This window comes from Mytilus californianus, unplaced genomic scaffold (genome assembly GCF_021869535.1).
Source record: "Mytilus californianus isolate M0D057914Y unplaced genomic scaffold, xbMytCali1.0.p SCAF_10, whole genome shotgun sequence".
Taxonomy (NCBI): Eukaryota; Metazoa; Mollusca; class Bivalvia; order Mytilida; family Mytilidae; genus Mytilus; species Mytilus californianus.
The window spans coordinates 42,182,448-42,236,178 of record NW_026262582.1 but is presented as its reverse complement, the minus strand read 5'-3'; the positions used below and the strand labels follow the sequence as shown (position 1 = coordinate 42,236,178).

Sequence of the window (53,731 nt, the reverse complement as noted above, 5' to 3'; positions counted from 1 at the left end):
GGAATCATGGACTTTGCAAGTGGCCGAAGTATCATTTTGTGAGCTTTACTCGCAGTATATCTAGTCTGTCCTTGTGTTCAAGATAAAAAATAATGAGAGAAGAAAAACTAAAAGGGCATTTAAAAATAATAAGTAGCTCCCTGGTAGAAGTAACCCTCCATCGTGGACATCATGATAGGAAATGCTAGTCCCGGAAAATTGTATGAGCTGGCAAAAACACTCTGTACTCAATATCTATTGAAATTAAGAACTATTGTTTATGAAAATCACACCTTTTTTTATGAAACGGAACACAGTACACAGTTTCGCTATTTAGGGAATTTATTAGTTGTGTCCTTTGTTATAATTTTAAATCAATTATACAAGTAAATTATAAAATGTAAAAGTTAAAGAAAATTAACTTTTAACAGACAATATTCTTCTGAACGTATTACAATTAAGTTACAGAAAAAATAAAATAGTTTCACAATGCTTGTATCTATCGCCGTCAGAGGTTTGATTTTGTATTTAGGTATATCATATATTTCAAAGAGTAAAAGCTATTTTAGAGAAAATTGTTTAAATATAGTTACAATGACGTGGACAACGACGATCGAGGTGAATTGATGCATATTATATAATATTTACATTTACCTTTCTTCAATTGTTAAATACTCTATTCTTTTATCACATTTCTCTCTATTTTTCTCTTTAACATTTTCTGGTAGTAAAACATGTAATATGGATTACTCTTTTCTTGAAACGATGTTTTAAAATTCATAACATTTCAACCTTTGAGTCTATAAATTTCTAATTTCTAATATATCTATCTGCGATTAAAATTTTGCAGTCAATTTGTTTTTAAATCTTTACACTTTTGTATGAACTATTAGTTTGGTAAGAAGTACCAACAAAATAGCATACAATGGAAACGGGGAATGTGTCAAAGAGACAACAATCCGACGTAAGAGCAAAAAAAAGCCTCAGGCCACCAACGAGTCTTCAACGCATCGTAAAAGTGCTGTACCCGGAAGCACCAATTGCTGGCCACTAAATTATACTGAATACAAGTTAAGCAAAAACGTCACCGCACTGAACTCCAAAACAAACAAATAAACAAAATTAAAAAAAGAAAAAACAAAGATTAAGATGTTCCTGACCTGGGACAGGCGCAATAATGCAGCATGGTTGTGAGATCCCAACCCTTGCCGTATACCTCTAGCCAATATAGAATATAAAAGAAACACCCAGTTATATGTGGAGTAACACTCAGTTTAAAAGAAGTCCGAGTCCGATCTTAGAATAAGTAACAGAAGAAACTAAGCAAAATAATAATGAGCAACATAAATTAACATAGTTTATATTCATTAAATTTGTTCTGATATGTTCATTGCATGGCAGTTAACTATTAAAACCTAGAGGGGCAAACACATTGCAATTCAAGATGCTATCAAATAATTCAGAGTAAAAACGAAAGTAAAGACGCGGTGCAACCTCCAGTAATCTGTGAAATACTAAATTAAGATTAAGAATCATAAAAAATCGGTTTTTCTGTAGAAGAAAGTTTTCTATTTGATATATCAGTATTCACCAGAACACAACCTTTTGGAATAACTAAATGCAACACTCCAATAACAGTGTTGCAATCATCAAATTGCTCTGCACGCATTCAGGTATGTATTTTACATAAGCTGTCAAAGGTTTTGGTTTGAGCGTTGTTAGTGAATGGTTATCGAGGAAAACCCCCGAACGCACAAACGACTGTAAGTTCTCCATGGTATCATTAACTCAGTAGTCAGTACTTAGGGATGATATGATTTATAACACACTTTTTCTGAAATTTCCGATTATAACATGTATAAATTAGGAGAATATCAAAACACTTAATCTTTAACTCCTTCAGACTAGGCCTTTCAATTGCATTTTGCTTTTCCTTTTAGTTATACAGGTCCACACTTATTTAGAAATGTTTATATCATTGGATATCAAATCTGAATAGGTAATACACAACTTGCACTTCGGAAGCACGAAATTTGTGAAGTTTTGAATTTTATGATTTTTTTCTAATTATAGTGTTTTTTGTTTTTTTGAATAGAGGAATATAAATTTCAAAAATACGTAGTTACATTCTTAGAATCTAAACACTTCAATGCTGGAGTATTTACCTCTTCGGTTATTAATATCTAAATAGATACATTTTCAGGCATCTTTTTTTCTTTATTGTGATTAACATTTCAGCTAAATAGCGTTATTTCTTATTGGTTTGTCATCTATATTTTTCTTCTTGAGCCAAACAGTAACTATCATTTGACTACAGACACCCATTTTGCATATTATCAACACTTTAGAAGTCAATGACGATTACCGAATATTTATATGAAATTATGAAACATAACTGTATCAGCAAATATGAATAATCTCCAACTATCATAAATTTATAAATGTTTTTTATGTGCAGAAAGAGATTACATGAAAAAAATTGTTATCACATCTAAAAATGACGAGCAGACTAGCAATAGTAAAAAGAAAATACTACACATAAACGAAAGATTGGACATAACGGACTCCACTAAACTCGGAAGATGAACACGAATACTCTAGAAGTAAAGTAGTCCTTGTGCAACTTGCAGAACTGCTATTGATCGATGTCGGTGTATTAAAACACTAACCACACGTTTTCGCAGTCTTATATTTTAAGATACCAGTAAAGTCATCTGATCTGATATTTTGTTGATTGTGTCCTATTCAGATCATATATGAAGATTCTGCAAGTGTGATTACTAAGTCATGAGCAATTTAATTCCGTCAAATTTGAACCATATAATTGAACTTTGGTATTTGTTGTTTAAAAGTAAGAACTAGGCATTAAAATTAACAAAAAACTTTGCGGTTTGGTATCCGAATAGTACGTCCAGGTAATGTGACATGTCTTTCTGCAGATTGTCAACTTCCTTTATGCAGGGTTCATATATATTTTTAATACATTGATTCTTCTGTGTAGTCAAGTCACAGTTATGAATATGTGCTTCTCCTGGTGCGCAAAATATACATATATATGGCGGTGGAAGATAAACCAAAATCAACTCATCCAATTTTTTTGCGAATTTTTCAGGAATAATCTCACAAACATAAATGTAGTAAATGTATAATTCAATCACCACGAAAACAAATAGATAAAGAACTTTGTGATTTAGAACCTAAGTTTACGGACAATTACCGGTATAAACTATTCGGTTGGTTTATCATTATTTTTCTAATCTGTTTAGATGATATAGCAGTCGAAAATCAAATTCATCAGTCACGAGATGATATTGCTGACGATGGAGCTAATCAACAAAGTCACTCAGGAGTTGGCGAACTAGGTTTGCAGCGTGTAAAAGATTGTATTGAGACAAGTTATTAAACCCGAAATTATAAACATTTTGGAAGTCGAAAGATAGAGAAAAGATACCATGGGGGGACCATTAAATAATAAGTTTCCATCTGCAGAATAAAACTTGTCAGACGTTTTTAATTAAATTTGTTTGACTGTAGTAAAGTCATTGAATTTCAAATTTTAAGTATGACATTTAAACGCCCTCGTTTTACTGTATTCCTCGACATGAACAATGAGATTAAAAGAAATGTCATTAATCATATTATGTAGCGATATACAATTTAGGCACTGGAAAACTTTCTCATTGTTGGTATTATCAAACAGTGTACTTTCTTAAGAGTAATTTTATAGCTAAATATAGACTACCAAGATTGTATCTAGTAAATAAATACATTTGTATAAAACCCCCTTATAAATACCTAAATATCCTCTTACCTATCGTATGGTACATCTCATTCATTTCACAATTCTCCTTCATGCTCACTGGATTACAGGGGTGATCTCCAAACACGACGGCAGCTCAAACATACTAGTTGTTAAAAGGAAAAGCGACCGCAATCGACAACTCATCAGTTTTACAGTCACCATCTAGACTTGGTTGACCGATACGAAATGTCTGTGTCTTAACTCACTAACAACATTTTTACGGTCTTTGATCCTTATAATAGCATGGTAATCAGCTCAATATTCGTCTGAGCTGTTTTACCGATTGTGCTCATCTCCCAATAGTGACTTTTTGACTGAATATGGATTCTCAAGCGAGTGTTGCATGCATTGCGTCCAGCGCACGAAAATCCAACATTTATGAACATCATTTAATCACAAACACATGAACTGACTGAGAGGATCAATGCTCAAACGTTAATTTATCTGTGTAAAAATAAAGAAAAAGGGAAAAGGAGACAAAAGACAACATAAAACTATACATTTTCTACCTAAGATATCAAATTTCGAGATGCTTGATTTCAGTTCCTTTGAAAAAGAAATTTTTACCCATCCTGGTTTCCATTGCAGAAATCTACGGAAATAAGACACATTCTTTAGCTTAGAAATAAGATAATCCTTTGTCATTTTTACATTTGAAATAATGCCATACTTTTAGTACTAATTTTAGGGGTGTTGTTGTTGTTGTCACTTGTAAAACAACATGTTATAGAATGCTAATTGTATACACATGATACACTATTAAGTCCACAGAGGATAAGGAAAAAAGCATATTATTATTTCGACCAGATGGTAATATAACCTGTATGGTATCAATGTTCGTTTTAACAACACGTTTTATGTCAGTACCTTTATAAGGTATGCTCTGTTCTTCTAAAAATATGAAACGTTTGAAACTACAAGCAATCGAATATACAAAAAGTCAAATTGCATGAAAAGTTCCAAACTTAGCATTAGCCTAATTATTAAATGAAATTAAAATACATTCATAATATATCGTTTAAATCATGCAATTGCAAAAACAATAACTATAGGGCAAATGGAATAAACACGGACCGATAAGCAAGCAGCAACGATACCGTAGGACTGGTAGGAAATGCATATGATATCCCGAACATCATGTGTTTATTGAATACCTTTAAACAGGTATGTTTTGATAGCCAAAAAACATAAAACGTGTGAGAGCACAAACATATACCGTTATAGTGGCACCAATATATTTTATCCCTGCATTTGAAAATAAAGTGTTTGCTGATATTGATAATTTATATATCTATTTATATATTTTGTTAAAAAAACATCTTTCTGTTCAACAGATAATCGCATAGAAACGTCTGGCGGACGTGTGTATCAAGGCCGTGTAGACACGCAGGTAATGTTTAATATGCTATATAAAGCACTGAATGTTTCTATCAGAGAGATATATCTGAAATATGTGAAATACTATATTGCACTTGGAAAAGTATTAAGAAGAAACCGAGTGATTTATTTGCATATGCCCTGTTACTTTTTACAGCCCTTTTTCTGAAACTTCAGATATTTCAATTATTTATACCTTACTTGATTATCATTAAAGATTGGTTGTTTATTTTGGTAATACAAAAGTTTTCAAATATTAAGTTCTATCAATAAGCCGAATTATTTGTCTTAGTTTGAACAATTGTGATTTAAGAAATTGGTTGTTTTCAATAATACTTCAATTGTATTGATATTTTCTTATTGTTATTGTATAAATGACTGTTTCGATATTTAATCGTAAAAATTGTAGTAGAGAGAATTGATCAATAAAAGATACTCTACAAATTATGTCTTATAACAAATTATTATAACAAAACTACCGAACTCCATGGTAAATTCCAAAAAGGACGTCCACAAAACATGACAAAACCAAAGTTCCACTTTATCAACCAACAGAACGACTGGAATAGAATCGTCATGGAAATATTCTAGTTCAAAATCGTTAATATATAGATGTTTTTGTTCTTTCATATAAATTAGGAGGAATCGAGGGTGAGTGGTTGATGTAGTCTGTATGGTATTAATGGCGATCCTTGTTTCCATCATAAGAACAGGGTATACAGTGTATCCACCATTTTCTACCTAAGGAAATACCTGTACAAAGTCAGGAATATGACAGTTGTTATCCATTCGTTTGATGTGTTTGAGCTTTTGATTTTGCCATTTGCTTAGGGACTATTCGTTTAGAATTTTCCTCAGAGTTCGGTATTTTTGTTATTTTACGTTTTCCTGACTAAACTGTATATTGTTACTTAGATGTTTTAATTGTTTACCTGGATTTTGGCCCCCCCGATAGTTAGACTTTTCGTCCAATCTTTTGTGGAATGTGATACTAGGAACATAAATATTGTATGTTTTTGTCCTTGCTACAATCCTGAAATATGTGCAACTTTTCTCTATATTTTGTTTTTGATTTCGAACATTGGAGTTTTGATACTATCCCAAATAAAAGTGCCTGTAATTTTAGTCAACAAATTCAACATTATCTATAAAAGCTTTCACGATCCTCCTTAATTAACAATATATCAGTTAATAGTCATACTGCTGGTAGCTGCAATGTACAGGGTTTTTATTGATTCATATCACTGTACACAGCTATTATTGCAGTCCATGTTCACACCATCTTGACACGATTAAAACAATAGTAAGTTTAAGCTGGTTGCTTGTTGGTTTGTTTAAGATTTTTTGGCTTGAATGAGTTATAAAATTTGTAACACATCAGGAGGAGGAGAAAACATAATATAAAGATGTTTTGACAATATGGGTATTCTATAACCGATCGATGACTATGTTGCTTATTCCCTATTCATTTTGTATCTTATTACTAATAATCATGAAACTGAAGACCAAATAACATGAATAATAGTGTACGAAAAATAAAAAAAAAACTTAATGCATTCTATAGAAAAATTATAAAAGCTGTTGATTTCTATTACACTCACAACATGCAACAAAACAGAAAGACACAAAAGCTGTCATTTATTTATTATTCTGTTAAAAGTTAGTTAGTATTTTAGTTCTAGGGCACATGATCTAGACAGGCAAGGGAGATGTTTGTGCGCAGACTTAAACTGGTATTTGTTTCAGTATTCATTGCATTCAGATGAAATTACAAGAACGTTTTGTATATAAAAAAGGCTTGCCTTGAAAATGCATAGATAAGAGAAAATAAAAAAAATCAACAAAATGAATGATTAGTTTATTCTTAAATTTTTCACATAAATATAATCGCTTTTTACGACTTCTTTGTAGGGCAGCAACGCACTGAATTATGCTGAAATTTGTTTTCCTCCTGGATCATCCCAGTCTAAATGTGTCGTGCACGGAAAAGAAAATATGACCATATATTCAGATGTTATCCTTCCAATGGCAGGTACAACTGTACATTCAGACCAATAGTAGAGACAACGATATAAAAAAAAAGATATATTTCATATATATTAAAGTCAACAGTTGAGTGGACACTGTCAGTTGAAGGCTGTTTTTTGTTTTAGTTCAGACGGAATCAAAAAGTTGGATTGCATATTGTTAACTGGAATCGTGATGCTTTTAGCAAGTTATTTCATACGATAGTTATATGTATCTACATTTTTGTAAATCATTTGATATCTATTTTCTCAATATTGTTTGGGAAGAACTGCTATTAGTTTTTAAATATTTTTGTATTTTTATTTTGTAAATATTAAAATCATTTTATTTTAATTTTATGTATATATATATATATTATCATTATTATCTAAGTTAAATGATCAAAGAAACTGAAGAAGATGACATGATTAATGAGGTGTTTATATGAATACTTGATCAGTGGAGAAACTGAAAATAATTATATCCTTTGTATTTGTATCTATATTTTCAACTTGATTTTCAGTTTGAATTATTTGTTTTTTGTTGCTTAAGACATTTTTGCTCGACTTTCTTCAAATGTTTTTGTTGTGTTTTTTTTTTTTTTTTTTTTTGGTTATTTTTCTTTGACATTTTTTATTATGTTTACTTCATTAATGTGATTTCATTATCGGCATTAACTCTAAGCAAGGCTAGGCTATTTTGTTGTTGCTATTTATCTCGACCTCTCGGTCAGACTTGTGGTCAACACAGCAAGTTAACATTTGCAATCTTACTAAAGCAGCAACTGAGGAAGTCAGCTGTAATATGTCACTTGCTACTTAAAAAAAACTCTAAAGCAATGTAATCTTTAAACTCTGAACTTTTATTGTTACTTTTACTTTCACAAAATTTATAAAAGATACAAGGCTTTTGATTTTGTACTTTAGACGAATGTTTCGTCGACACAAGAGTCAAGGGTCATCAATCAGGGAAAGCAGATGGAATAAAATGCCAAAAGTCATTTAGACTTTTGGAAATATGACTGTCTGTATCGCCTGCAACAAAAATCGCAGAATACGGGACATAGGGATAACTGTCCAGCAGCGGCATAAACTATTTGTATAAATCGTTATATTTCAACGGTTTACGCCTAAGATGCATTTCACCTTGTATGTAGATGCATTATGTAACGAATTCAATGTTTATCATACGTCAATTGTCCTTCACCACCTTATTATGGTCATAGACTGCTAAAAAAAATTTCAGATTTGTTTTTTCATGTGTAATACTCACTTATTATGAGTATAAAAATAACCAGATGTGGTATATGAAATCTTCCAAAGGTCGGCATGTCCACCAGACAGGGTTCATCTGACCTCAACATCTCCAATATTTTAAGCAATAGGTCAACTGCATTAGTGTATGGGATGATTGTTTGGTGTATATGTCCTATAGGCAGAGTTCATCTGACCTTGATCTCATTCTCATGGTTTATTGGTCAAAGTTAAACTTTTAATGATGATGTCTGTTTCTCAGATACTATAATAAACCGGTAAACTATATTTAATCTTATTTACATTTAATAGATTTAAACATTAGCCCTCTGCTGCTATAGAAGTTGCAAAATTATTCATTTTATCATACAAGTTAACTTGGAAATATTATATACACATGATACATATATGTATTTACGTGAATACATTAAACTCTTTGTTCAAAAATGTAATATTCCTTTGTACAATGTTGTAAATGATATCGCTTCCTTATAAATATAATAGGTATCTAATGTAACATAATTGTTTAATATACTTTTCATTTTCAAGTGTACATTTTGTAATTATTACAGTAGTTTGTTTCTTGATGTATTTTATTTTTGGTAATTGTCTCATTGACGTTAACCCAGAAATGACTTTTGTCCGGAACAGTTTAACTTTATTCACAGCCGATTTTGAGATATGTTTTGGTAATACAAAAGTTTCTTTGGTTTAGACAAAGTTCATGATAAGTTTTGTTTTGTCCTGAAAGAATATAAATCTTTTTTTTTTTAGGTCAAATTAAATATTGAAAGCTATTTAAGAAGAGAGAAACAAATTCTAATAAAAGTTATAAGGCGATAGATATAAAAACATTCAGGTCTCTTAATAAACTGAATTGAACAACTTAATAGTATACATTTTCGTCCTAGAAACAATTTAAGTAAAGCTTACACATAAATAATAAAGCAGTCGCTGGTACGAACTGGTAACGAGACACAAAAAACATTTCATTGAAAAATATTTCACCTTTGTGTCAGTTTTCTTTTACACATATATTGCTTAGATTGTTAATTAAACTCCAAGGCAGTAAAATATTTGAATTGAATTGTTTATCCTTGAATCAATAATATCGGTGACCATTCTAATCAAGTCTGATAGAAGGAATACTTTAAATAACTCTCACTCCATGCACTCTTCATTATCACTTTCTAGTAATCCTCAAAATTAAGCTGTTAAAGCATTGTTAGTTCAGTCATGTTTTTAAGCTATGACACATTCATTATTCCCATAGGGCGTTTGTCGAAGTTGTCGTCATATGAAATTCACCGACGATTCTGTATGATTGTCGTATTACACTATGTACAAGCAATTTGCCGTCACTATTAAAGTCGTTTCAAGGTGAACAGACAGTATTTTACTCCTTTTTTTTTCTTTTTCATTCTTTTTCACTCTTTCTTTTTGATACTGTGTCTAATCAAAAACGTTATTTTGAATGTCAATAGTGAAAACAAATCAAAAACAACAAAAAAACTATTTACAGATGCAAGAAATGCTTTATTATTTTGTTATACATGTATATTTATTCGTTCAGTGTATGTTTGCTTGTTTTTGTTAATATGTTTTTTGATTGAGTTAAACCATTTCAATTGATATTTTATAGTGTGTCTTTCTATGTTGTGATGTGAGACTGCTGTTTCAGGTTAGGGTAAAGGTTGGCGCCTGTTAAAACGTTTAAACCCGCTGCATTGGTTTGCACCAGTCCTAAGTCAGAAACCTGTTGTTCAGTGGTTGTCGTTTGTTGATGTGGTTTATAAGTGTTTCTCGTTTCGCGTTTTTTTATATAGATTAGACTGTTGGTTTTCCTGTTTGAATGGTTTTACACTAGTCATTTGATAACTTGTTGTTCGGTGTGAGCCAAGGCTCCGTGTTGAAGGCTGTACTTTGACCTATAATAGTTTACTTTTTAAACAAATTGTGACTTGGATGGAGAGTTGTCTCATTTGCACTAATACCACATCTTCTGATATCTATATAAACTTATCATATTAAAATTATGCAATAAACAGCAAAGTAACTGGAGAGTATTTCTCATTTGAATATAACTAATGGATATTGAAATATACATTTTGACGAGTAAAATACATACCTAAATTGGTAAGGGCATATTGCTCCATCGAAAATCTCTCAGTAAATGGATATTCTTGTGTCGAAATTCTTTCATGATAGTTTTGTGGTCCTGCATGGAAGACAAAATACTAATAAAGTACACTTGTTTTGTTTTGTATTTCGTTGATTGTTTTGTTAAAAATTAGTCCATAAGTTTTTTCAATTTACTTGTTTTATATTTTTTATGTCTGGGCCTTTTATAGTCGACTATACAGTATGGGTTTTTCTCATTTTTGAAGGCCGTACGGTTATTTATACTTGCTAACATCCACTTTATTTGAACTTTGGTGGATAGTTGTCTCATTGGCAATCATACCTCATCGCCTTATTTTTATTTTGAACAGTGGTTTGTATCAAATATGTTGTATTCCTACCCTTTAAAATAAAAAGATTTTGGTTTTTGTGTTTGATTACTAGTATGTTCCATTATTATTGTTTTCGATTTCACTCATAGTATATTGTTGGGAAAAAAAAAAGTTAACTGGACTGAATGAACCAACTACTAGTAATATTAAACTCCATTATCGAAAAAGGTTCACTAGTTTTTCATCTCTGTTATGTCTAATATTTAAGTATAACTGAAAATGGCATTTGTGCATGGTTATTTGTTTAACTTGATAAACAACTACAATCATACATCAGGTGAATTGCATAATTTTGCTGAATGAGTTCTGTTGTGCAGTTCATTGCTGTGTCACCGCAATATGAATTTTTGACGCATAGTGGTACTAATCTTTTTTGGATTATAAGCTCTTCATGTTTTAATAAGTTTATTTTTATTTAAAATATATTGTCATCGAGCATCAATCAGGAGACATAAATTGGTAAAATGCGCATCTTGTGCCGAAAAATGGTACCATTAATGTTACTATAAGCTTGTATTGGGAGAAATAATATTTTTAAACCTTTATCTGATATATTTAACTTCTTACTTGTCATTTTAAAGAACACGCATGCAGCTATTATTATAACAACGTTAGTTATTAAAAGAATAATAATAACAGCTTCCATCCCTGTGTTTTCTGAAATACATAAGAATACATTTTAAAGATTGGGGTTTAACATACAAACTTGTTTTTGTTTACAAGCAACATACCTTGATGCATCTAAACTTTTTGGAGGACCCATTGTAATATATATTACAATAAAGAATTTTAGAACGTATGTTGTTTAACGGCGAATACACATGATATATATGCATGACAGTTAAACATTTATGCATATAAAATGTAATCGTTTTACATGACACATATTATTGAGAAGCAAACACGTTTAATATTTATTTTAAAAGACTGTTTATCAAAATTAAATGCAAATTATCATTGGCAACTATGCATGTATGTCGTAAGTCCAATTGTAGTTTCTTTCCAAAACAATAAATGAGATACAATATATTAACTTGAAATGTTATTATATATGCCATAATGACAAGCAATTACATGTGTGTATATTTTCTTAACTATGTTGTATAAAACGACACTCTGGTAGGGTTTTGTAATCTGTATTTATAGGTCTACTGTCCGAAAAGTTAGTTCCTGTTTAATATCAGGTTTCTGTTGATGTCTTATCATATTGACTGTGTTGTTCATTCTCTCCATTATCTTATCGCGTTGCAGTAACGAGTGGTCACTTAAACAGTGACATTCTTTGTAAATGACCACTCCGTTAAAGGGGTAATTAAGCGTCCCATAATTTAGACGAACGGATGAATATAATTGAGAATGAAAACGGCGAATGTGTCAAAGAGACAACGATCCGATCTACGAGCAGAAAACAGCCCAAGACACATTGGGTTACTTTTTAAGGTCCTTTTTAGTCTATAACTCTTCAACTGTTATGATTCTTATGCGACCTTGGCTTTTGAATACCTTTAGTGAGCGTTCCTGGTAAAGTTGAATCCAGAAAAGTGCTTCCGACGCATGAAATATTTAAAAGTTTCCTTTTTTTGTATTAATCTTATGATGATAATACTCATTTCCAATTATTTAGATATAAGAAGATGTCGTTTGATTGCCAATGAGACAACTCTCAATTCAAGTCAAAATTTGTAAAAGTAAAAAGTAAAATCCCAAAATACTGAACTCCGAAGAAAATTCAAAAGGGAAAGTCCCTAATCAAATGGCAAAATCAAAAGCTCAAACACATCAAACGAATGGATAACAACTGTCATATTCCTGACTTGGTACAGGCATTTACTTATGTAGAAAATGGGGGATTGATACTGGTTTTATAGCTAGCTAAACCTCTCACTTGTATGACATTCGCATCAAATTCCATTACATTGACTACGAACCATTACTTATTGCCTTACCTTGGTTTTCGTCGCTAATAATCCTATTACAAGTTATGTTTTTCTCATAGTCTAATAGGTATGTTCCTATTTCACAAGTTATACTGAGTAAACCCGGACAACTTGCTGGTGTCAATAAGAATGTTCCTGTTATAATTGCACAGAAGAAGAGTCCTTTCAGAATTTTAGTTGTCGTCATGTACGATGAAATATCTTCATCCTAAACAACAAAAACAGCAATGAAATACAAAAAAATTAAAAGATTACTTACAAAGAAAATAAGCAAAACAAAAAACATTCAGTTAAATTTGATAAAAAAACACCTTATCTTTTAAAAAAAAACCCACTTAGAGGCCTTTATGAATATATTATTTTCTTACGGTTTTCTCTTTAAAACGAGTTCTTAACCAAGTATTTTAAAGTCGTTAATGTTCAGGAAATGATCGTACCAATTCATACATATATACTAAGCTAAGTCCTCAATGCACCTTTATTTATATTTATTACGAACTCATAATGTATAATCGATAGAAAAATATGAGTGTTGATCGCAAACTTTGCCTTCTAATTCGTGTTCATCTTCGGGTTTGTTGCTGAAGTTTACCGGATCGTGACATTGATAAGAAATCAACACAGAATCAGGAAACGCATGAAAAATAATTCAATAGCAGTACATTTCTCAAGGTTTTGATAAATTAAAAGGATTTTCTTTTACAAAAGGTCCGTCTGCACTTGTTTTATAATTATCTTCACCAATTCAGATATATTAAACATATTATTTTTTTTTATTTGAAGTTTCATATGAAGTTAATCGTTTAATAAACGGTTCTATATATTTAGATAATATGATCATCCTACACTGTATGAAATATCGCCTTGGCTTATTAAAAAATATTGTCATGTAAAATAAATGTTGCATATTAAACTAACGTACGTTAATTGCAGCCGAACATTTTGGTCGTGGATACACTGTTTCAATAGATATATCAACAGATAAAACGTTGGTATCAGTAATATTGATACTCCCAACATATGGTCCAGACTTGTGATCTGCCAAAAAAAAATATCATCAAATAATATACTTATTTTGTATTATGATGTAATGTATTCAAACTACAAAACCCAGTGTCAGAAGAATTTGGAATACCAAAATCAATTGAACATTCCAATATTATTACAATTCGTTTTTTCCTTCAAATAAATATACTAGCAAATACATATTTGTTTTGATAGTGATTGAGATAATTAAAACACAATGTTGAATGCTGTACGCAAACTTTTGACATTTTTACCTTTTATGTCTGTTTGTTTTGCTCAGATATTGTTGTCAATATAAGGGAATTATATGCGACTGCCATACAAGTGTTAGGTTTACTTAGCTATAAAACCAGGTTTAATCCACCATTTTCTACATAAGTAAAATGCTTGTACCACGTCAGAGATATGACAGTTGTTCTCCATTCGTGTGATGTGTTTGAGCTTTTGATTTTGCTGTATGATAAGGGATTTTCCGTTTTGAATTTTCGATGAAATTTAGAAATTTTGTAATCTTTCTTTATACACATATATCCACAGGAACGAATTATAACAAACATATACAAACGCATATACATAACCTAAATGAAGACAATTATGCTTGAAAAACAAACGTAGAAACCGTAAAATTTAATGTAATCATCAAATTAATGTATTAATTTCGTGCGTCCAAATCGCTTTTCTGGATGAAACTTCATCGAGACCCACACATATCAAAAACATATCAAAAACCAGGGATATTAGGTTGCATTAGGGAGTTGAAACCTTAGTATCTCCTTAATTTGATAACGGAAAATGTTTAGAAACAATTTGTTAAAAATTAGTATCATTATCTAAGCACTAACTTTGATGATCCTCTCGGAGACTAACATATGAAAAATGATGTGGTATATTTGCCAATGAAACAACTCTCCATCAGAGACCACATGAAGTAGAAGTTAACAAGTATAGGTCATAGTACGGACTTCCACAGTGAGCAAAACCCATATCGCATAGTATGAAACAGTATAGACTAACCATAACCAATACCAGCTTAAAAGGGGGATGATACAACTGTATACGGTAGGTTAACAGTTTCATGTCAACTAATGCTAAGCATGGTACTCTTTGCAAGTATGATATCGGTGGTAGATATCATTCAGTGATATAACAATCGAAGAACAAATGAAGGTTTTAGGCTACGACTTGTGCAAAATAACACTAGCTTACGTCGATGTTATTCAAAAATTGTTAAAGTTTCATTTTAAAACATTTATTCATTGATTAGACTAGTAATGGTACAGTCGATCGCCTTTTTATGATTTCATTTTTAAGGGTTTTTTTATAAGCATTTTAAAATTTTGAAGAAAAAAAAAATAATATATCATTTGTTTTAAATTTCAGAGTGACAAGACACGGAGCCAAGATAATTAAACTACTCCAAGTGAATATTCCAAACTCAATATTCAGTGCTTTTTGTATGTGTTTGAGCTTTGATTTTGTTATTTGATGAGGGACTTTGAGTTTTGAATTTTCCTTCGAGTTCGGTAGTTTGTTGTTTTACTTTTTTGTACTTACATTCAAATATATCTTCTGTCAAATTCAGAATTTTCACAAAGGTTGAGGATCCATAAATACACTCATATGGGATATTAATGTCCATGATATCAAAATGATGTATAATTAAGATTGAAGTTTTATTCTCTTTATTGAAGTCTTCAGAATATTTGCTAGTATTGATAGAAAACCCGTTCATTGTCAGTAAATGTAGATCATTCCCTCCCAGCCACCTTCGAGACTGCATTATCTTGCAACAGTTCAGCGGGAGTGTGCACTTTAGAATAACATCCTCGTAAAAAACAGCTGGTATAGTTTCAAGTTCCCAGTTAATTGTAGCTGAAAAGAGATCAATATTTCATTATATTTAAATGCATTTTATACCAGTAAATAATGAAACACAGCAATATTCAGATTAATATAGATATTCAAAAATTCAGTGTTCAGATTTGAATTTTTACATCGATACTTATGAAACGTTTATTCATCTTTCAGAAACCATAAACATTTATCGTTTTTCGTAATTTAAAGAGGAATTACGAATAAAAACTTTTCTTATGCAGAGTAAAAACACTAAACGTCACTTTTATTAAAGGAATGTGATTTTCGAAAACCAGAAAACCCTTTTTTGGTTGTAACTTTGATACTGCATATGTCCTCCTATTTTTATATAATCAGGATTTCCCCCTGTTGTTCAAATACATTATTAAGACTAACCTGTTGAAGATGAAATAAACTTTAATAGAAACAGAAAGTGGCTGACGAGCATGTAGCGTATCTTCATTGTGTCTTGCTGATTAAAAAACGTTGCTATCAGAAAGCGTAAGCCTACAAAAAATATCAGTCTTGAATTGCAATTAAGTAGCAATGACATTCTTTTTTCTTTACTTGAAACAAAAGTAGCCAACAATTCGAAATTATTATAATTCCCGTAAGAACAAAAAAAAAACGATAATGTAACTTTAGAGCGCTACTGAATTCGGAGGGTGAACAAAAACGCATTTATTTTGAAGGCAGCATAGTCATGATAGTATTTCCAACAGAAATGAAAAGTTAGTGTAGTGCTTTTCTATGATATTGCAATAGTGCATTCAATGCAAATAAAACTTTTAATTATAGACATTTTCAGTAGCAAACAAAAGTTTTTAATAGTCCATCAAATTTTTCTATGCAAAAAGGGTAACTGCATGAATAATTGTGAATACCTTCCATCGTAGAATAAATATTGCACCCGCAAGCGTATCCAATTATCTAAAGATTTTCTCAGGACAATGGTCGCCAATATTAATGTAATAACCATATATTATAACATTAGCAGATCCGTATTCAGTGATTCGTTACTGACATAATTTAAAACATATATTACACTTTTCATTAATAAATTTTAAAATAAGGTTTTAACAGGTTAGGGAAAGATGACATAAAATGATGTATTTTAGGTCCCTTTTGGTCATCAAATATTCATTCATACATCCTGGGCTAGCAATGTTTTTGGTTTAAGTTCGCTGGATGAAAATAAACAATAAAATTGTCCGCAGGATGCATCTTGATACGACCATAAAGATCGAACCCTGAACAGTTAGGGCAAAAGATAAGACAAACTATTAGCTAAAACGTTGTAAGGGAGGTAACTCTTAATGTAAAAAAATAATCAAATGAAATAGATCAAATTTAAGCAATTCAGCAAACCAAACACCCGTACCATTTAATTTCTGTTGAATTAAAGACCCTTTGTATTTTTGTATTCTTGTCTTTCATTTTTGCTAAATTAAATGTGCTTTGTCTATATGCCTTTTTGTGTTTTTTTTGGTTACATATAACGTGGCTCTGTACTTATACATCCCGTCATTGTGTTATTGTGCAATGGTAAATATTTGTATTCCTGTCTTTCATTTTTGCAAATGTGCTTTGTCTATATGACTTTTTGTGTTTCATTGTTACATATGACGTGGCTCTGTACTTATAAATCCCGACATTGTGTTATCGTGCTTTGGTAAATTTTTGTATTATTGTCTTCCCTTTTTTCTAATGTGCTTTGTATATATGCCTTTTTGTGTTTCTTTGTAACATATTATTTTGTTTTTATAGTGATTAAGATTATAACACAATGTTGACTGCTGTACCCCAATTTTTGACATTTTACCTATTATGTCTGTTTGTTTTGTTCACACATCGTTGTCAATATAATGAAATGTTATGCGACTGTCATACGAGTTAGAGGTTTAGCTAGCTATAAAACTAGGTTTAATCCACCATTTTCTACATAAGAAAATGCCTGTACCAAGTCAGGAATATGACGGTTGTTATCCATTCAGTTGATGTGTTTGAGCTTTTGAATTTGGCATTTGATAACGGATTTCCCGTTTTGAATTTTCCTCGGAGTTCGGTATAATAGCTATTTTACTTTTTGGACGTAACCCTGATGTGGGCCAATTTAAAAATGGACCCAAACCCAAAATCTTTAAACATTATTAGATTCATCATATGGAAATCAATCAAAGTTTATTTTGTACCCTAATTTGGACCCACTTGAAAACACTGTCCAAAATCAAAATTTAAATACACAGTAAGACTAAGCATATCCAAGACCCAAAAAATAAACAATTTTTTAAACCACTTTGGAAAATGGTCAGAAATAAGCAGTTCAAACAACGTTAAAGAAATAGCCTTCTTTTAACCTCTTTTTTCTATGCATATGACCATTACCTCCAAATTCAAGAAAACCTTCCTTTTGTGGTATAGAACATTGTGTTACAATTTCACACAAACTCATAAACTTATACTCAAACCTTTGAATTTTTCGAAATTCTTAGGATTTTCTACCCCAGGAATACATTGCCTGGCATAATTTTAGTAATCTAGGAATTAAGGATCCTCAATACTAGACAACTTCGTACTTTCTTTGGCTTTTTTTTTTTTTTAACTTTTTTAATTCGAGAGTCGCGCGTGTCTGGCGTACACATTCAATTATTGTGTCTATGAAGAGTATTTATCTCTAGATATTTGGTTGTTTTTTTTGTCGATGGGTCGCTGTTTCTATGACGTATACCCAAATTTGATAATGCCATTGTCATAATAACAGAAAAGAAACATAACGCGTCAACAACATTAACTGACACGGTTAATGATTGGTTTCAAATTCAAAAAACAAAAAAACGCTTTGCTAAACGTGATTAGGGAATTAACATAAATTCCTGTCTTGTTGAAGCTGGTTATTAAACAACTGTAATATTGTATAATTTAAACCACAAATTTAAGTTTACTTTATCATATTAGTATGAATTACAAATCTATTGGATCTTTAACGTTCGCAATACAAATGTAGATATTTATACTGAATATACACGTTTATTCTATATTTAGATTAAATAATTTCACCACAGAGTGGCAATACTTATATAAAATTGTACAGAGTTGGTGATTTGTACTAATAGTCGCACTGATATATTTTTCATGTGTTTTTCTTTTAAATAACGTGTTACAAAGAGGTATACACTAAAAGCTGATGTTGACAAATTAGATTTAAATTTTACAGATTAAAATCGACAATGAACATTTAATCACAGTCCTGTTGACAGCTAACCTGTACACGTCTTTGTATAAATAATTTAGTAGCGTCTTGGTGTACATGTACATCGAACACATCAATCATTTTATGATATCATTGATTGTGATTACAGGACGGGAAAGGTGTATATTTACGCGAAACAAAAAAAAAAGGGGGGGGGCAATAAATGGTAAAGCAAGTATTGACTTTTTGATTGAAAAAATAACTAAGTAAGCCAGTTTGAATTTGTGTTACAGTTCATACTGTCGCTCCACTCCACCCGCATCAATGTGAATAGTCCTGTTGTTATTTTACTCTCTCGGCTTTCATCTTAGCGTGTTTTACATATAGTCGACACACCCGGTATCGTTCATTTTTCATTAACATTGCATTAATTGGTTAAACTCTATTATTTGATTTTACATGAATATGCTATAGATATAAGAAGATGTGGTATGAGTGCCAATGAGACAACTCTCCATCCAAGTCAAAATTTATAAAAGTAAACCATTATAGGTCACAGTACGGTCTTCAACACGGAGCCTAGGCTCACACCGAACAGTAAGCTATAAAGGGCCCCAAAATATTACTAGTGTAAAACCATTCAAACGGGAAAACCAACGGTCTAATCTATATAAAAAACGAGAAACGAAAAACACTTATAAACCACATCAACAAACGACAACTACTGAACATCAGATTCCTGACTTAGGACAGGTGCAAACAAATGCAGCGGGTTTAAACGTTTTAATGGTACCAAACCTTCACCCTTTTTCTGAAACAATAGTGTAACATCACAACATAGAAAGACACACTATAAAATATCAACTGAAATAGCTTAACTCAATCAAAGGACATATTAACACCATTGAACATACACTGAACAAATAAATTTCACCTATGACACAATGTAAATACAAAATAAATAAACTAAGGGAAGAATAATAAAAGTAACATGTTATATCGGTAAGAAATGTTAAACAATGAAAGAAAAACAATATGCTCGATTAAAAATAACATCCATTTTCAATAACTTTAAACACAGGTAAATGAAAATAATTTTGTTGTTAGGTATACCTGTACAGTACCAATAGAGAAAGGAAATATGTTTGTTTTGTCTTTATGTCAGTTATTTTTGTGTGGTTCGTCTAGATCGTTTTATTATTTCCAATAGATTTGTTTTACGATTCCTTCTTATGTTGTGCAGTTACACCACTGTCTATTTCTAAGAAATGTCATGTCAGGGCCTTTTATCACTGACTAACTTGTATAGGTTTCGATCATTGTTGAGGGCCGTACGGTTACCTTTATTTGCTTAACGTCGATAAATTTGGACTCTATTTGATAGTTGTGTTATTGGCAATCATACCGCATCTCCTCGTTTAATATTAAGGAAAATACGATTTGCATAAAAAAGCTTTTCTTTTAACGAAAGATACAATCATATTAATTTTAGGCAAACACAAAATAAAAATGAAAGGATGCGATTTCTTTGACTTTTCCCAAATAGGTATCAAACATATTCTTATATTTTAGAACATCTGCAAGGTTCCAGGGGTGCCATATTGTTATAATTTATGCGCCTTGTTTTGGATAAAAAATTACTGACTTTAAAAAAATAAAATAAAATAAGACGTATTTACATTGTATGAATTCTGTTCAAAAGTTCTGTACTTGGGTAAACCCCCTTTAAGTTCAAAGATCCGTATGTATTGATTTTAAAAATGCAAAAAAAAAAATCCAAATATGTTTACTGTAAATCAACTAATTTTCGCGAGCGTTTTATTTTCGCGACTTCCGCGGATAGAAAAGAAAAACGCGAATATAAATTGTCGCGAACTTGTAAAACTTTGATCTTATCTTATTTAAATACATCAAGTTAATTTGAAAATCGCGAAATTAAACAGCCTCGAAGTGGTCTAAAAAGGTTTAAACGCGAAATTAAGTATCCGCGAAAATAAGTTGGTTTACAGTAATTTGAATTTATAAGGGAGGACAGGGGATTTGTTTCTCTCATCCCGTACTCATTTTCCTCGGCTTCCGTTTTCTCCTTTCTTTATGATCTATTTCATTTAGGCAGTACCCTTGCCCCTGTGAGTGTTTCAAAAGGGGCTTTTTTATAATTTATTCTATTTATGTCACACGGAATAATGAGATATTCTTTCCAAAAAGAATATTTCAAATGAAATTGTCAATATTATAATCTTACATTTACTTTGATAACAGTAATATCACTAGCCAATTTAAACAAATGCAACCATTCGTGACATCAAAAAGGCTACCTAAATGTCATTGTAATATAAAACTGTTAATAAGTCAAAATAATTATTTAAATCAAAATATTTGAATTTTGAAACTATTTGATAAATGTTAAATGTATTAGTTCTATCATGATTCATCAAATAGCACGACAATCAAAAAAACTTAGGCTCTTTTACCCCAACACATTTCTATAAGTTATTCAAACATAAATTACAGAATAACATATAGGCATGTGTACATTTATGTTTCAACAACGGTATGATGCATTCTTCATAACATTACTCAAAAATTACATTTTGAGACATTTCGACAAATTTGTATTATTAATACAAAATAAATTTGATAGACTTTCAATTAATCATAAATTAACTGATTACAGAACTCTGATTTTTTGGAAATACTAAGGACTTTCTTCGCCAGGAATAGATTACCTTAGCTGTATTTGGCAAAACCATTCGGAATGTTGGGTTTTCATTGGCTTTTGAATTCGTACTTTATTTGGCCTATTATATCTTTTTAATTCGAGCGTCACTGGTGTGTTTGTTGAAGAAGAAACGCGTATTTGTCGTACAAAATTTACGTCTGATATCTATGAGGAGTTTATCTTAACCAAAACCGAAAATAAAGGTGTAGAAATTTACAAACAGACGTTAAATAACAATGAACAAAGCTGCATAGTATATGCACAGGTATATATAACAAGTAAAATAACAAAAATACCGAACTCCGAGGAAAATTCTAAACTGAATGTCCCTAAGCAAATGGCAAAATCAAAAGCTTAAACACATCAAACAAATGGATAACAACTGTCATATTCCTGTCTTGGTGCAGGCATTTTCTTATGTAGAAACTGGTGGATTAAACCTACATTTACACTTTTTGAGATCAAATTTCAACATGGTTTTTAATTCTGTCACTATTCTTGGATATCTTTAATTTTCTTTGTCATTTATTTATGGCATTTAGTGACACAAATCTAAATTTAACATATTGAGGTCATGGATAAATTTGGTATCAAATGTAAACAAAGAATTGTTTGTTTTGTAGATTAGATGGTTTGTTTGATACAGTATGGTCTATTTGGCTTTGAACAAACGTTGAATAACCATGATAACTGCGAGTAATCGAAGATCGACACTTTCTGTATTTGTCATTTTGATAATAGATTTTAAGATTACTGCAGATCTAAATTGAGTGATAAGATTTTGCAAGACAATTTGATGTTTGCTCTTCCTCAGTGTAGTAAAACGGAATGTACTAAATGATTCTATATACACTTTGTGAACTTTAAAATGCATATGTTACATGTTTTTCTTTGCGGGGGGAGAGGGGGTGCGTCTTGGAATTTGGAATAGGTTTCCTTACTTTCATTAAGTTTGCATACTTGTTCACTTGGAGACTGAACAGGTCGGGTACACTACTTTTATTTTATAATGAATTTCTGTTATTGGCGCATGAACATAATAGTAAGCTATAAATATCTTCTGCATAATATAATATATAAGCAAAAGATGTAAAACATATTCAATGCTAAAATATTTTGATGCATTGCAAATATGATTGCAAGACAAGGCTGATTAGATAGATAATATATATTCTTAACTTATACAACATGTGGTGTCTGTTGTTTATCTTTGTTGCCAGGCAATAACAATAAAGGAGTCCTAGGGTTCCAGCAGTTCTCTGCTCTACAGAGTCTTTTAATTTTTATAAAATATATATTTTTCTGTGAACAAAAGTTCTATTGTTTCGACACCTCCACACCCAAAACTACACTTGTTTGTAGCTTTCACTTTTATTTTAATGAGAAGTTCAGTCTTTCTAAAACATACAAAAAAAACAAAAAAAACTTTTTCTTACTTAAAAGATACCTTACATTTAATTGAAGAGTAGATAATTGTTCGGAATGAGATAAAAATAAATGACATGATTTAATTCAATTTGTCAACAACAATACAATTTTGTACTAAAACCATCCCTACCTTTTTTTTAATATTAAATAAGATCCTACATAACTTTCTGACATTGAACCAGTATTCCAACACTAATTTGCAATTTTTCATAACAAAATCTAATTTCAATCTTTACACAATACCTTTACACAGATGAAAATCACTTTGATCTAAAAATAAAATAACAAAAATACCGAACTCCAAGGGTTAAATTTCGATGGGTACTTTGATTAACTTCACCTGTTTTCATTCACAGTTTAAGTTGTAAACATCTTTAGAATTTATGAGTTGGACCTGAATCACACAAAAAATGAAACTAAAGGTACTCTGAAAAGGTTAAAGTGCTTGTCTTTCTTCAATTAGGATAAAAATAATATTTGTTATCAGCTTGTCGGCCATTGGAGAATTAAACATTTTTGATATGAACTATTATAATGATTTATTCAGAGATGCATGAGACAGATTGGTACTGTGAATACAATAGGTTCACATATGCCAGGTAAATCCTAATCATTAAGGAAAACCATTTTTATTTTCCAGGTAGTAGGGATATTAAAGATAATGAATTATTTTGAACGATGTAAAATCTATTCTTTTCCTAATTAATCATATACTTTATGAAACAGATGAAGTAATTGAACCTGCATGTACTGCAGCCAACACAAATATCGCAAACTTTAAGTTTAGAATTTTCTTTCTACAAAATCATTTATGTTTATCTTTAGTAGGTAGATGAAGTAATTAGAAAACAAATTTCTGACCTTTACTGATGACTCAACATATTTGTTCTAGTTCAGAATTTCCTTCTTTTCACTAAAATTCACTGACCACTCAAGATTGATTGAATGGTAAGTGCCTAAATGAATTGTCTTGATTCACACCTCCTCACCTCTGAATGATTTTTTTCCTTTCAAAGAACTCACTAACAGTGATGAAATGGGGCGTCACTTTCATAAAACATTAAAAATACACTAGAGTGAGGCTGGGATTACTGCATAGATTTTTTGGTCTAAGAATGGGTTAATCTTTTCATTCATCATAAAAACATGGAAAATAACCTGCTCCAAACAGAATTACATTATTAAAACAAGCATGGGCTATTACTCTTGTTTTACCACATGTTAAACAGATTGAGTAGACAATAGCTGTTATTCATAAAGGTGCAGTGGACTTAATAGTATTTTGTGTATTACAAGTGTCATACTACTCTGTCTACTAAATTTTTTGATAGGAAAACGAAGAAGCTGTTTGGGAATATTAATGGAAATACCTGGAATCGAAATATAACGGAAGTTCGCGACCAGTTGTAATTTCTCACGAATACCAGTTATGTACCTTCTGTTATATATTTATGTATATAGGATTTTGTTTCAGAGACGAAATGCCTGTGCACACATCATACAAATATATACATCCTTTTGAAGGACTTGTTTTGCAACAAACAATCGGCATTCCCATTGGAACCAAATGTGCTCCTTTTTATACCGACCTGTTCCTTTTTCCATATGAGGCTGACTCCATACAGGACCTTCTAATGAAGAATGAATTGAAGCTAGCACTATCTTTAGACTTTACCTTCCGGTATATAGATGATGTCCTCTCGCTAAATAATTGAAATTTGTTGACTACATGATTGTTGAATGCATTTATCCAACCGAACTTGAAATAAAGGATACAACAGATACAGTTTAGTTTGCTTCTTATCTTAAATCTAGAATTGAGAATGAAAGTCCGTTGAAAACACAACTTTATGACAAAATAGATGATTTCAGCTTCCCAATTGTGAACTTTCAATTTCTATGTGGCAACATTCCTGTACCGCCTGCATATGGAGCACATGTATGTCTCCCAGTTGATACGATATTCCAGGGCTTGCGTTTTTATTATGATTTCCTTGATATAGGATTGTTGCTCACAAAGATGCTATTAAACCAAGAATTTCGAAGGGTGAAGTTGAAATCATCTCTTCAAAATTTTTACGAACACCATCACGAGTTGGTTGACCTTTATTGAATATCGGTTTCACAGATGACGACGGATATGTTCCAATCGTCGTTACCACAATCCTTTCCTTCTTTTCTCCGAATGTGACCTAACGGATTAGACTTATCACTTGGTTTGTACATACATTACCGACGCGACGAGTGTCAAATGTGGAGCAGGATCTGCATGAGGACCTGAGATCATCTCCGAATTTTGATTTGGTTCGTGTTGGTCAGTTTTTATTTTGTAATGTTGTGTTTTGTATACTGTTATTTGTCTTTCGTTCTTTTTCCTTTTTCGTCACATAACTTGTCAGGTTTTTTGGACTTATGGGTTCGAATATTCCTTTGGAATCGTTCGCCTCTCTTTTATAAATGCTTTGATTAAACCCACATCTTTTGTTGCAAAGGTCATTTGTTCAAAATTAAATTGTGACCTTGTAGAAATTAAGTTTTTCCTTGCTCTGTTTCATATTTTTTGTTATTTGGGTCAATATCTTTAATTGTTTTTCCATAGGCGGTAATGGTAACGTTTTTTCCTGTAGCTCAGTCCATATGGTAAACTTGGATATGTATGATAGCTTGTTTCGAAGCTGTGACATTTCACATATGTGGTTAAATTTTCGGGGTGCGAAGTGAGATTACTTTTTCCGTAAATTAGCATACCCCGAACATCCTTTCGTGATGCGGCTCCTCGTGGTAAAAAATCCCTTTTTTAACACAATAAGTTCTTTGAAAATTTAATACTTTGAACACATTTAATAGCTCCATAGTTTTACACATTTATTCTATGTTCCTCTACTTTCCTAATCACCTCAAATGATTAAGCTCAGTCATTTGTAAAAAATAGAAACATGTCCAATATCACTACACAGAGATTTTTTATTTACACACAACTTTTGAGTTCCTCATTTCGAGGCGCATTAGGGATATTGACCCATTTCTTTCGTTCATCCTCAAATTTGTCTTTTGCTACTCATTAACATATCAGTGACTTTAAGATGATGAACAACAACAAAATCGCTGTTCTCGTTTCTTTTTGGTCACTTGCGCATGGTGATTTGTTGTCATGAATTGATTTTATTGCCATGGCGTTTATTTTCGACTTATAAATTTGAATGTCCTTCGGTAACTTTCGCCTCTCTTTTATTGTGAATACTAATTGAGATTAACTTACTTTCAAAGCAAGTCTTGCAAACAGGTCAACAAAACAAGTGAAGCTTACCAAATATAAAGACATTAATTTCAGTAGTGCTCGTGGTACTGGGAAATTTCATTCAACATGTTCAATGAATCGAAATATGCAAGATATCGGCAAACAGGAAGTAGGTTTCGTAAAGATCCGAAAAAGTACTTACAAGTTAATAACAACTTATCACTTTAAAGCTATTGATCTAGTATGAAGTCATTACTTTAAGTTGTACCCAGGAAAATTGGGACAAACATATGTGTTGGACGAACGAATGAACGAAACAACGGAAGAACGAGTGGACACATCTATATAGATGGAAAAGGTGAAGGCAATGTTTTCCAACTCTTAGAGTATGGTATAATATGACTTTTTATTCTATTTTAAGGCAAAACACGGTTGCCAGATTTTAAACTAGTTTCTGAATGGTCAATTTTCAAATTGCCGCCTTAAAACATTCAATCACTACCAAATTCATTGGACATCATGGGAATGGTTTAATTAGATTTTTCCTTTTTTTTGGTCAGGTGGAATACATGGCGGTAATGATGATTGATGTTACGTGCCATCGATCCAAATAATTTTTTTTTTTTTTTATCTTTTTCATAGAAGGTACATACATAGCCAGCCTAAAGCAGATTTAGCAATTATAATTTAGGAACGTTTTGCTATAACTACATTTCATTTTATTCCTATCCGACGAATGAAAAGATATGAAAAATAGAGGCAATCATCAAATTATGATTAATGAATGTTGCATATTCGTCGCCTTTGAAACTGGAAGCCTAAATATTTTCATAGTCTGTATCCATCCTTAATCGATTTGTTTTTTTTGTTTGAGCGGTCCTGATGAATGTTAACCAAGAAAGGCGTTTTAGACGTACCAGTTATACGAATTATATGAAGTGTTATTTTCATCATTACAAGAATGACGAATAAAAGATGCTCTATACATCGTCAAAAAATCATATATTTAGTAGTAATAACTCCATATAGTATATTCCTTCTTAAGAATCTTCTCATATTGATCAGGTTGAATAAATGGAGGCAATGATAATTTTATGTTGCTATAATTTGTGAATAGTCTTATATAAAAACAAATATGTTTCTATCGGGGGTAAAAATTCGAAGAAAAGAGGCCTCTAATAATGCATATTGATAAACTAAAGTAGAAGTCTTAATTATATATATTGTGTCCATAAGTTACAAGTGAAATACTGAAGAGATATTTGTTACAGTCTAAGAGTATCAGTTGTGCATGATGATATACTGAATCACATACTTAGCAGCAATGCTTCTAAGAAGAACATTTCCATTGAGCCCCATGACAGTTCTAAAAAGAAAACTAACAGTTAACCCTATCAGAAAGAGTGATATGTGTATCTTTTATATAAAAGAATATTATGTCATTCCTAACAGCTCGGTCAGGGCCCTACAGCAAACGGAGTAGGGCCAATTGTGCCGGAATTAATTTCACATCAGCCTCATAAAACTGACAGATTTTGGCAATAAATTTCTTTTCAGTGATCTCCAGGCTAAAATATTTGAAAGTCCAAAGCCAAATACAAACGTTAAAGAACTGATAAAGCCTAAAAGGGCCAAACGTTAAGCCAAACCAAACAAGGAATCAGAGCTATGCATATGGGCGAAACATTCCTTAATTTAAAATGATTTATATATTTAATAACAGCAAATTCAAATAGAATTATATTAATATTTTCATGCATAAAAGCACTAGTTTTTGCAAAACACTCAGGTCGTAAACATAAGTATAGCTTTACTAACCCACATTGAAATAATGCATGTCATCGATACCAAATACAATTAAAGGTTCGTAAAGAATTTAATTTTCTATAAAGATAGGGCTAATTTCCCCAGAATTTATTTCACACTAGCGCTATGTTTAAAAGTACTTTCACTCTTTACTTTTTTCATAGCATCACAACATAATATTCCTAAACATATCACAAAATTTCAAATTTCTAAACATAGCACCAAATTTTCACAGATTTTGCAAATTTTGAGTATTTATACCAAAAATGTTTCAAAAGGACATCGATCATTAACAAAGCAAAGTTTCTGCTGGCGGTTACGAAATGTCTTCGGAATAATAAAAACAAACTCATCAACGATACTAGGCTTATAATTTTGTACGCCAGACGCGTGTTTCGTCTACAAATGACTCATCAGTGACGCTCGAATCCAAAAATGAAAAGGCCAAAAAAAGGTAGGAAGTTGAAGAGCATTGAGGACCCCAAAGTTCCTAAAAATATTATGAAAATCTGTAGAATTTTAAAAATATTTGAAGTATATGATAAATACCGTTTTATATTAAATTTCAAGTAGGAATTGACATCTTTTAGATATGTACCCTGTGAATGTAACAATTTCACAGAAAATTCGTTCTACCTCAAATGTATGCACTTCGTTAAATAAATACAAATTACCCAAGGACTGTTTCAATCTAGGTGCCTTTTTTACAATTATTACAGATCACAATGAAAAATGCAATGAAATACAAGTTCCTTATAAGATCACTTTCTTCATCAGATAGAATCGACAATGGACTAATTGATCTAATTCATTGAATCTAGTGAAAGGTGATACTGGCAAAGTAAAGTGATCAAAAAGAGAGAAATTTAATTATATACACGTACTTTGCAATTTGCTCTACTCATATGTTTATTATTACATAACATCAGCGTTAAATCAGTGATTTATATTGAACATAAATTTAAATCTTAAAAATATTATTCATTGACTCTTCGAGACAATTATTGTATAGTTCAATATTCCCCGACAGGTTGTCTCTTCCACTTTACCCAACGATATGTGTTGGATTATATCAAACTACAATCATCAAAGTAAACTGCTTGTGTGCCTTACTATACACATGATACATTATCTTGTTACTATTTTAAGATGTTAAACAAAGGCAATTTCGAATAGGTCACCATTTTACCTTAAACCTATTTTTAAACATCACAAGGTCATTTAATCGTTTTAAATCGTTTAAAATACGCATTTTCCCACCTTATTAGAAGTAATAAGACACTTTTAATGCAATTGCAAAACAAATATACATAAAAATACTTGACAAAATTTACAATCAAACTTACATTATATACTTCACCATTTGACTTTGATCATAATGTGTCTACTCTCATATAACCTTTTAAATATACAATCTGACACACTAAAGATTAAGTTTAAAAAATATCATGATAAATTGATATTTGATCAGTTTTTGATACTCCACAAACTGTCAAAATGTAATTATGTATGCACAAATTTAGATATACATCCAAAATACCATTTACGTATACATCTAAAAATAAACAACCAACTCGTTGCTTGCACATTGACACCAAGGAGGACATTTTAATGAAATGTTAGGTCAACAATAATTTTTGAAATATTACCGTTATTTTATTACAGTCAGGGTTCCAAAAGATGACATTAGCATACTATACAAATGTAACACAAATTTATCCTTAAACATAATAATTATTGTATGTGAATATGATAGTTAAGATAAAAAAAATGTTATACCTTCAATATTTTATGATTTTTTTTCTGTTAAATTGCAGTAATGAAATGTCACTTTGACAGCGTATGAATTTTAAAGAAATTAATATTAAACGGAGAAAATTAAAAAACACGTTTCTTCAAAACATCGTCTTGCTGTCGCAAAGGAAAAAATTGATGAAACAAACAACTTGTTTTCTTTAATTAACATGCAAATAGACTAACAAACAACAATCTGATGATAGAAATTAACAAATGATCTTATTTTCTAAACAATTCTTACAAGTATCGGTTATTATAGAGCAAATCAGAGACAAACACATTATAACACTAAGATTGAAAGATTGTTAATGTTTTATCTAACTCTGTTTTAATAGAAAGTATAAATAATAGATGTTTAGTTGTGATTTAACACAAAAAGTCAGTCATGTAGATGAAACTCATTATTCTACAAATGCGAACGTTATCTTAAAGATTTATTTGAAAATAAGTCATTTGTCAAGTTGCTTGTACTTATAAATGAGAGATGAGAAACATATAATGAACTATTTTATTTTTACTAAAACCATGAATGATAAAAACGTTCAAAAGAAAATAAAGCAAAAAGTTTGTTTGAAGTTAAAAGACAGAATCTGTTGTGTTTCCATAACAAATGCATAAGCAAGGCGTTATTGGATTCAATAATCGTAATAATATTTTCGATTAACTTGAGTTATAAGGTAAATGCAGGAGGCTATATTTTTCAGTAAGCCAGCAAACTTTACCTCGCATGTATGATATCTTGTTTTTTCAAGTATGTTCAATTTTCATTTGTTCTTTAAAGAAAGAGGATCTGTCCGACTGAGTAAACTTTCAGATTCAAAATATTATTCAGGCAGGGATCCTCAATAATAGATTACTGAAAATTACTTTATATTGAAAAAAATCAATGCATGTGCTTTTACAAATCTTTGCAGTCTGTTTTTTAACCCTTGTTTACTGAGGTATTTAACAACATTAATTGTTTGGCAATAACCGGTCCCATTCGCTTCGTTCGTAGTCTTATTTGAAAATTATATCAATAATGGACTATAAACGCTAGTTACATTATAGCGTTTGAACGAGTTATTAAGATAACAAGAAACTTCTGATGTAACCAATTCAAAAAATGAACTCTCCATTTGTACTGCTGTCCTTGTGCTTAGTGTGAATTTTTGGAGTTTTTCTATAGTTGCTTGAAAAAAGGAGCATTCTTCATATAAAGTTATGCATCATGACTGTACAATGTTTTAAGTTTTGTAAACACATGCTGATGCGTTGAAGGCGACGAAAGCTTTAAAATGTTACATACACTTGAATTATTGGGAGCATTTTTAGGATGGACTAGATAAACATTTACATGATTACTATAACCATTTTTGTCAAACCAAGTGTGTCACTATAACATCTCTAAAACAAATATGTTGCTAGCAGTTTAATTAAACAAAATAACTTGTCAAAACCCTTATCTGTCAGAAATCAGCAATCAAAATATAGCCCGAAGGCCAAAAAAACCCAATTAGAGCCAGTGTTTGCTGATAGTTTTGTGAGCAATGTGCTAGTTACAGCGGACCGACGATAATTTTCGACGAAAAAAAAATGACTCATTTTGAACGGAATCGTAGTTTTATTACAAACAAAGCCATATATAATGAACTTAGTCTCATTTTTCATTTAAGGAACAACCATTTTACTCTGATGTGGGGAAAGAAGAGGGGTGTTTCATAGTTTAAAAAAAATTAAATAATCTGATGCCAACTTTGAAAAAACGTATTTTGATTAGGGAAAAGGGAAAAATATTCTGATTAAGAGTTTTTTTTCCATTATATCCAATGTTCAGTTCATAAACAAATTTTGCGCTTCTCTCGACAATAAAATAAACACGTTAATGCTTGCGTGGAACGAAAAAAAAATAAATAAAAAACCACGCCACCCTTAAATCAAATGGTCCCCTTACACGAATTGTGGAATAAAAGTGTCGATTATTTCGGATTAATGATTTAAGCATAAGGAAACTATAAATTTAATGTTTTTTTTTGTGTTTTCAATATAAAGAGGATAACGGGGAGGCAAGCGTGCTGACTATGAAAAAAATATTCGTGCCTCTCTGTTGGGGATCAGGAACACTCCTGAAAGTACATTTCATCACATTAACTCGAATAATAAATATTTAATTGATGATTATTTACTAACCACGTTGCTACTGTTTCATGTATATTCAGAACGATAAAATTGAATAAAAACCCATTCATATGAAAACTTTGAAACCAAAAAAAGTCAGCACCAATATCGGGAGAAGTTACGGAAAAAAGAAAAATGCGTTTTTGTGCAAGTCCGCAATTGTATTTTGTAACCAACAAATCAAAGCTTTTCAACTTTATTTGTTAATCATTTGCAATAGAAATTCAAAAGCCAAATCAGATGCCATACACTTGTCATCTATTTCAATTACAAGCTTTCAGCCATAATTTAGGAATATACATATATGTTTCTATCCGTTCTTTTTTGCTCTCGTGTATACTGGCATCTAATTTAGCTTTTAAATTTCTATTGCATTTTTAACTTGGATAAGTCATTGTTAACTTTGATAGTTTTATACTTTGAATTTACACTGTTATAATATTATAACTATCATATTTATTTAATTGGCCTAATTTGTTTTGTGTGGCCTTATAATATGTTTACATAATATTTGTACTTGTTTACAAAATGATATTGTAACTGTGCAATTTAGAAATCACTGGAACAATCATAGAGACTGATGGAATGATTAGAACTTTCTATTTGACTTACATAACGATTCCAAAATGATCATAAAAAAAGATGCGTAATTTAAACTTCTTACATTGTTCTAGAGGTTTCCGTTCTATAGTTTTCTCGGAGTTTCCTTTCTACAGTGTTCTAGGGATTTCCGTGACAACTATATATATACAGACACTAAAGTTAAACTTTCAGAGATAGACATAGACATTAATATTTTCATAATTTCTCTCAGTTGGATTGACACTTTTATTCACGTTAACTACATCATACTAGATTGTGACTTGTGACTAATTGGACATAATATTCTGTTTGGATTCCCGTAACAGTGAAGAGAAGAATTCCGGATAAAGAAAAGACAAAAGATCGGACATATATTTTGACAGTTAAGTTGAAATTTCTATTTTTATTAATACTTCTTGTAAACTTGTGTATAATAAATCTTGTTAAATTTTATTAATGATTTGTGTCTTTAGTTGGCTACGATTTAAAGGTGATTTCTTGCCGTAACAACACTCGCAAACATGGAATTTTCTCCATTTTCAAAAGAGGCTCCTTCTATTATTCTACGTTTTCCTGTCAATTATATTCGCTACTTGATAAAAAAACTAAATTTTGCGCATGGTTTTTAAACTTTGAGTGCTTGAGTCCTTCGTTCTCATTGCATTCATTCGCGCCCTTTAAAAGTACAGTCCTCGATCTTAGAATATAGGACGCAATGATTATGAATGAGCAGGATAGATACTTTGAGCATGGTTTCAATAGCGACAAGTAATCTTTGATACGATATAATATACTTTATTAATTAAACTGTTTTTCTAAATAAATTAATAAATACTTTAAGAAAATCTTTTCTGTTAGACATTCTCTTCAGGTTCTCATTCTTCCCATATCTCTTTTTCATTTAAATGTTTCTTAATTTCTTCTACTGAGGTTTTCGAAATGGTAAAATATTTCTAGAAAAGAGTCAATGCATCGTTTTTTTCATTTAGGAGGATTATTCATGGGATTATTTTTAAATTTGTGCGATCATTCTTACTATTTATGAATACTTTTTTTTCAAGTCTGGAATTTGGTTATTTTGAATCTGGATAGTGTGTTCCAATTCACTTATCCGACTGTTATGATTCAATTTACGAATCCAGTCATTATTTTTTCCATTGCTTATCCTACCTCGTTTTGTGTTCCAAAATAGTTCCAAAAGTCAAATGGAAGTGACCTTAATACACATGAGGTAGTTGTTTTTTGCACTTGATTCAAGAAAGTGCCCACGAACCACACATTTTCGCAATGTGAGCTGTCGTACGACACAAGAAGTGGCTTTCAATAAACCAAAAGAAGATTATTTTCTCATTTTTCATAAAAATGTTCCTTAATATAAAAATAAGGAGATGAGGTATGATTGCCAATGCGACAACTATCCACAAAAGTTCAAATAAAGATGATGTTAGCAATTATAGGCAACCGTACGGCCTTCAACAATGAGAAAATTCAATACCGTATAGTCGGCAATAAAAGGCCCCGACATGAAAAATATGAAACAATTTATTCGAGAAAACTAACGGCCTAATTTATAACAAAACAATTAACGAAAAATAAATATGACACACATGAACCATTGACAACTACTGAACTACAGGCTCCTGACTTGGAACAGGCACATAAAGAATGTGGCAGGTTTAAACATGTTTGTGAGCGCTCAACCCTCCCCCTAACCTGGGACAGTGGTGTAACAGCACAACATAAGAACAAACTATAAAAATCAGTTGACAAAGGCTTAACTCATCAGATCAATACAAAGCAGAAAAACATCTAACATAAACACAGACCGGACGTGACAGGGTATTTATCCAGCCGTCATCTGTAACAACAAAAAGGAGCCCATACCGCATAGTCAGCTATAAAAGGCCCCGAAATGACAAATGTAAAACAATTCAAACGAGAAAACTAACGACCAAATTTATTTACAAAATAATGAACGAAAAACAAATACATGTATGTTACACAGCATCAAACGACAACCACTGAATTACAGGCTCCTGACTTAGTAAAGGCACATACAGAATGTGGAGGGGTTAAACTAGTTTGAAGGCGCCAACCCTCGCCCTAACCTGGGACAGTGGTGTAACAGTACAACATAAGAACAAACTATAAAAATCAGTTGAAAAAGGTTTAACTCATCAGATGGATACAAATAGAAATACATCTAACAAAAACGTAGAGTGGACGTGGATGGGTACTTTTACATCTTCACAACAAAAAGATACTAAGTACAGATCTAAGAATACTTGCAGTTACCGACCGCTAGTTCAAAGCCAATAACAACTAATAAAAAAATTTATGTATCTAAGACTAAAATATCAATCAGTACACATCCAATGGATTTAGTATAAAATCGTCATTAACAGTCAGAGAAAAACAAGACCTTGTGAAATGCCAAAATAAATGATCGACAGACTGTAGTACCGTTAAAGTGCATATGTGTATAACAAAACTATAAGTATGATTTTAATTTACTGATAACAAAACCAATATTTATACCAATGAAACAATATTCAAAGATCTAATTACAATGTTGAATTGGTAACCTTTTAGAATAAGTTTATTTAAAGGATTGATAAGTTTACCCAGATCGTATATACATTTCCGGGCTCGGTAAATAACATCATCGTAAAATTTAAGATGTGTAATTCCGTCTGAAATAAGTTTTTTACAGGTACAGCCAAACTTGCAAACCAAATCTTTCTATCTATGGAAGAATTTAGTAAAGGTTTTAAGTAATTTATGGTAACGAAATCCCTGACTTAATATTTTACCAGTAGTACATAGATTATGCTCATTGAAATCCAAAACGTCACTATAGACACGAGCATAACGAACAAGTTGGGATATACAAACACCGCAAGTTGGTGCCAGAGGAACACCACGGTCAGAAAAAGGAAAATTAACAATAGGGAAAGAAAAATCATCCCTTTTGTCGTAAATTTTTGTGTAGAGTTTCTGGTGTAAAACTGAAATATCTAAATCTAAGAAAGGACACGTATTGCTGTTAATGTTTGATTTATTTAAAGTAAGCTGCTGCGGGTAAATTTCGGCAGTATAAGCCATTTTTCCTGGAATCAGTATAAAATAACCTTATATAACATTTGAAGTGGTCTCTAATAAACCGACAGTAGGTAACTATCTCCCTCAATTCAAGTGAAAATAAACAATTATATATGGAATGCGTGCTGAGTAAACAATTGTATAACGCAGTAAGTTGCTTCATGTAAACTGCAATGTACTAATTACTTTCCTCTTTTGTCATATTTAACTAGTTCATAAGTCATGTTTTTATAAAAATAAGTGTAAGGTTAGCCATCTACTAACAACAAGAGTGACTTTTTACAACGGGAATTACTATTTTGTCTTCCATTTTCTTATTCACAAACATAGCAGATTAAAAGATTGAAAGACCTTCGATTTCTGGGAACAATTTGCTTTGAAATATTTGTTTCATCTTTCGCCACATTATTTTTCAATAGGTCAATAAGATATTGTAAAGATGATTTTATACATTTTGTGCGATTTTGAAACTGACCCTACCGAATACTTTTCTTTCTTAGAGTTATTTCTTCTTACACGGATTTTTCTAACCACTATGTTAATCTTATTTAAATTCATCTTCTTGGAAGAAGTATGAAATAGTATCAAAACAACTTATATTATTTACAACGTGTTAAAAATGCCATTGAAATATAATATTTTATTATATGATAACACGAAAACGCATGTATTTGAACAAAACGAATGCACTTAAAAAAGGGGGCGTTATCATGATCAAAACTCTAAATTTATTATGAAGGTTTTTATTTATTTTACCGTGAAACGGTTATTATTCACAAAATCAAATAACGCAGATCCTTAAACCTTTGTTCAACAATCACTATTAATTAATTTGATAAATATAGATTCTACCACTGCATCGAGTTTGATATGATATCTATCCAATCGAGACAGTTAAATTTTCAAATTTAAAACGCGAGGCTCGCCGAGCGTTTTAAACATTTAAAATTTAACTGTCAAGAGTTGATAAATATCGTATTACACGCGATTTGGTGGTGGAATCTGTTTCTCTAATGATTTTTAAACAATATGCAAGCAAACTTATACCTTCTTTTCAAATGATCTGCAAAAAAGATGTGACTGTTCTTTTTATGCGACGTCATCAGGCATGGTCGCCTTTTTTCATGACGCCACAATAGGAAATTCAGAGGAAAGCAAGAAAACTTGACGTCATAATCGAAATTTGACCAATGAATAACTGAGATCAAACAAACCACACGTTGATAAAATACAAATAACCAACAGAAAAAGGATAAATCGGGTAAGAGTTAGAGAAAGGATGATATCTTGATCTTACAGTGAGATATGGTGTATGTGCCTTTCATAGCTTGCTGTGCGTTATAGGTTTTGCTCATTGATTTATTAGACTGTACGGTAATCTATAGTTGTGTCTATCTATGTCATTTGGTTTTTGGAAGATACTTGTCTCATTGGAAATCATTCCACATCTCCGCGTGTTTATATGGTACAAATCTGAAAAATCATTGGACGACTATCAAAGAACATTAGGAAGATCACCAAAAGCAAAACAGAAAATCCCTTTAGCCAATGAAATGCTAGAAATGATTGTGTATACTCTCGTATATCTTTTCAGAAACAGTATGTTTTCAACAGTAATAAAATAGTTATAAGCAAAGTTTAAAGATATTTATTTCATCACTTCTCACAACTATATCCACTACTCCATGAGGGGTGGTCACAGTGTAGATCGTGAAAGGTATATCTTTCTCCTGCATAAAAAAACATGCAGTCTTCTAGGGCAGCATTCGATCCGCCAGGTTGTCCAGAACCAAAAGCTTTGTACGTCATTTTGATCATTTTTCCGTTTTGTATCCATCTCCAGTCTCCGCCAGGGACGTATCTGTTTATGTTGCGCCCTCCAACATGGAAGTGTAAACCTTGAAAAATAGTCACGTGTTCATTTCATACCTTGACATTCTTACAGTCCTATAAAGAATTACTTTGTTATTGAGATTTATGTATATTCCTACGCAATGATTCGCTTATACTCGGTGTGAAGTAATACATGTAATAATGACAAATATAATACCAATATGTACCAACAGGAGCATGGAACATTACATTAAAACTACTCATACGTCGATCATGGCTGGTGTTAACTGTTGCATTATTGTCCATTTTACTTACACATAGACTATACAAACCCTTCCTCCCGGAAGATGACATAAACATTACGACAAAACAATTTAAGGATACCTTTGTTCAAGAAAATATAACATACTAAAACTAATTAATTTAATGACAAGTTTTAGTATTTAGAAAACTAATTAGTTATGTACAATGCATTGAAAAATACAGTTGAAAGTTCTTTTTTTTTTATCAAGAATCAACAAAATTATATTATATTCTGGGCTTCTAGTTGTACAAAAATAAGGAGATATGATATGATTACCAACGAACAAACTATCATCCAGAGGCAAACTGACGAGGGTGTACAACGAGAGACATTTTATTGTCATATGTTTAACTTGAAATCGAGCTGAATGAAAAATCTGTTAAACAGTAAGTTCAATAGAAACTAGTTCAAATAAAACAGAACAACAACATCAGCTTATCTGTAACCCGATAATAAGCATTCAATTGTATTTTAAGACGCACTGTAAGTGCTTTGAATCACTCTACTCGAAACAAGATATCTGTGAGCATAAATATTTAAACAAACAGTGATAGTTACGATAAAAGACCAAGCAACTGTTCTTTTAAAGGGATAGGGTTGAGAGCTTTCAAACCCGCCACAACATTTACGCGCATCTTCCAAATTACTATACTTTAATGCAGTGGTTGTCGTTGGTTGCTGTCTGCCATATCTGGTTAAGTTATTTTAGCATAAATCATGCGGTTGGTTTAATTTTTGTATTGTTTCATATTCTAGCATGCTAGAGCCTTTTATATTATACTATATAGTATTGATTTTGTTCATTGTTGAAGGTCGTACGTTAATTGACCTATAGCTGCTTATTTCCTCCTCCATTGGTCTATGGTTTATAATTGCCTCATTGGCAATAGTACCAAATTTACTTAATTTAATAATGAAACAAACAAATATTACAACTTTAATGATGATATACCTGTTTTCATTTGTTGAAGTTCATACTTCATCAACATGGCCTCTTCCAAAGTCTCAAAATTGGCAAGGTATGCACCACGCCGTAAACACAATGCCTAGTGAAAAAAATGTTTTAATTATGTAATGTAAAAATTGAATAACCTTTTGAAAATAAGAGTGAAAGTGATAGGATTTGAAAAAGCCCCTTAAAGGGCTGCTGATATCGTAATATCAAGCAAATTAAATTCAGATTTATAGATTACGTCTAATAATTGTAATTCGTATTTGATAATGAAATATATATTTTTTTGCATAATCCATCCCCGTGACCGGAAAAAAGTGTTAGAAAATGGCCATCACATTCTTTTTAACCATTTACTTCTATTACGCCTACTCCCCTTTCCTCGGACCGTTGATCCTCCCCTACTAAACCAAAAATTTGGAAAGTCAAATATATCAAAGATTTTGAGCCTCAATACATTGTTTCATTATATATTTAAACATGACTTATTAACTTACAAATGCTTGATCTGGAGTCGCTTTCGCCCTGCTGATAAAGTAACAGCTATTCTCTATTGTTCGAAATGGATACCTGCATTCTTCTGGAAAAAAGGGAATTCATGAATATCTATAAAGCACGCCTTTACCATAAACATATACCAGTTCCAGTATCTATATATTTTCAGTAGGTGTTTAATTAATACAAATGTTGATCTTTTCTTGACCGAACGAGGAATCATTCCATTCCGTCATATGTTTCCATTTTTTTTTTTTTGAAAACAGCCCAGATTATAGAAATATTACTGCCGTCCACCTATTCAAATCAACACTATTTTAACGATATGTTCGTGCTCTTCGTGCAAACAGTTATTTTTTGTTTAAAATTCCAAATTTTATCAATTTGAAAAAGTAATTGACAATTATTTCTATTTATAGTTGATAAATATTTGACGAGCTATCTTGTTTGAAGTTTTAGTAAAACGTATATATATATAATTATATCTCATTTCGAAGATCTGGAAATATAAGAATTGATTGCTCCCGCGCTTCTTGCAAAATGTAAAGGCTAATTTCTTTCATTTTGTATAAATATTGGTCAATAATTTTTTAAAACACCGAAGGTTCGGGCTGTTGAACCTCCCTTTAAACCATCCATACATTGATTTGTAGTGCGAGGTACGATTATGTATATCATGAAATAATGCTGCAAAAATATTACTTTAACTTTTCATGCAAAAGAAATTCAATAATTTTTTGTGTAAGGATATTAATTTTCAACAGCCTTTGGGAAGACTATGTATTTATAACAGATGCAATGGCTTGTAATTTTGTTTTAAAATCCACTGTACTTCATACACAATAGACCTGGGATTAACACCACTCTGTAATGTATTTCATCATGGCTTATTTAAAAACTTCAGAGAGTACAAGATTGAAATACCAGTGAAAACAAACCAGTTAGTCAGGAGTAACACAAAGTTTCTTATTGTAACCGCTGTGTTTCATATTCTACATGTCAATGATATAGGGTAAACATAACCGACAAAACTCGGTAAAGACCCGTCTAAATTGCATTTAATTGATAAATTCAACAACACTTACCGTTATCTTGATGATATTTTTTCGTTAAATAATCAAGAATTTTCTAAATATACTGCCGAAATTTACCCAAAGGAACTTACTTTGAATAAATCAAATATACAGGGTAATAACTGTCCTTTCCTAGATTTAGATATTTCAGTTTTACACGGTAAACTCTACACTAAAATTCATGACAAAAGGAACGATTTTTCGTTCCCTGTTTTTAATTTTACTTTTTTGGACGGTGATGTTCTTTTGGCACCATCTTACAGTGTTTATATATCACAACTCGTTCGCTATGCCCGTGTCTGTTGTGACGTTTTGGATTTCAATGAACGTAATCTATGTATAACTGGTAAATTATTAATTCTGGGATTTCGTTACCACAAATTACTTAAAACCTTTACTAAATTCTTCCATAGATATACAGATTTGGTTTTGAAGTTTCGTTGTACCGGTAGAAAACTTATTTCAAACGGGATAGCACATCCTCATTTAACGGAGATGTTGTTTACCTAGCCCGGAAATTTAGAAACGATCCGGGTAAACTTATCGATCCTTTAGATAAACTTATTCTAAAAGGTTACCAATTCAACACTGTAATTTGATCTTTGAATATTGTTTTAATGGTATTAATATTGATTTTGTTATCCGTAAATTAAAATCAAACTAAATATTATTTTTATATACATAAAATTATGCACGTTCATGGCTCTACAATCTTTCGATACCTGTATCTTGGAATTGCACAAGGTCATGTGATTCTCTGGCTGTTTATGACGTCTTTACAATAAATTCATTGGTTGTTGGAAGTTACCTGATTGATATTTTAGTCTCAGATGAATGACTTTTTTATTAGTTGTTATTGTCTTTGAAATAGCTGTTAGTAACTGCGAGTACTCTCAGATCTAAACTTAGTGTCTTTTTGTTGTGGGGATGTATAAGTTCCCATCCACGTCCACTGTGTTGTTGTTAGATGTATTTCTATTTGTATCCATCTGATGAGTTAAACCTTTTTCAACTGATTTTCATAGTTTGTTCTTATGTTGTACTGTTACACCACTGTCCCTGGTTAGGGGGAGGGTTGGCGTCTTCAAACTAGTTTAACCCCTCCACATTCTGCATGTGCCTGTCCCAAGTCAGAAGCCTGTAATTCAGTGGTTGTCGTTTGTTGCTGTGTAACATATTAGTTTTTCGTTCATTATTTTGTACATAAATTAGGCCGTTAGTTTTCTCGTTTGAATTGTTTTTACATTTGTAATTTCGGGGCCTATTATAGCTGACTATGTGGTATGGGCTCTGCTAATTGTTGAAAGCCGTACGGTGACCTATAGTTGTTGACTTCTGTGTCATTTGTCTCTTGTGGAGAGTTGTCTCATTTGGCAACCATACCACATCTTCTTTTTATATATAATATCATCAAAGTCTATCATTTGCAAATGCTTTAGTACTATGCAGCTCAATCAAGACCATTGAAGATAACAATCAACTACAACTTTATCAGATTGAGTTGTTTCAGTGAGCATTGAGATGGAAAATGACATTAAACCCGGGCAAATAAACTGAAAGTAACTTAAAAGACAACAATTATCATTCTGGCAAAAAGTAAAATACTTTAAAAGTACTTATTTATAAAAATGTCGATTATGTTCAAAATTGTCTTGTAGTTTCAGAAAATTAAGCTTTGTTCTGTTTATTACATAGCCTGGTTGCATAGAAATTTACTGACAGCTGGGTTTCCACCTTTCCTACTTTAAAGTAACATATGTAAACATGCTTTCCCAGGCACTGTAATACGTAAAAGGATATCGGAATTTACCAAAGAATATAAGACAGTACAACAAAACATACAAACTAACAACAACCGGCTGTCGAGCAGTTCGCAAGGATCGAATAGTTATATTGTTCGCAGGTCACCTATCTTGAACAATTAGACGATCTTCGACTAGTACCACATTTGGAAGTGTCTATAAGACATTAAAACACATGCTGATATAAATCTCAAGACGTGTACAGTTTGAGTGAACATCTTCCGTTAAGGATAATAACGGAAACATCACTTTAATTTTCAAATTACTACCGCTGCCCGATATGCAATTTCAGCATAATGTGGATAACCAGTGACAGTAAAAAACATCTTAAAAACCCGTGTATGACAGACTCTTGAACAAAGACGGAAAACCAACAAATTAACAGTGAATATAAAGGGAATTGTCATCATACGTTTTTATGGAAGAAGATCATCAACGAGCACGACATTAACATTTAAAGCAATTCAACAATACCAGGATCTCCACATATTCTTTAAAAACATAGCTATTGACACCCATGTGCCATCCTTGTATGGAACAGTCTGTCTCCCTAAACCTTCAAAGCTTCACCCTTAAAGCGTTTCAAAAAATATCTACTGAAAGACCAGTGGTAATTTGAAACTGTTTGCTTTTATCCGAGTTTACTTGCATTTGTAAATAACGGGCTCCCAAGTTGACGTTTGCACACCAATATCTACATAATGGATGTTCGCTGTAAATCAACAGTAATCATCTTATAGATTTTTTTTACTTTGAAAATTGACATAATACTTGCTTTCGAGATTTCTTTCGAAATTCCACAAATAAAAGTGAAATAGTTAGGCCGAACCGATTTAGGATCCATTTATAATCAATTTAATGTTCGAACATACTGTTAACTACAAATTGAATTTTAAAAAATGTCCGTTACCAGTATAAATGCCACTTCTACTGACATCATAAATGGTTTCTAGATGTACCTCAGAATTTTTTACCGTAGCTGTATTTGGCGAAATCATTCCAAATTTTGGTCCACAATGTTCTTCAATTTCGTACTTGATTTGACCTTTAAATGTTTGTATTCGTTCATCACTGATGAGTCTTTCGTAGACGAAATGTGCGTCTGGCATACACAATTATATGCCTGTTATCTTTTAAGTTTATTGTTATTTTATTTGAAAGGAAACTTAACTATCTTATTGTCAAAGCGCTTGTAGAGAGTGGGGATTGTTAAGAGAAATAATTTCAACGAGAGCATGGTTTGTCAAAAGTAATGCAAGTTGCGCATGACAAAATAGTGAAATGACGGAATAATGTTAACATTAATATTTGATTACCTTTTGGAGAACGAAATATTACCAAAATTTAGAATCACTCAGAAATAAAAAAAAAAATAAATCCCATGTTACCCTTATCTCGAACGTAGTATATTGATTTGTAAAATAATGCTTCCTAATATGAAAGTATGTAACATACCAGAATGGCTATACGCATGGCTCCTCGCAATCATGACGTCACAATAGAGGACAAATAAACAAAACGCAACAGCAACTATATTTAGCATGTTTAAGTGAAATGAAGAATGAAGAACTAAACAGCAGACTATTGATTTATATAGAAATGATCTTAAATTGCATTTAATACATAATAGTAGCAACAGATGTTTCTGTTGTTTTCAAAGTATCAAATTAAAATACGAGATATTTGATACATATTGCAGTGATTGCAGTATACTAGTGAATGTCACGTGCCTATAAAAGACTGAACGCACAGCTGTGCTTTTTATGAATTTTATTTGTGTTTAGCTTGAACAAATTACTCTTGCCGATGATTGTTTTATATTCTAAAGGCAATATAATCTGTTTCAGACCGATAATCTCGTTCAATCTTACCTAAAAACATTTTTAAAAGCGGTATGTAATGTTTATATTTAAAAAAAACCAATAGCTAGTCACTCTCCTTATTATTTAAAGAAAGGAAGAAAGAATTGGAATTACAATTGTACAAATAATTTAATTTGATAGGACCAGTGTATCGAAACTTACAGACCATTGACCAAGATATATCAGACTCCTTTTTCCCCTACTATGAATAACATCTATTTTTGAAAATTACATTAAATCAAATCCACTTGCCTGCAATAAATTTCAACAGATAGCTTAAAGCACTCCATTTTATCATGTTTAAAACGTCTTGATTTCTCGTTTTTTTTATTATTCTTTTTTGTTAAAAGTAATATTCAGCAAAAAAAATGACATAATTCAGACCTATAATTTATGTTTTACTACAATAACTATGTTTGTTATGCTCTCTGGTACCCACTAACCAAAAATATGTAACCAAAGTGCCTATATGATATTCAAAACCCTTATCCTTTCGGAATTCTGTGTTCGGAGCAATTTTCTGAGTTGGCCGCCCGGAGAATCTTAAAGGATGAAATGTCTTCTATTAATATTTACCTACTTCGGTTGTAAGGAATGCTGATGTTGGTGTAAAAGGTATTGGTTTGAAGTAAGGTTGTTAAAAACATTTTCCCGGATAGGGCTTGATCATGTTGATAAGGGATTATGAGGGCAGCCAAATCAGAAAATCGCTTTGGACACGAAATCTTAAAAAGGGATTATCAGAACGTTTGTATGTAAGTGACACCTAACACCCACGCATTCCAACATCTATCCAAATCCCGAATTCAAAAAAAAATCTTATTCGGAAGACTCCATATACACAGTATTTAATAGGACTTGTATTACAATATAATGATAAAAATGATGCTAGTATTACTAGACTTGTAATTACTTTCTTTTGTTCTTGTTTACTATGTAATTTGAAATTTAAAATATCCATTAGATTGGTATGTATTGAAGTACTTCTTTGTCTTTATATAATTGGAGAAGTAACTAAGCCAATGAAAATCAGTTTAGGCAAATACACCACGCCTTTAACAATTCTGTATTATAAAATTTTGCTTTGATAATGTTCATTCAGATACTAGTCTCTGTGATCAGAGAAATGGCTAGCCACTAGCCATTATAAAAAAAAATGCAAAAAGAAATAAACATAAACGAAGGCTGAAAAACAAAGCTGCAATGCAGTGAAGTAAGATAACATTCATGCTATCACAAGATAAAAAAACAGGTCATTAACCTTTCGCACGAAAAAATTAACTAATGACGAGTATTTAGTGCTATCCAGAGGTTTGAAATTCATTTCTGCACCCCTAGTCATAAGGGCAAAGCACGACTTATTACATGATTTCGATGAATTAGCCAGGAAAATGAGATTTCGTTACTTATGTCACGGCAACTTGGATGAAATTCATCCTTTCAGGGTTAAAACTGGACACACATCACCATTTACCTGCAACACCCTTGAACATTACCTGTTTAAAACAAATTATGAATTGACTTTAATGCAAATTCGAAATTATAGGAATAATCTAAGTGCTGTATTTATTCTCTGTTAAATGATGAAACATTAATCATTAAGAAAGCTGATAAGAGTAATAATGTTGTTATTTTAGATAAGGTCAATAACCTATCTGAAGGCGATCGCCAATTAAATACACAACATTACACCAAAATGGATAATTTTGACATAAAAGCACATAGATCTAATATCAACACATATGTAAAAGGCATGTTCACCGAAGTTGTTATATTTCACATTTAATTACCTTAATAATGGTAATCAAATTAAGTATGGCCCTGGATCATGTGGATATATGCATATCTTGCCTAAAACATGTAAAATACACAGATCAAATGAATCGAAAATAAATAACACTGAAAACGCAATGCCGCCTTGTCGGCCGATCATATCTCAGATAGACACTGTTACGGAATTTATTGGACGATATATTGATTATTTTCTTGTACCTATAGTACAAAGTCAACACACTTACATACAAGATACGTCTGATTTGATATGCAAGTTGGAACACATTAAGCCTAATGCAGATTGCTGGCTTTGCAGTTTTGATGTAGTCTCTATGTACACTAATTGCCTGATCCTTGAACTATCATCGGCAGTTAGAATTTCGTTTGATCAGTTTGATAAGTCAGAGTATAAAATCAAATGCCCTCCTACGAATGATCTAGTTTATCTCCTCAGATCAATTATAGAAAACAACATTTTTAATCTTAATAAAAGCTTTATGAGCAAAACATAGATGCCGCGATTGGAGCAGTGCCAAGCCCTGACATCTGTGACAGTCTTATGTATAAAATCATGAACGAAATTCTTTCTAAGTTTGAACATAGAAAAATATCTTTTTCCATGAAAGGTATCGTGATACAAATTAAGACAATGCATCATCAAACATTGGGATCTACTTAGACATGATAAGGTTTGGAAAGAAATATTTTTGGTCAAAGCAATAATAGCTTATAAAAAGCATAAACATATAGCTGATTTATTAACGTCGACAAAATTGAAATAATATTAAAGATGAATCCCTGATGATGTCGGGCCTACAATATTATGTTAAAACCCATTTATAAATGTAATACATTTGTCTTGAGTATTGATGTAAGTAATAGTAATACTAATATGGTTTTTTTTATCATTATCTTGTAATATAATTACAATTAAATACTATGTATATGGAGTCTTCCGAATAAGATTTTTTTTGCATTCGGTATTTGGATGGATTTTGTAATGCGTGAATGTTAGGTGTCACTTATATACAAAGAAAAAAAAAGAGAATAATACAACACAAATCTCCTTTATACCGGATATAATTTAAGCAGAAAAAAACTATTTTAATTAACACCATTTTACTACATCTCTTTTGATCTTTTGAAATTTTTATAGGACGCCTTTGTGATGATCTTTAATTGGATAGCCAACTTTCAATAGTATATATAGGGGCCTCTTTGATCCAGTAGTCTAAGTAGCTCATCTAGAGTTAACACTATCCTGTCAAAATTAAGGTTGTGAGTAAGACTTCTATATAAATGTACTAGGTTTGTTAGTTTTCCTACAAAATTTCGGTGTGTCTCTCCGGGTACCCTGGCTTCTTTATCAATGAAAATGGCTGCTACTATATATCAAGAAGTGATGAAAGTGGCGTTAAACACCAAATAATCAATCAACTATTCGATGTTAAACGTATTTTTATTATGTTTCTAACCCTGAATTAAAAATGAACATTTCAAAAATACGGAGACATTTGAAGCGCGCATTTAGTCAAATTTGCTGTGTTTAAGGAGCTCCATATAGTTCGATTTCAGGTCAGTATTGAAATTGAGTTCTGGTTGTCCTGAAATAAAACTTGATTATGGACCTCCATAGATATTTAAAGATATCAGGAATTCTGATAGTAAGTTTCCTGAAATATGTAGTTTTGGAGCTTCATAAATAAGGATGTCCTGAAATATTTTAGGATCTCCGATAACAAAGCAATTATGACCGATTATTCTTTGAAGTCCTGGAATATTTCAGAATACCCTAATATCGAGTTATGGAGGAGCTCGATGATTTATAGATATCCTGAATTTGAATTACGACGGTTCTGAAATAGTTCAAGACCTCCTTAAGTAGAACAATTTTGACTTAATCCGCGGCCCATAGATACAAACCAATGGAATTGTTGAACTATTTAGTTTTTATCAGGATTCTCATTCACAATAAAATAGTAAATATCTACAGGTTATCATCAACCCTTCACAGAAGATCACTAGTTTATACCCTCATGTTTGGTACAATGACCATCGTAGAAGTAATTAAAAGGTTACAGAGACAGCAAACAGTATTGACAGTTTATACAACAAATTATTTGTACAGTATTATTAAGTGAGAAACTGTCAGTAGGACAATAGCCTCCCCTATATTCATGCAACTAATTTTTACTGCAACTTACGTACGTCACAGGATTAATATGGTTTTGAAGCTGACCCTCTTTAACCTAAGATTAATAAACACTCGCAAAGCAATGCATCAAAATGTAAACATTAAAATTGACACATGATTTTGAAAGCTAACTCTCCCTAATCTTCGATAAAAAAAAAGCACTAGAAATAGAAAATATTACTCTCACCTCACTGCAAGTTTAAGAAGGCTCCGGTTTGAGCGGAATGTTTTTCAAACTTAAATTCGGATAGTTTGTCTGTTTTGAAAAATCTCTCCCAATACAGGCAAGTTTTATTATTTTTAGGTTAATCTTTAGGATTGACTGTTTTCTCCTTGACGTTCACCCCGAGTCCGTTGTTTGTCATAATATCAAAATTAGAAGTATTTGTTTATTGAAAAATACAGAGCAGAATAATGTTGCTTATATATTTGATTTTAATATTTAAGTTGTGTTCGTGTATAAATATTTACATATTTTTTCTCACTACGTCAAGGCATCTTGCTACCAAAAACAACCCCCCAAAAAAACGTCATTTTGATAAAATATCGTAAATAGCAGTTCAGGAGTAATGCCACCATTGTTCTCCCCTATTGGTCTTTGTTTTGTTCAAATAATTGCTCAGAATTCATCTTTGTTTCAAAAAAAGAAATACTTGGCATTAGTAAAGTTTTATCCTGTTCAGTACTACAGACAAAAGTTCACAAAACATTTCATTGCATATACATGTAAGCTAATAACCATCACTGGAAGTTAACCAATTAAGTTTTATCCCAATTTTACCTGTTTACAAGCTTAAGAAACCATGTAATCTCAAGTTTCAAAAATATTTTATAAAAACACCAAATAAAAAAGACTGGTGCTTTGAAACACCAAAGATATTTGTTTATTACTCAGAAATATTATACTGCAATGAAATGTTTGATTAATTTTATACAACTGTCAAATTCAAGGGAATATTTTTTTCGACCCTTTTTTGTATGTAACCGGATGTAACGTACTATGACTTGTGGTATTACATCTAAATTAAGATACAAGTTTTAAGACAAAAATTACCCCATCTTACTATGTTATTATTTGTTCGAGGTACTATCAATTATAATATTAGTAGTGTATGAAGAAAACCTATTTTTGGTGGGAAGGAGCAGTGAGTAGAGCAGTTACTTCGTCGGACTTTGACGTCATCCATCAGAAGTAAAGTCCTTTATGACTTCATCTATCAAATTACCAAAAATGAGTTCTGTCAATGCGTGACCGGATAGATATATTGCGCATGCGTCACGACAATTAACTTAACAGGAAGTTAACAATTGAAGTCGCCATCCTGGAGTTGACTACTTTGCATGCTTGACCTCTTTATTTCGAGCCAATTTTTATAGGAGTAGATTTAGTTTTTTTCGCCATTTTCTAGTTCGGAAAACCTCGATAGGTTGGATATGTTCTATGGTTCTCCAAATTTTTCTTGCACAAAATATAAAAAAGTGAATTGAAGCTATACACCTATTCAAACTTATAATTAAATAGCATGTTATGGACAATTACATCCAGTCCTAAACCTTGGTAAAAGGGTTTCGGTGCTTTCTTTCTGTGAGGCCCGCTTTTTCATGTTTAGTACGGAACAGATATCGCTTTCTAAATGTGAACTAATGGAGACAAGTGTGTTCCTGTTTATGTTTTATTGAAATTATTTTCCTTTTTCTGCATGTGACATAAGATCTCCTGTTTGATTTTTGGTGAATTTGTTCGAATTGAATTATATGGCTGCTCCCACAGCTGCTGCTTTGATCATTTTAATATTTTGTGAGGTAAAACTGCTGCTGCTCGAGGAAAATATACTGTTAAGATGAAGGATGGTATTAAGTCAAAACAGACTGCTCTTGTTATGTCCATTTGATTGTGTTAGGGGTATTGCTGCTCCTGCATAAGGATGAAGCTCAGGTAATCACAAAAATAGATTTGGACTGCTTTTGTAGCCCGGTTCGTGCTGATTTCACTGTTTTGATAGGTTTTGATGCCGCTACTGCTCGCGTGTTTTGTATAGATGCTGCTGCTGCTGATTAAAGGCTTGAATTTGGTGTTAATTTTGTTTGTTAAGTAAGTGAACATAAATTGTGTGGAGTGGAAATGTGACCTTTAAACCGAATATGAGGTCAGTCATGTGACTTAACGTGTATCGAGGGGTTTCAATCCTTCTAACGTCTGCGGAACTAATATACTGATTGCTAATGAAAACGCAACACTTTGTTTTTTTTAAATAACATTTTTATACAAAATAATATTTTCTTTACAGTAATTGTTAATGACAGTTAATAGGTTTATTCAAAAATAAAAGTCAAACAAAAATGTTCAGTTACCAAGATTCGAATGCAATGCGTTCATGCAACACAACGCTACAATTCACTAGCTCACAGTCTCAATAACGAATGTGTCCACCGCGTGCTGCAACGATATCTCTACATCGACGTGGCAATGACCTGACCAGACGTCGGATACAGTGTTGTGGAATGTTTGTCCATTCTTCCCGCAATGCAATTTCAAGTTGGCGCAGCGTAACTGGTTGTGGCTGTCGTCGTCTTACGGCTTGTCCAATTTGATCCCACAAGTGTTCAATTGGACTCAAATCCAGCGAAAAGGCTGGTCATGGTAATGTCTGAACATGGTTGTTATTGATGAACGCAGTTGTGAATCGTGCGGAGTGTGCACAAGCGTAATCTTGTTGAAAAAGATTAACATCTTGATGCCTAGCCATAAACGGTGGAACGGTCGGCCGTAAAACTTCATCAATGTAGCGTTGGGCGTTTAAATTGCCATTGATAGTGATGAGTTGAGTTTTATTGTTGAACGATAATCCTCCCCATACCATAACACTAACACCACCCCAACTATCTGTCTCTTTGATACATGAATCTGCATAGCGTTCTCCTCTTCTTCTCCACACACGAATTCGTCCATCACTACGGCGAAGATGGAATCTTGATTCTTCCGTCCGTAAGACAGTTGTCCATTGCCTGTGTGACCATTTCTGACGCTGTTGTGTCCATCTAATGCGATTTTGGCGTCGTACTGCTGTCAGCATGTTACCACGAAAAGGACGCCGTGCCCTTAATCCACTGCTGCGCAAACGGTGTCTTACCGTGTTTGCCCCAATTTGTCTCCTACGGACGCCGACAGTCTCTCGTACTGATTGGAAAGCCGAACGGAAACGATCTCGCAGGTGCTGAAGACGAATATATCGGTCCTGTTGGGCAGTAGTTGCTCTCTGTCTTCCGGGACGTGGTCTATCATTCAAAGACCCGGTTTGGTTGAATCTTTGGATGAGTTTGGTAATTATTCTTGCATTCTGCGTGCAATATCATGACCTGAAATGCCTCCTTGCACCATGCCCCAAACTTCATGTCTCTGGTAGTCTGAAAGGCTTGGCATCTACGCCTTGGTTTATTGCAGTGGCTTACAAAAAATGATGGGAAATTTCAATTCTTAAGCAAGGCTTTCCAAAACAAACATGAGAAAATCACTCGTGCGTAAAATAGCGATGCACTCGACTCTCCCCCTTTTCTGTAACCAAGTACGTAATTTTTTTTTAAATCGTTCAAGCGTAAAGTTGTCGAAAGAAGTCTGACAATTCATAATCAAATCGATATAGGTAATCATTTAAAAAAACTATTTATATAGATTGAAGGAGTGTCGTATTTTGATTAAACATGTAAATGATGTAAGTTTTTTAAAACAAATTTACTAAGAAATATATACATCTGATTGAATATATTTATATTTTTGAAAGTTTTTATGGCAGTTGAAAAATTTCTTGTATTGTCTTTGTTAATTTATGTTTGTTAGTTTGGGTTTATTTAGTTAGAATTAGAATATATAATGTTTGATTCGAAAATCCATTTGTTGAGTGATCTTTATATTTTAACGGTTCTAATGTTGCTTAATTTAAAAATTTTGCCTGATCTGAAACTTCATTTAAACCTTTAAAAGATAAGGACAGAGATAACGTGTACCAGTATTTCTTATTTTATGCTGATTGGATAGTTTATGACGCGTGTAAAGATGACAAACAAATTCTAATTGAACGTACTGACGTTCATCTCTGTTGAAATCATGTATTTTCTTTCTTTCTTGTGTACATGTCAAATTTTCTTATTAAGGTTTCTATACTTGTCAGCTGATTTTCTTTCTTGTAACGTGTTCTTGCTAATACAAACACAATATTGACTATACAATAACGTGTTTTGCATATGTTACAGTAAATATGAGTATAAAAGTTCAAATAAAGTGTCTGGGTATTATGTAAATAATAATGAGGATACCATTTTTTAGAGATCCACCATTTGGTGTTTAGATGACTGTCACCTTCGCGGCGATGATGCGTATAGATAACTGTCGACTATTTGGAAAATCAAATCATTTGTCTTTCAACCCACTTGTCAAATGATACTCCATTAGAGATACTCTATCGCAATTCATAATGTTTTCAGTAGAAAAAGAAAATAAATATCAAAGCAAGGGTAAATCTTTATTTCACTTAGAACTTAGAACATATATAGATATAAGAATATGTGGTATGAGTGCCAATGAGACAATATGCATTTATGAAGCTCTACAGCTAAACCTCAACTGGAGTTTAAGCTTTGCGTGGTGTTTTTTTCATTTTGCAAAAGAATAGTTTTTTACTGGTTTTACTAATACATATGGACAAAGTGTACATCATGAATACTATAAGAAAAAATAAAGTCCCATAACGTGTAGGATTCCTCGACTATATAAACAATACGCTACATACAAAACAAAATTTAAATACAACTGTGAAGTAAATATTTAAAAACTCTCCATTATTTTTTAGGAATAGATAATTATTTTCAATTGTTCATCTTCATTCTTCCAGACGTTTTGCCATTTGGATATTTACATAGGCACTTTCTTAAAAAGTGTTCACCTAATGAAACAATTCGCAAAACGCGATACTGAGTAAAGATGAAAACTTGGTAAACGGATTTATTTTATTTAGGTGTGATCGTAGTAATACAAGTAACACCAACTACCTCATTATTAACAAACAGTTTACTCTTCCGGAGCACCTGAGATTACCCCCAGTTTTTGGTGGGGTTCGTGTTGCTTAGTCTTTAGTTTTCTATGTTGTGTCATCTGTACTATTATTTGTCTGTTTGTCTTTTTATTTGTGGCCATGGCGTTGTCAGTTTGTTTTCGATCTATGAGTTTGACTGTCCCTCTGGTATCTTTTGTCCCTCTTTTGTTTCTGCTAGTCGTAATTTCATTATATAGAATATAGTATCGTATGCACCAAAATTCAACAACAATATCCGCATTGTTTTCCGATGAAAATCTTGGATAAATTTTTTATATTATCCAAGCGGGTAAAAACTAATATTACCCATTTCTTGCCATTTCTCTTCTGGGCATCTAAAAAATGTCAACGATGTTAACTCAGTTGATAATTTTGGTAAAAATAAACACATCAGCATTATTCAATAAAGAAAATTAAAGAAAAAATTTTGCCACAATTATACAAAATGCCATTTTCTGGTACTTTTATGGATTTTTTTTTTCTAAAAATGATCTAAACCTTATTAAACAAATTACCATAATTCTAAATCAAATGCAAACTTAAATGTTGATTGCGCTTTATTTACAGAAAATTGCATTTATAAAAA

At 31.8% G+C, this 53,731-nt stretch overlaps 4 long non-coding RNA genes across 4 annotated transcripts; 1 reads left to right on the top strand and 3 right to left on the bottom strand.

Annotated features, from left to right (window-relative positions):
• The first annotated feature begins 3,149 nt into the window (after positions 1–3,149).
• On the top strand, positions 3,150–7,519 carry LOC127718164 (uncharacterized). The gene is made up of 3 exons (XR_007989599.1): positions 3,150–3,341; positions 5,116–5,171; positions 7,070–7,519. It is a non-coding gene; the product is annotated as an uncharacterized LOC127718164 (long non-coding RNA).
• Positions 7,520–7,744: 225 nt separating this feature from the next.
• On the bottom strand, positions 7,745–11,945 carry LOC127718160 (uncharacterized). Its single transcript, XR_007989595.1, has 2 exons — positions 10,547–11,945; positions 7,745–9,870 (listed from the first exon to the last, which is right to left on the bottom strand). It is a non-coding gene; the product is annotated as an uncharacterized LOC127718160 (long non-coding RNA).
• A 938-nt stretch (positions 11,946–12,883) lies between these two features.
• Positions 12,884–15,763, bottom strand: LOC127718162 (uncharacterized). The gene is made up of 3 exons (XR_007989597.1): positions 15,449–15,763; positions 13,791–13,906; positions 12,884–13,076 (listed from the first exon to the last, which is right to left on the bottom strand). It is a non-coding gene; the product is annotated as an uncharacterized LOC127718162 (long non-coding RNA).
• A 21,679-nt stretch (positions 15,764–37,442) lies between these two features.
• LOC127718157 (uncharacterized) lies at positions 37,443–43,804 on the bottom strand. The gene is made up of 4 exons (XR_007989592.1): positions 43,685–43,804; positions 39,357–39,439; positions 38,860–38,953; positions 37,443–37,668 (listed from the first exon to the last, which is right to left on the bottom strand). It is a non-coding gene; the product is annotated as an uncharacterized LOC127718157 (long non-coding RNA).
• Positions 43,805–53,731: the final 9,927 nt, after the last annotated feature.